The 62,087-nt window shown below is 43.7% G+C and overlaps 6 protein-coding genes across 6 annotated transcripts in view; 2 read left to right on the forward strand and 4 right to left on the reverse strand.

The window, feature by feature from the left end:
- pex10 (peroxisomal biogenesis factor 10) overlaps positions 1-564 on the forward strand; it is a 3,480-nt gene extending 2,916 nt beyond the window's left edge. Inside the window, exon 6 of the mRNA XM_056602011.1 lies at positions 1-564. This exon is cut by the window's left edge and continues 146 nt beyond it. The gene's annotated coding sequence lies outside the window, so the exon portion shown is untranslated.
- Positions 565-11,072: 10,508 nt separating this feature from the next.
- Positions 11,073-22,129, reverse strand: mthfr (methylenetetrahydrofolate reductase (NAD(P)H)). Its single transcript, XM_056598786.1, has 12 exons — positions 22,015-22,129; positions 21,281-21,540; positions 19,148-19,386; positions 18,618-18,728; positions 17,988-18,181; positions 17,214-17,464; positions 16,420-16,554; positions 15,852-16,032; positions 15,414-15,596; positions 15,047-15,148; positions 14,228-14,347; positions 11,073-13,898 (listed from the first exon to the last, which is right to left on the reverse strand). The coding sequence occupies exons 2-12, from the start codon at positions 21,523-21,525 to the stop codon at positions 13,515-13,517; spliced, it is 2,145 nt and encodes a 714-aa protein (XP_056454761.1). The 5' UTR covers positions 21,526-21,540; positions 22,015-22,129; the 3' UTR covers positions 11,073-13,514.
- A 267-nt stretch (positions 22,130-22,396) lies between these two features.
- clcn6 (chloride channel 6) lies at positions 22,397-38,001 on the forward strand. Its single transcript, XM_056598737.1, has 22 exons — positions 22,397-22,495; positions 23,019-23,078; positions 23,306-23,371; positions 23,470-23,535; positions 23,631-23,697; positions 24,178-24,411; positions 24,663-24,730; positions 24,914-24,972; positions 25,218-25,350; positions 25,705-25,818; positions 26,081-26,247; positions 26,730-26,847; positions 27,716-27,845; positions 28,187-28,340; positions 30,273-30,429; positions 30,804-30,910; positions 31,185-31,371; positions 32,110-32,300; positions 32,932-33,088; positions 33,502-33,609; positions 34,093-34,218; positions 34,974-38,001. Exons 1-22 carry the CDS (start codon positions 22,421-22,423, stop codon positions 35,052-35,054), a joined length of 2,625 nt encoding a protein of 874 aa, XP_056454712.1. The 5' UTR covers positions 22,397-22,420; the 3' UTR covers positions 35,055-38,001.
- On the reverse strand, positions 37,131-40,547 carry nppa (natriuretic peptide A). The gene is made up of 3 exons (XM_056598914.1): positions 40,387-40,547; positions 38,744-39,029; positions 37,131-38,383 (listed from the first exon to the last, which is right to left on the reverse strand). The coding sequence occupies exons 1-3, from the start codon at positions 40,501-40,503 to the stop codon at positions 38,379-38,381; spliced, it is 408 nt and encodes a 135-aa protein (XP_056454889.1). The 5' UTR covers positions 40,504-40,547; the 3' UTR covers positions 37,131-38,378.
- Positions 40,548-41,745: 1,198 nt separating this feature from the next.
- nppb (natriuretic peptide B) lies at positions 41,746-42,905 on the reverse strand. The gene is made up of 3 exons (XM_056598899.1): positions 42,607-42,905; positions 42,188-42,479; positions 41,746-41,982 (listed from the first exon to the last, which is right to left on the reverse strand). Exons 1-3 carry the CDS (start codon positions 42,799-42,801, stop codon positions 41,966-41,968), a joined length of 504 nt encoding a protein of 167 aa, XP_056454874.1. The 5' UTR covers positions 42,802-42,905; the 3' UTR covers positions 41,746-41,965.
- A 1,634-nt stretch (positions 42,906-44,539) lies between these two features.
- On the reverse strand, positions 44,540-45,937 carry nppal (natriuretic peptide A-like). The gene is made up of 3 exons (XM_056598925.1): positions 45,790-45,937; positions 45,377-45,690; positions 44,540-45,272 (listed from the first exon to the last, which is right to left on the reverse strand). Exons 1-2 carry the CDS (start codon positions 45,877-45,879, stop codon positions 45,388-45,390), a joined length of 393 nt encoding a protein of 130 aa, XP_056454900.1. The 5' UTR covers positions 45,880-45,937; the 3' UTR covers positions 44,540-45,272; positions 45,377-45,387.
- Positions 45,938-62,087: the final 16,150 nt, after the last annotated feature.

The following is a 62,087-nucleotide window of genomic DNA, read 5'->3' on the forward strand; positions in this document are numbered from 1 at the left end:
AATGACGATTCTGTTGATGAATAAGAAGCTGCTCACCGGACCACTGCTTCCGACCTTACAAGTTGAACGATGCGTGCCCCTTTACTGATTTAAATGTTAATTATCAAAATCACTCTGTTGGGGTGTCCTCAAAAGTATTGGATTGTATCAGTCTGTCATTAATTTTAGTACTTTTAATCAAAGTAACCTGAACTGGTTAATAACGTGTGGAATAAATTGTTTATCCTGTTGCATTCATTGTTATTATACATCCATGGTTTGGACCTCACGTCTCGTTCATTGTGTCCAGTCCTGACCATTGTTCAATGATTTTTCCAATCGATAACTTAACTAGCACTGTACAATTGATTAAGAAATGTCATGAAGGAAGTTGAACCTCGAAAACTGTACGTTAAAATAAAAACTATTTTGAGAACCTGGCAGTAGTAAAAGCTATTTGCTATGCTATCGAGCTAGCTGGCCATGTAATAGCTTCATAGAATAACCCTGAGGTTATTTAATTTCGCTGCAACGGTCATTTCTATGTTGAGCTATCAATTAAACGTTGATTCTATTGGCAAAGAGTAGATAAGCTAATATTGGAGCAGGTTAACATGTTTGTATTTGATATAGTCATTTAACCAAGGCTTTTTTTTAAACCTTTTGCTAATATGGTTTAACCTGATTATTATTGTACTGGATTCAGTCCTTTTAAATAATGAAGTTAAGCATTATAGTGAGATAATTACCAGATTTATCCTACTAGGTGTAGAAAACCACAACATCCTCTCACAGGTTTAACGACCAGCTGGGCAAAGTTTGAAGAGCAATCAACGACGCAGATGGTTACTGGGCTAGGATTTTGCATGTAACTTCCGAAGACTTAAGTCCAACTGTTTATATTCTATATCTTGGACCAGATGGCAAACATTATCGTGTATTTTTTTTTACTAATAAATAATGATAATAAAAGTTTTTAATTTTGTTTTCGGAAGGTCAGGAAAAAAAAGTAGACTCCTGTCTCGCAAGGGACATAAACGACGATTTATACAGAAGTTTTTTAAGACTCAGTTGAGTAACTGCTCCGTCTCCTATCTTCTGACAACCAGACTGTACTTTCAGGTCTGCTTCTGAGGCGCTTGCCAGCAGAAAAAGCTCAGAGATGTGACAACAGTGGAGGAGCCTTTCAATCTCAAACAAATCTAATATAGGAATTAAGGTAGGCCTACATTCACTTTGGATGGGAGAAAAGTGCCACTCCAAAGTTCAACAAACAATTTCACTGGGTATAGTAAGCTTTGTGAAACAGTTAAAAAGTTGATTGCACGAATTTCGCTTGATCTATGTAAAAGCAAGGAAATCAACACAAACCTCTGCGAGGACAACACACCAGTCTAAACTGGCAAGAATATCTTCCCATCTCTAAATGTCTCCAGACTGATTCCCTTATCGATCTCCTTTGAAGCCTGTTCATGCAACCAAGACCTATCTCCCTCAGGCTTGTTTTGAAACTGTTCTGTCATGTTCAACTGCTTGTACTTGATCTGGAAAACAGCCTTCAACAGACCTCGACATAGTGCACAGAATGTTCCTGTCAAACAATTCCTCTTAAAATCGTAATCAACAAAAGTTTTATGGCCCGGTAACCTTTCGTTTTGTGTTTCAATAACGAAGACAGAAAACAGCAACTGACATTAAATAAACAATACAATCATATAGTTTATTCAAAGGGATGATATTATGCCACTGGGTGTGAGTGTGATAGCCGTTAATATGCTGGATAGATCTGTCTACAAGCCTACCCAGTGGACTGTGGCAAATGTTTCTTATCTATCCATCGTACATCTGGTGGACAGTCCATCTTGTGATGGCACTAATACACAGGAAAAGGTAAATTTTCAAACAGCTAGTAATGGCTTATCACACTCACACCTGCGGGCATAATACCACCTCTCTAATATCATCACGATTTGAACATGAAATATAAAGTGTAAGGTGTAAAATAAGACCGATATTGTGAAGACGACAGCTTGGTTCAAACTGTTGCAAACATTACAGAATGACACAAAGAGCTGGAAGAGTACAGGGAGAATAAAGATGGTATTACAAGGAGAATAATGTTGGCATTTCATTTTCAACTGTACAGGGCCCAGAGAATCTTGATCCAGTAGGTGTGGGAGAAGGTGTTTCGTACAATCGAACACCTCACAACTTCAGGTTGAGGGATTGTTTCACAGCCTAGTCCAGTATCTTGTACAGTCTTTAACCACCACAGACTTAGTGTGCATCAACAAGTCTATTGCTTTGTGGAAAATGGGGGCCCAGAAATACCATTCACTACGCAGCCCTTCCAGAAAGGGGGATTTTCAGTAGTAAAAGGTTTCATACATACCAAGCAAACAAAGCAGCACATATGGAACAATTCCCAGGGATTAACTGGTCAAAGAAACAAATGTGTGTCTTTCAGTATGTCAAGAGGCCTCGGAAAGAAAGATCTCTTCACAGACAGAACCTTAAAGTGACGATCTTCAGACTAATGATATTAGCAGACAACTGGTGACAGCTCCTAATATCCCGAGAGCCGTGTATTCTCTGTTGAGCTAGCGAGGTAATGTCGAAGTACTCAAGTAATCCGCAGGTCGACTCCCTTTGACCTTTTCTTAGCTCAGTGGTAGCTAACCTTTCCAATGAGTCAAATGTCTCCTGAAATAGGTTTGAAATGGAGATATTCTTCCAAACATATAAGATAGTTTTTAACACCATAAGCCTAACATTGAGGTTTGCCAAGGGTTTTACAGAAACAATTTCCAGTTGTTCATAGGTCTTGAGAATATCAATGGGACCCTAATAATAGGCACCCTTTAGCGCTACTAAAATGTTCTCATCCACTTATCTCTCAAACTCCCGAAAGGCATACAATGGCATCTGACCCCAAACCTTGGAACCACTGACTTAGGCGTTATAGAGCAAAAGCATGCTCAAGACAACATAAGTTTAGTTTCTCTTATGACTTCCAATCATTCCATAGCTATGACTTCCGTTGTAGCCATGTGTGTGTGTGTGTGTGTGTGTGTGTGTGTGTGTGTGTGTGTGTGTGTGTGTGTGTGTGTGTGTGTGTGTGTGCGTGTGCGTGTGTGTTTAACATGTGATCATTGTATTCGTTTATGGCCCAGTGTAAGCTGATCCCTACCGGCGGAACCCTTTCAACTGGCCCTTTGTTTGCCCCTTCCGAGCCAAAGAAAGGTCAGGAGTATTGTGTGGGTTTCCCAGGTCAAAGTACCTGTCATTAGTCATTTTGACGTGCCTGCTCTCACTCTATCTCAGGGGAGGATGGGGAGAGAGGGGGGATTTGTTTGACAAGTTGTTGTGGTCAGAGTGCACTACAGAATTCAACCAGGGAGATTGACAGGCTGCTGAGGGGGAAGTAAGGAGCTGGTTTTAAATCGGAACCCCAGCCTAATTGAGCTTACAAATTGTCTCAAGTCTTCTCCTGTTACATATCCTTTATGGCATTTTTAGGGACAGTTATGTTCTCAAATCAATATGATATACATAATTTTTGTTTTTGGCATTAAACATTTTCATATATAAACTAAACTGATGGTTTTGCGACAACAAGCTTCTTAGTGCTTTAGAACCAAATGTTTGGTTCTAAAAGAAGTATAGCAGACATGAGGGTTAATTTGTTAGTGGTAAGCATACATATTTAGATCATAGGCTGCTGATCTTAAAGCTTTGAGAATAGTTTAACTCAAGAATGACATCAGTATACTAGGGCTATCGTGACACCTAGGTTGTGATGTTTTCCAGACCATCTGCATGGTGGCATGACTGCACAGAACATTACTGTGGTCATAAATCGTTGCGTGTTATCGCCTGTGTCTGGTCATGTGCATTACTATCCAAAATAAGTTGTGCTAACGCCCAGGACACGAGATACCTCATGCAAAACAAGAAAGCTGTCCGAGATAAAACATTGCTGACTTTAATTTTAAGTTCTGGTGTTGCTTAGAGCTATTTTAGTATTTGCTATATAGTCATTTAACAGATGCTTTTTTTCCTAAACTTCTAAAACTGCAAGGGAAAATAAAACGTTTATTATGATTATATTTGACTTTGTAACATACAGTTACAAATATCCTATTGACCTCAAAAGTTTCCAAAGATTTATATTGAGACAGCCATTGTAGGCCTGATAGCAAATAGAGACACACCTTTTAGTATTGCTGTCACAATAGATGGATTTATGTTCAACCAAGAGCTGACAGATTTGATTGTCGGTAGGCCTAAGGGGAAGAAAAAAAACAATCAACGACGTTTTTAATAATCAATTTACAATTTGGCAGAACATTGACCCTCAGGCTCGTCATAAGGACGTGCTACTGCATTCTGCAACTCTGTCAAACCTGAGGCTTCCAACATGAGGGAGGGACTACTACAGCGTGTGAGTGCATGTGTGGGTTTGGGGGTGGGGAGGATGATTTATGATCATTGGACATGTGTTATTGTCTATGTCTCTGACATCAGATATTTTGTCAGATGTTCTTTTATATGTTCTTTTATATGGGTGATTGTTTTGGCATGTGATGCAAGACACATTTTCCTGTCCTGCACAGACAATAACGTTTTTATTATTATTAATCATATGTTATTATATTATTGTTATTATTGTTATGTGTTTGTTAGTTTGTTATCCCAACTGGCACATTCGGTAATAATGGAATAATTATTTCGTCTGCATCTATTGTTCTGAATGTCTTAAATTGAAATGGCCTAGCCAGTTCACAATTAATATTTTTACCCGTCAGTAAAGTTCTTGTCCATACCTCAGTGAAGCCCTTCTTTTCCTCTACCTGACTGTCTGATCTCTTTTTGTCTTCGGTAGATCTGTTGTTATCTGTTGCAATGGTAAACAAAGCTACACCTCCAAAAGGGATCTTTGCATTTCATTGTTAAAATTGGCTTGGTCTCTGGTTATCTTTTGCAAGTTCATATCTTCCTGCTTATAAACTGTCAACATCAACTCTCCACCTATCATTTTTAATGAATACAATTTCCATCAATGCCAGTCAACGTTATGACTAAGAACCCCATTCTTCATTGTTTGAATGTTTAAACAAGCTGACTAAAACGGTTACCAGCCATTGACCTGGCAATTTGTTCACCTTTATGAAATATTCTTGATTAAAATGCTCTCTGTGGAAAGATAAAGGCATGAATTACAATGTTGGTGTCAGATAACATGAACATAAAAGCCCTTTAAATTGAAATTGTTGTGTATTTCTAGCGTTGTGACTCTAGCAATGGGACCGTGGATGTGTTATAACAATGTCTGTGGCACTTGGCCCGTGATGATCTCAGATTATCCCTCCGCTCCCTTCAGCGTAACAAGCCCAAACACATGCTCCCTCTAGTTGAACCACTGAGGAGGTTTACCAGTGGTGAATCACATGCCGTAGCATTACACCAGACCAGCCTGTCCCTCCGGATCCCTCCTACGCTTATTCACACCCTCATACACTTGTCTTTTGTCTACGTATCACTGTTAGTCATTTAAGGAACAATATGTTGTAATGAGCAGGTAAAGGTGGAGCATCTTGCTCAAGGATGCCTAAAGGCACATGCTGTGGACATCAGGGATCAAACCCAGAAACGTAAGCCTAAGAGTTGAACATTTGTTCCACCAATCTATTTGACTGTATAATAGATGCAGTGTTAGAGATGGTTTCATTAAGGGGCATTCTATAATGACACACGCTGTGGAAATGAATGCACCTAAAGGGCATATATACCTAATAGCATTACTCTTATTAATCTGTAAAATACAATGAATGAGAACAAATATAATTGCAAGCTATATAACAGTATGTAAAAATGCTTGGTAAATGAAATTTAAAATGACACTACACTCATGTAAATGACTGAACTGAGCCAACCCTCTGCGTAGAAGGAGAAGGTCCGGTGTGCATCTGCCATGGAGAGTCGTGAAGACCCCCACCACCATACCACCCTCCTCCTCCATCACAACCACCAAACCTTACTCCTCCACTGCCTCCCTCACCGGCTTCACCACCTCCATCACCTCACCGACCCCCCCCGTCATCACCAATCTTCACTACCAATCCACCACCATTAACAGTAAACCAACACCTTCACTCTCTCCACCAGCAACACAATCATCTCTTCCATCATCACAAAACCACCTCAAACACTGCCCTTCTCACTAACTCATCGACCATCATCCCCAAACCAGCCTCAGCAATCATGCATCACCACCTATTCATCCTCGTCCTCCTTCCTCCCAATTCACTTCTTAACAGCACATACAAAAAACCAACGGAAACATGTGCTGTCCACCACAGATGTTAATGTATAAAATGGCAGGAGAATATCTGCCGACATATCCCAGAAGGGAGCCAGGCAATCTAGAGCAGAGCAGCCTGAACAAGAAGGTAAAGGGAGGCGGGCATGGTAGTGGTGGAAGAAGGGGAAAATAACTGAATGAACGACCATCTTTCTTTAGTGCAGACCTGCTGTGAAGTCGATGACCATCGCAGTGCTTTGAAGGTCACCCCCAGCTGTTTAATGTTGTCCAAGACCACCCTCCCAGCTGCTACAAATCGCTTCTTGCGTCTGATCTATACATTATTTTTGGAAAATACGTGTAGGAGTTCTGTGCTCAACAATTTCAAAATGTCAAGCTCCTGACCTACAAAACATGATGACTCCAATGGCCAGAGGCCCCCTGCTGACACTCCTCCTGACACTGCTCTTGGAACATGTGTTTGAGCTGCTCATTCTTCCTTCTATATCTATATATCTATCCATCTATCTGTCGGTCTGTCCATCCATCTATCTATCTATCTGTATATCTATCTGTATATCTGTCTGTCTGTCTGTCTGTCTGTCTGTCTGTCTGTCTGTCTGTCTGTCTGTCTGTCTGTCTGTCTGTCTGTCTGTCTGTCTGTCTGTCTGTCTGTCTGTCTGTCTGTCAGTCAAGATGTTGTGGGACCGATCAGCGGGGCTCGGTAGGGTGGGAATTCAGATAAATTACCAGCTAATATACCCTGGAAGAGTGCTGGTTTGGCTCCTACACACACCGGCAGGGAGTGGATGTATTTGCGAAGTGAAAACTGTAAGGAATTGAGTTTTATGAATATGTATATATGAGGTATTTTTGGCATGGCTTGTTGTTGATAAATATGTATAAATATTATCCCAGGGAGAAACATTTAAAGACAGACGGGCATGAAGTCCGTCCGTCCGTCCGTCCGTCCGTCCGTCCGTCCGTCCGTCTGTAGAGCTACCATCCCCCTATCTATCTGTTTATCTAGTCTGCCTTGTCTGCCTATCTGACTGACTTACTCTTGTCGTCTCTCTCGGCCTTCATGTCCGTCTGTCTTTAAATATTTCTCCCTGGGATAATATTTATACATATTTATCAACAACAATCCATGCCAAAAATATCTAATATATACATATTCATAAAACTCAATTCCTTACAGGAATTTTCGCTTCGCAAACACATCCACTCCCTGCCGGTGTGTGTAGGAGCCAAACCAGCACTCTTCCAGGGTATATTAGCTGGTAATTTATCTGAATTCCCACCCTACCGCGCCCCGCTGATCGGTCCCACAACATCTTGACAGCGCCGTGCTGTTTACATCTCAAACCCTCCCATTCCACACACACTGGAGACACGCACCTGCTGCACACTGAAAGCTGTGCGATTCTGAGTCCCCTGTAATTGTGGCTCAACAGATTGGGTACAGGTGCTTTTGGGAGCGTTTTGAAAGCTTTCCCGCAATCACATCCAGGATGGCTGACAGAAGAGACAGTCGTCTGTCCCTCGAGGATTCTTGTTGTAGACGAAACAGAAATGAAGCTAACTACAACATTCTGTTTTACTGGTAAATACAAAGTTGAAACACAAGATTGATACTATATTGGCAGTACAGCTACTATATTGGCCATGGTGCACACATGGCGCCATCTAGTGGAGACAACAGTACTGCAGGCAACAGTTGGTCACCTGCCACCGGTGTGTGGCTCATTTGTTGTCTTGTGTTGGGTGTATATCCGAATGACTTGCTATGAGTGTGTGTGTGTGTGTGTGTGTGTGTGTGTGTGTGTGTGTGTGTGTGTGTGTGTGTGTGTGTGTGTGTGTGTGTGTGTGTGTGTGTGTGTGTGTGTGTGTGTGTGTGTGTGTGTGTGTGTGTGTGTGTGTGTGTGTGTGTGTGTACGAGTGTATGTGCGCGTGTGTGCATCTACAAACATTTAGACATTTAGAAACAGCTGATGTAGTGTAGGTCTTTCTGTTAATAGAAGTTGTTTTAGAGAAGTTTTGTTCAGTGACTTATGTTTCTACCATCCTCAGTTAATTCTCATGTTAAATTATTCATCTATACAGAGAGTTTGTATCAGATCCATAGTATTTTTATTTCCCACACTATGTTTCTGCCGTAGTAGCATAGTGCTACTGCTAACAGGGTATTTATCATGAATGTATTCCTACTTTAACAAGCCGGGCGGTTAAGGTTTGCCGGTAAACGATGGTGTCAGACTATCAGTTTTAGCATTTTATTCCCCAACAAAGAAATCAATCACCTTGGAAACAAGCTTGCCCTAATATTTTTAAGGTTCGCCCTTATATTTTTGAACTTATGGTCCTTCCATCTCGGATCACAGGCTTTGAGAGGACCTCGTACAATGTTTCCCTCCAACCGGCCTGCAGCCTGTCTGGTTTCTATTGACCGGTACACTTTCAAATCAGAGAAGACGCATTCTTTGCTCTGGTTTCCAAGGATAAGCATCTTCACATCTGATCAATAGAGGTTTGTATTGGCGGCTATGAGAAGAACTGGAGACAAAGTTGTAGTGTATAACCTACTTCTGTCCTTCTTCCTTCTGCTTACTTTCTGTTTGCCCCAGTGGGATCGCAGCCTACTGCAGATCAGGAGTTGCTATGGAAACGAAGGCCTCCTTAGAAACGTGGGGGACGGAGGTAGCTGTTTGAGTACTTTTATTTTATTTTAATAAAATCACTCCTGGTATATCCCTGTCCCTCTAATTTTGGTTTTAGTTATTCTCAAGGCAAACCAGTGACTTAAGCAACTGTGGTGTTTGTTTTAATTTTCTAACCCCCCCCCCCACGGAGGTCCCCCTTGAGTCATTTATAAGGAACCTTAAGAGGTCCTAGAACATTTTATTTGCTTGCCCTTTTAGTTTCTATCACAATTGCCTATTTGCCTTATTACCACCCCTCAACTACTGTAGCACTGTGTCGACCACGTTGGAAAGAACGGAGCAAGGACAAAGAAGTGCCTTTTTCATTCAATGGCTGATATTAGATGTTCTCTTGAGGATGAAGATTCAAATTCAACCAATTCAGCACTCATTTTAAACAAGTGACTATCCAGAACACATTGAAAACTTTGGAAAGTAGTTTAAAGTATTCCCCTCACAGGAACAGAAGCTAGGCTACTGTAACTCTGCAAGTCAATGGAAACGGAATGCAAATGCCAACGCAGCGAACCCCCCTTCTGGATGTACCACGATGAACATTTATTCAGGAGATCATTTCTGACCCTGAAAATATTCTCCTCAGCTCTGTAGCGACAAAAGTGAACCGCGCTGGCGGAACCGTTATGGTCAAAGAACAGAGGGCCAAAACAACAGCTGATGAATAAAACAGACCGCTGTTGCATGGCTGGGGAGCAGGGATTGCCAGGATTTTATTACTGTGGTGGCCAGGGGGTGCGCTTCATTGTCGACGGTTAAGTGCAGTATTTATTCATAACATCGGTTTATAACACTTTAAATAACAATGATAAGTCAAAGTTAGATCAAACTAATAGTACATATTTTTAAGCTTTCTTTAGACCGTTTCCGTTCCGGATTAGTTTTTATACAACTGGGTGCAACTCTTAAATCCCTCATCTGTATTCTTTCTAAATGACAGAGCCAAAATAAAATATAACCGAGAGCAGTGATTAACGGGGTCCGGGCAAAATTAAAAGTCAAGAACACACTAGTGGAAGATATCTAAATATAACATATAATTGTCATATTTAAGGAAAGATGTTACACTTATAAACCTGCAGCCTCATTCACATGGTCAAAATGTCTATTGATAAGCTCACAACATCCAGAAAACTCCAAGCACACATTTCTCAAGTGGATTAAGGGTTTCCTTCAAAGCATATACCTGAAAAATCTTTGAAATTCTGGGGAAATTAAACATTTGTAGTCAAGAACACTGACGGAAGAAATATAAATATGACAGAGTTAATATGAAGGGAAAATGGTTAACGAAGAAGTTCCCTTAATGCATACTGTGTCTTGGAAGTCCGATTCTTGGAAACTATTGAACCGGAATGTTGATTGCCTGATGAATTTCAGGTGCTGTTCAATGTTGTGTTTCTTAGAGATTAATATGATGAAAGAATTTTGAGTCCAGGTCAATCTAGTAAGGAGAAATAAGGCTAGTTCATAATTTCTTTGAATAGCGCCACCTTTGGGTGCAGTACCACAATTTGGGTCTATGGATAGTGGGGGGTATTGGTATCTCCCTAATATGTTTTTTTTACACAATAACAAAATGGTCATATAAGAAAAATGGGCTAACTGCTCCAACTTTATTGGCCAATATTTCTCAAATGGAACTAAATAAAACAAATTCTGTTTGATGATTTTTGTGAGGCTTGGTCTAAAGATTTTATGTGGCGATTTTTTGATTATTTTTGTAGCCTGTCAATCTTTTTTATCATGTTTGGCTTCAATATGAAATTGTGAGAAAAGTAAACATTTTTAGGGCATAAGGATTTTTTAGAAGCATCTGATTCTAGAGATTAATTTTATGAAAGAATTTTGAGTCCAGGTCCATCTGGTGAGAAGAAATAAGCCTAACTCATGATTTTTTACAATAGCGCCACCTTTGGGTGCAGTACCACAAATTTGGGTTTATGGTAGTGGGGGTTATTTATTGGTAACCATTCATATAAACCACCATTCATATAAAATATGAAACTTGACAGTACTTCTGCTGTGTAATGTAGTGCAGTGTAAGAGTGATCGTGAGCAACCCTTTCAAAATAATAACACGATTAAAAAGGACATCAAAATAACCAATTTATTTTTTTCATCCAAAATAAACATCTTTCAGGTACAGACATTTTATTTGGCCACAATTTCTATTATTTATTTGCATAGTTAATCAAATATATAAAGTACACACACACACACATAATCTGTGGCCTTCTGTAACCAACGATAAATCTCCTGGGCATTTAACCAACAAAGTTTGGAGGTCAGTGTTCATCATTGGTGTATAAAGGTCATTTAGCTGTTCACTTGACTTGAACGTGGTGTGTTTGTTCGTTCGCTCGCGTATTATTACCTCAGGCACATAGTTTGTTCTGCTTGTATTCTAATGACCTAGTGATTCTTCCATTCTTAAAAAGGTGACATCACCAGGTGTGAGTGTGATTAGCCGTTACAAGCCGTTTTAAAAATCGGCCATGTAACGGCTAATCACTCATACACTTGGTAGTATAATATGTCATCTTTAAATTCTTTGCATACCTCTAAATAATTGTCCTCTTAGAGTGGAGGAGAGTACACAGTGGGCTATAGCTGCCCCCCACATACAGTTACGATTGTACACGGTTAAAGATATATGAAATGTCCCCCGCCCCAAAGTGAACAGACTTTTACAGGTCGTCCACCTAAAACACAACAATATAGCAATTCTTCTCGCACAAACACACCAGCGGAAGTAACATTAGACATAAAAAAATATAACAAAATGATCGTTCGGTGTTGCCATGAAAGTGGGGCTCAGACACATTAGACGGTCCGTTATTGGTAGCCATTGACCGGAATCCCCCCCCCCCCAAAAAAAAAGAATTTGCTTGAATAAAATAAAACATCACCTTCCCCCACCACACGTACATGCACCAGCGGTGACTCTCCCAACATTTCACATCAACGTCAGAGTGTTACATCAGCCTGCCTGCGGTCCAATAAACAAAACAGGTTTAGATGGTAATTCCTTCTGCAGTGTTAGTTGTGATGAAGCAAGCCCACTAAGCACACTGGCACCCACTCAAAATGTCGCGTGTCAATATGCTGTGCCACTCGATCACGATGACGTTTAGCACCTTTCCCCTTTATCTCTCCTCTCCTTCCATCTAGAAAATTGAAAAAAAAAAAAAAGAATAGCAGGGCCGCCCTGACCCTTGTTGATAAGAGACTTATGATATCAATAGATAGGTGCTTCTCTTAGAGAGGGATGGACAGTGGTGACAGGGATGATGAATGTCCCAGTGTCTTAGAGGGGACATATTTCCCCCTGGTCTTGCCCTACTGCTTGGCAGTACCGTGCAGAACACCCTTACTGAGATGGTCTTTTAGTCCCATCGTCCATATTCAAATCACAAAATGGTTTTCCAAAACTTTCAGTACGTGTTGGGTTTATGGAAAACTAGGACTCAGGAAGTGTGTCGTTTAGTGGTCGTACTCAATGTAGTTTGATGTTTGTCATTTCCCAACTGGCTCACCTACATTGTCATCTGTAGGCGATCAATTCTTGTTTTGACTATGGTAGACTTTACAAGAACTGCCAATAGTGTCCTAAAGGTTGGAGTGAGAAACTTTAGAAATTGGTTTCTAGTAACAACAATCAGCTCAACGTTCAGTCTTTCTGGACGTACACACACTTAAACATCATCTAAACAGCATTTCCTCAGAGTCATCTTTTAAAAATACTTAAAAAATAGTAACAAATATGAAAATGTAGCTTGATTAGCTCTTTCAAAAGAGAAAACACTTTCTCTAGTACTTAAAGTTTCTTTACAGCAAAACATTATTGGGGGTGAAATAACCTATGAGGACATCAACCCGCCTCCCTCACAAATGGAGTGCGTCTTAGCTCATCAAACCATCTGTAAACCTTTACAAAAATATATATATGGTTGATCTGATTGATGTCATTAAGTTTTCCCTTGGTTTAAGCTTATTTAAATGTCAAGCTTTAAAATGACACTTAGATGAGTAGAAGCTAATTAATAAAGCGCCTTCTGAATGTGGTTTCGTTGCCAAGTTTATATGCTGAGCCGTTGTGGCGTTATTTACACTTTGAGATACAATTTAATCCATCACATGGTACTTAAAATATATTTTTTGAATAGACGATAGAGATATATTTATATATAGTCACGAACAACTAAACTATTATGCACTACGTGCATTGAGAGCGTTGCACAAATTGAAGGCTGGGCTAAAAAAAAAAAAAAAAACGAAACACCAAAAAAAAAACGATCCGTCAGTATTGTTGTACAACCACTGCGCCCGTCTCCTCCCAAATAAAAAAGAAAACTGTGAAAACAAACACGAAGAAAGTAAATGCCATGATGAAAACGGTTCCTCCACCGACCAGCCTTCTTTCCGACAAAAATAAACGGTTGTATAAACACGCGAATGTAACGTAAAACTTAAATAATGTAATGCTGCAACGTAACGAAAAGGTGTCAACGTTATTGGGAAGCCGAGAGCGGCTGGGGGGCTCCGTCGCCGACCACAGGCTCGAGGGCCCCGTCACCAAGGCCGACCGGCACGAGGGCCCCGTCGCCAAGGGCGACCGGCTCGAGGGCCCCGTCTCCAAGGCCGACCGGCGCGAGAGCCCCGTCGCCAAGGGCGACCGGCGCGAGAGCCCCGTCCCCAACCACCTCGGGGGGCGCGTCCAGCAGCTCAAACATGTCGTCCAGGACCTGCCACAGGCAGCTGTCCAGCGGGAAGTCGTTGTCCACCAGGTTGACCAGGAAGTAGTTGTCGTGGATGTACTTGATGATCATGCGCGAGGGCGACTCGTCCTCGTACAGCTTGGCCCACTGCTCGATCCACAGGGCGAAGGCCTCGTCCTGGGTCACAGAGAGGGAGGACTGACGTCATCTGACCACTCGTCTACAACCTTTAGTTGAGAAAAGTTTGCAGCGATTTCATCCCCCCCAAATCACCTCAAGAAAGAAAGTGCCGGTTACGAAGAGGGATTTTAAAATTCAGCACCGCCTGCTCAACAGTAAATCAAATATATGATTCAAATTAAAAACTCAGATAGGCCTCCTCGGCCGGAGAAAACAAAAAGATAATAATACATATCCATGTTTTCCATTTGTTCATTAACGCATGCCAACATATTCTATGGCTAATTCCCCTCTCCTGGTCATCTTATTAGAAACTCGGCCCTTACCTTCCAGTACATGAAGCTGACGGGGTCCACCACGGTGGGCTGGACGATCTCCCGCCCTGGGAAGATCCCCCAGGTGACCGCGTTGGGCTGCATGTCCTGGGCGTTGGTCAGATTATGGCCCTGGGGAGACCATCGGGGAGGAGCATTAGTTTGCTTGACTCTGAATCAAAGAACGTTGAAGGATTTTTGCGGTGTTGCAGGTCTTGAAAAGGACTGATACATTTCATGTCCAGTTATTTTTGACTATGTATGTATGTATGCATGCATGTATGTATGTATGTATGTATGTACGTACAGTGTTCCCCACAGACCAGGTAGCGAATTCAAATCGGCGGCAGAACGGGCTGGGGATCTAACAGCATAATCTATTTAAACCATAACTGCATTTCACATTAATCGCAAATACCCCGCTGCTTCGGGTTTTCCTTTGTAGGAGCGTTGAGAGTAGCGGGCGAATCCGCTGTCAGTGTGTGCATATGATACGCGGCTATCATAGTGGTAGTGTACCCGCACACCATTGGCATGTATGCGCGCTTGTCTCTGTGCGTGTGCGTGCGTGTGTGTGAACGAGAATGACAGGGAGAAAGAGTGCTATGCGGAGATGAATGAACGGAACGATATTTATATTAAAAAAAAAATAAAAAAAAAATTTGGTGTTGATTCTGTGGCGCTGCGCCACACAGTGGTCTATGTGTGGGAAACACTGATGAATGTATGCATGCATGTATATGCATGCATGCATGCATGTATATATGTACTATGTATGCATGGATGCATGCATGCATTCATTTACAGTATGCATGCACGCGTGATGGTTACCTGCACGTTGACGATGTGGTAGTTGACGCGGGGCTCGTACTTCTTCAGCACCTTGAGGAGCGCGGTTACATTTTCACTGGAGGTGAAGAACTCCAGGTAGGCCTGGGAAATTCACAAGGTTAAGCTTGTATTACAACCCTGTACACTTTGAAAACATTCAATTCGGATAGTTCTTCCAAAGTGAGACAATGTCATTGATACTTTAGGCCGTTTTGATCAGCCATGCTTTGACCACTGGTGCCTGGGAGTCCTTGCAGCCTACCGTTATACAGTACAGTCAAATCTGCACTCAGTCATTCAGCACTTGGCATTGTCTGCCGTCAAACACAGCTAGGGTTTCAGAGCCCAGAGAAGGGTCCACCCCTACCTTCTGGAAGACATAGCCCCCGGCGGGCCCCCAGCCAGCGATGGGGTCCGAGGAGGGCTTCCCGTTGATGTTGGGCTGGGAGTTGATGGTCAGGACACCCCGGCGGTTCACCTTCTCCAGCTCGTCCTTCAGCAGGTTGGTCTCCGTGGCCAACGCGTCGTCGTTCCACGGCAGACACATCACCTAGGGGACCGGTGCGTTATGATTGGCTGGTAAACATCACCGAGGAGCCCAGAGAGAGAGAGAGAGAGAGAGAGAGAGAGAGAGAGAGAGAGAGAGAGAGAGAGAGAGAGAGAGAGAGAGAGAGAGAGAGAGAGAGAGAGAGAGAGAGAGAGAGAGAGAGAGAGAGAGAGAGAGAGAGAGAGAGAGAGAGAGAGAGAGAGAGAGAGAGAGAGAGAGAGAGAGAGAGAGAGAGAGAGAGAGAGATCAGGGCGTTACCTTGTGCCCGCCGCGGTTGACCTGCGCCGTGATGTAGCTGGTGAAAACCTCGAAGACACTGGTCTCGCTGGTCAGCTCCTCGCCCCACATCTTCAGCAGGGCGTCTTTGGACGACTTGCTCTTGAGGTAGAACAGGTAGTAGTCGTTCAGCTCGCCGAACGCCGGGGACGAAGAGTTACCCCTGGGGGGAAAGGAGGACACAAGGTAAGGACATGTTGTGTCCATTACGCTTTTTGGCCACCAAACTTATCCTTGCCGCACGCAAGGATATTCAAATATATTTACATAGACTACAAATCAAATTTAAAAAATAATGAGATCTAAACATTAATAAAGAGGAATTCATCTGGGTCATGTCTCAGACTTCCACTCAAGTGTCGTTGGGATTAAAATTAAAATACAATAAACACATCCCCTCTAAAAAGGGCCCGCAGTTCACCCCCAGGTGTGATGTTGATGAGCCAACACATTATTTCTGGTGGGCTGATCTTGCCCCCGTCTGACGCACTCTCCAGTGATGTGAGCACCCCCAGTGAGGCAGCAGTGGAAGTGGATGAGGGGTCCTCACCATCGACCGTTGGGGAAGTCGTCCCAGTCCTGGGTGCGGTAGATGTAGCTCTTGGGTCTGGAGGCCCAGAAAATGGGCCGCACGTCCTCCACCTTCCGCTTGGGGTTGGCGCTCGTGGCCCAGGGAAGAGGCCGTCTGACCAACAAAGAGTCAGAGAGCCGGGGTGGGGTTACAGACAACTAAATGGACGACAAAATGGTCCGTAACACAACCTCCTCTAATTGAACGCCCTACTATGAAGAGTGTGTGGAGGGGATGTTGGCTTAGAGCGGTAGAGGAGGGTTGAACCTGATTATTGAGCAAACTGAACTGGCAGTGATCGTTGTTAGTCTAAGCAAACAGACAATTTGTGTAATCAAGAATTAACTGGCAATGAAAAGAGATTGTGTCAGTTTATCCAAAGCAAATAAACTTTGCTTTGGATAAACATGGATCTACAAAAACTTTTAGATGGGAGTAAAATTCCCTTACCACTTCATAATCTTTTTCCCTTCGTACAATGTTTCAGTGTCAATTATAATTAAAAAAAAACGTCCATTTAGTTGAATCCCTCTTTGTATCTTGTTTACCGAAAAGCACCATATTAATACACGTTTTCTTATTCATTTCAGGGAAAACAGGTAGTGTTTGATTGATAACCTTGTACTTCCAATAACATTCATGACACGCATGTGCCTAGTGAACACACACACACACACACACACACACACACACACACACACACACACACACACACACACACACACACACACACACACACACACACACACACACACACACACACACACACACACCTTGGGTCTTCTATCCAGAGGCCCAGCTGCCGCAGCACCTCTGTGGTGGCCACCTCACGGTTCAGCGTGTAGAAGTGCAGGCCGGGCACCGCCCCGCTGTCCAGCAGCACGCGGCACATCTCCACCGCCTGGTGGATGCCGTAGCTGCGGATGGCCGCGTCGTTGTCTTTGATGGGCTCGATCACCTCCATGATCTCCTCCGGCACCTCCAGCTTGGACAGCTTCACCAGCTGGCGCAGCGACTGGTAGCCCTGGGGTGGGGGAGGGGTTCGGTATTTAAGGATTGAACCGAGGAGAGGCCCACGGACGGGGGGATAGTCGGGCAGTGTTTAGCGGTGATGCACCACTAAGCTGGAACGCTGACGCTTTTGACTCCCAGACGAAAGGGTCTGGGTTCAAACTCTGATGTTTTTGGTCATCTTTGAGCAAGATGCCCTAACCTCTACCTACTACTTAATGGCCATCCTTATCCAAGACAATTCACTTTAAACCCACCTACACTAAAAGCGTCTGCTAAATAAATAGCAGTAATAGTAACAATAGATCCTATTGTATTCTTTACTCATTCAGGCTACAAAGCCATGCATTACTTTGGCGTCTTATATTTTATAAATACACATCTCATCTTGTGTTGATACAACGCTGCTGAAAGAACAACAATTACTTGACTTGCAGCAGGAACACAATTTTACCAACACTGCCATTGGGCAGTGACCACAGAGAACCCAAACCAGACCGACCCCTCAGCAGGGGGGTCCTCCGCGGCCTGTGTACCTGGATGGGGAAGACCCCCGGCAGGATGGGGACGGTGATGCCGATGGCGCGGCAGTCCCGCAGGAACTTGAGGAAGGTGTCGGCGCGGAAGAACAGCTGCGTGATGATGAAGTCGGCGCCCGCGTCCACCTTCTCCTTCAGGTGCTGCAGGTCCTCCGCGTAGCTCTGGGCTTCAGGGTGGCCTGTGGGGTATCCTACACACACACACACACACGAGCACACAAACACAAACGCACACACTTTTAGCTACCCTGTTAACCACTTATAAGGTGTAAGCTGTAAGGTGGTCTGACACGATGCCATTTTGACTGAAACCTCTGGTGGCTCAATGCCATGCTCTACCAGTTGAGCTAGACAGGACCAGATATACTGTATACTATATGAGAAACATTATGATTTTACGCTGTTTCCATGCTCTGGAGATTTGAACTTCAGGGAGGCGACAAACTCCCAAAGAACGTCTTGGACCAGTTACTCTTTAATTGCAATTGAATGAATGGCTGCATTCCATCAGTCGTTCTGTAGAGATCCCACTTGCCCTGGCTTCCCCCCCTCAAACTCCTGTACTGAGCGACTAATGGAACGCATGCCTCTGTCTAGACACAGCAGTGGACGACAATGGAGGCCTACCGGCGACGCAGATGTCGAAGTAGTCGTCGAACTCGGAGCGGATGTGTTTGACAAGGTCAGTGGCGTAGTTGAAGCCCTCCTCCTCGTCCTCCCAGTCGGTTCCCAATGGGTCTGATGGTGTAGCAGAACAAGTGACCGTGAGAACACGCTTCTACACTAATAAGTGGAGGATTCTTCATAAAATATACACGATAAGTGCGATCAAATATATTATACTCATGTCATACGGTAGTACCAGTGTGTTCCAAAAGAGCATTCAGAATGGCGAACCTAGTGGGCAGAAGGTTGACCTTTAGACCCCAAAACACTCAAAATTTGTCCATATCCAAACGTGTTGATGAGAATAGACAGTACAGAGGAAACTAAAATTGTACGGGTAGGGAGGAAAGTCTAGTAGTGAGGGTGTCGTTTCTGGGTTTCAACCCCAATGTCCACCGTCTACCTGTAACGTCATGTCATCACTCAGAAAGATTCCTAAGCCCTCTCTGCCCTGTAATGTAATGCTGCAAGTCCATTCCATTCTCCCGTACCTCCCCGGAGAGCCATGATGTTCTTCAGGCCCAGCTGCTTGGCCTTGGTCAGGTAGCCGGTGATGGTCTCCTGGCTCTGGTTAGAGCAGGTCAGGTGCAGGACACTCTCCAGGCCGCAGTAGTTGACCGCCGTGCTGGCGATCATCATGGAGGACGTCTCCTTGTTGGAGCCCGGGTCTCCCGCCGGGTGCCAGGTGATGTCGATGAACAGGGGCCCCCCGGAGCCCATGCGGTCGAACCTATGAGCAGACGCACACTTTAGCATAGAACCTTTTGTTGTTTTTGAGGGGGGAGGGGTTGTGGATTTCTTGAGGAAACGAACAAGAATATTTCCTCCCGGACAGATTACCTGGGAGTAGGGCTGGGCGATTAATGGAATTTTGATCACGATTTCGATTTTAGCGTCAAACGATCACAAAATTAACATAATGAAGATTTTCGATTTATTTATTTTTATGGATTGTTTTCGTTTTTTTTATTAAATGTTTTAAAGAAAGTACAGGACAGCTGGATACGTATCGGTAAATTATTTTAGATTTGAACTTTTTTCTTTTTGACCTTTTTGTGTATTTTTTTAAGGCGAAATTTCAAAGTTCTCAATTACAAAGTGTTTTTTTGGGAGAGACATACTGAATCAATACATTATGTTTTCAAACTCAAAGATAATTGTTTGAATAATCGTGATTTCTAAATTGACCAAAATAATCGTGATTATGATTTTTTCCCATAATTGAGCAGCCCTACTTTGGGAGTGTTCACAACACAACCTTCCAATACGTGTCTCTGAGGAGATCTGAAGAGATACTTCTATTGAATAACTAATAAGTACAGTAACGGCGGTATACATCACAAAATATTTTTCAATTGCTTAGGCTTGTCCTTGGAATGCCCCGCTACTGCAGTTAGTATTTGTATGGCTTGAATCTTCTCGTCAATATTTTTACCACTTGAATATGAGTGGCTATAACTTATATCGTATTTTGAATATGTGCAACTTGAATTTTTTTATCTGAATTAGTCAACATTAAAGATCTTGTTTTTGAAATTGTTAAACTTGAAATGCCATAATTTAATTTCAAAGTGAATTAAAAAAGGAATTAATTCCCTTGTTTCAAAGTTTTATATTTCAATACTATTAGGTGAATTTTGAACGGCTTTTAAATTCAAAACATTATGGCAGTTTTTGCTGCCATAACAGTCCCTAATATCTTCAAGCAATTACATGCGAATCCTACAATACAGACATTTAAAATTCAGGCCCTGCGATCTGTGCACCTCGGCAGAGGCAACTGATAAGTGTCTCAGACTAAAAACAAGTTCAGTGTATGAATCACGTTTTGTTAATGCTGAACAAGTACGAGTTATATCACATTACAGCGAGAAAGAAGCCATTACTTGTATTATTCAGGATCTGTCTTGCATGGCAGTGATCCCGCTTAAGCCATGCCCAGAATGTTAGCGAGAGTCTCTGCTGAGACTTGAAACACGCCGTCTACAAGTATTGTCCAGGCAACCTGTTCTGCAGATTTGTACGAGTCACAGTAACAATGAACAATTTATCCCAGCGTTTCCTTCAGAACCAAGCTTTTCACTTTTACTCTGTACAATGAAATTCCCTACCTACATCTTCCTCTAAAATGACATTGGAAACGTAATAATGATTAAAAATAATTAAATTGTTTTAGAGGTGCTGACATGTATTTTAGGTGTGCTAAAGCATTGGGTTTTGTGTATCGAATAGTACCTGGGTCACACTATATAAAGGATCTTATATCAGAAACAGTGACGGGATTACAGATTTCCAAATTGCAGATCAATACATATTACCATGTTTAAAACAAAAAAACTTTTCGGGTTGACTGGCTTAAAGGACAGTGCCAGTGGATAATGCTTATAGCTAGCTGTTTAATAGCACTTTATTGTTGTCCTATCGCACTGTAGGTCCCCAATGGTTTGATTATTACTTCCCTTTTCATGTTAAAGGAAATAAAACTGTTGTTCTATGTTTCAGAGCTCGCTCGGAGCGTTGAATATCTGTTCAACTGACAACCCGGTTTACGAACGATAATTAGTTTCTTTCATACTCAATAAGGTAAACGCAAGAAAAGTGGAGAAGGGAGGATTGACACATGCCTAGAGATGAGATTGACAGCTCCACTGTTGGTGCGAGGGGGGAAGAACTCCAGTGAGAACCAGGGATCTCCCGACTCCATCCTCTTGCGCATCTTCTCCCGCAGCCGATCCGAGCGGTCGGCGTCCAGCAAGGGGGTGGAGCACCGGGAACTCTCCTTGGAGCTCTCGCCGCTGTTGCTCGCCCCGCTGGAATCGCTCTTGCTGGTCTGCCAGCTGCCGTCCACCCGCTGGACCTGGTTCACCATGGTGCTGAGGGTGTACTGGGAAGAAAAATAAAAGCGGGGTGGAAAAGTCCTTCATTATGATGTTGGCAGACATTGTGGTTGTGGTAGCATGCAAGAACAGCGAAATTACGTTACATTGTGGGAGAACACCCCCCAAATAAAACTTATTAGGCCTTTGCAAGTTTTGCATCGTCATGTGTTGTCTGAAAGTGTCTTGTGTTCATCACATACATTTTTTTCCACGCATACTTATTGAATAAAGTGACACATTTGAGACGTCACGGTGTAATTCGCACCCTGGTGGATGGAAAACGGAAACTAAAACATAGAAATGCTTTGTATAGGGTCTTATTTTACATTAGCAAAAGTGCTACGCAAGTAACAGAGAACGTTATGATACTAGCATGAGTACATAATGAAAATCAAATCCATGCCGTTTCCTAGTGTTGCCCTTTATCCGTGTACCTATGCGAAGGGAGATTGACCCCACTCCATGTGAATGATAATTACCCTTTCTTTGAGGGTCGGCGGTGAAATGGGTCGCTGACTGATCCCCTGGAGCCCCTGGTTGTTCCCCCCGAACAAAACGTGCGAGAAGTGAGAAAGTGTGCACGCTCTCTGCAAGTCGCTGTGATCGTCCTGTTTAAAGGTAGTGGCAGCTGCGCACATTTTACGCATAAACACTTAAATCATTTATAGTTACGCGAATGTGTATGATATTTAAATATAAAAAATTAATGTGTCACCATAATGGGATGGTAAAGATTTTAGTGGTTTATATGTACAATTTAAAGTGAACTCAAAGCCGGTGACGCATTGTGTTTATGGCGCGCAGTTTTGACGGCTTTGATACAACTGCTCTTTCTTTTCGTCACATGACTTAGATGTTGAGAAAGATGCTGAGGGAAATACGAAGATGGCGTGCTGTGGGAACATTTTTTGTTGCCAATGTTGTGCAGGTGAAGGCGAGACGCGGACACCCGAAGAATTGGTATGTAATGATTATATTAATTTGCATTGCATAATTGATGTATTGCGTTGAGCAGGTATGTTAACCTTGTTGGCGTGAGCTGCTCTCTTGTTGCTGGCCACAAGTCTCTGTTGTCATCAGAATCAGAATCAGATATACTTTATTGATTCCCGTGGGGAAATTGGGTCACGTTAGAGTTGCTCCCGTTCTAAAATAACATGTAGGCCTATAGAATAATCTAAAATGTGCAAGAAAATAAGAAGTATGTCTAAATCTTTACATACTACAATATAAAAAAAGGTTAACACAACAAACCTACACTATGTAGGTTTGTTGTGTTAACCACTACACTTTGTATACCCCAAACAGTGAACATATTAATGCATAGAAATGAGATGCAAGGATAGTATAAGTAATATATTTTTGCTAGTTTGAACTGTACAATATACAAATATCCAGGATTAGTGTCAGAGTATACCACAGAGTATTGCACAGTTTATTTATTGAATTATGACGTGACTGCTGAGGTTTCGTTCCACTCCAGGCCATCCTAGGGGAGCTCAGGGAGGAGGAGGAAGAAATTCTACCCAGAAAGGATTACGAGGTAAAGCTATTCACAAGAAAATGCAAGATGTGATGTGGGTGATGGATAGTCTTGTGGCTAGGGGTGTTTCAAACTCAGCCAAAAGGTTCTGGGCTTGAACCCCAATGTCCATAAATCTACATTTTGACTTCCATTAGTAAGATCCAATGCTCTTTGGACATGTATTGTCTTAACCATAATACAATTAAATTCTAGTTGTAACTCACAGCCTTATTTGATTCTGTTAGAGTCTGGATTATGACCGCTGCATCAATGAGCCATATGTGGAGGTTCTGGAGGGATTGAACAACAAGGTACACGCATTCTGCTCTAAATGATAACATGTCTATCAAATGTCAAGTGACTTCATTGCCTTGCTTTTTCAGTAATAAAACATCTCTTCTGTGAATAGAAAGCCAAGAAGTATGAAGCAGTGCGGTGGGTCCTGGTGTTTGCCATTGGAGTCACGGTTGGCCTGGTATGTCCTGAAATAGGTTTCTCTGTTCAGTCCTAGCTTTTTCATGAACCAACCGAAAATGGTGTTCATAATCTTGGTGTTGCTGGCTCTTTCAGGTTGGCCTGTTTGTCGATTTCTTCGTACACCTCTTCACCTCAATCAAGTTCAGCTTGGTGGGACATTGTATCCTTAAAAACGTCACGATTTACACACTCCATCTCATATCCAAGTTGGTATCATGAGTAAGGTGGCGGGGTCATTCCGGGAGTGGGATGTCCAAACCCCCGAGTTTTCTTACCTGTAGGCATCCTGGAGCAGAATAATTGCACACTTATCTCAGATCCAGCCGTAGATCTGAAATAAGTAGCCAGTCTACAACGAGTTGATTTAAAACCTTTACAGACAGTGTACTAGTGCGGGCCAATTTTGGTGTTTTCTGTTAATAGCTAATTATGCCCTTATGGATCCTGGCATCCAGCAACATGATTGGTCCAAACAAATAGAAAACGACAGAAATAAATGCCCCATTCACTAAGATCATCCAGAAAACGTCAGACACATTTCCTTTGGAATAAATCTTCTAGACTACAGTATGTGAAGAAACGTTGAACTCTGGTATGTATATCGCCACCTGGAGGTCTACCTTAACCTTCCTCTGTGTAGCCGTGGAGGTGTGCAGTGAGAAGGGCTGTCTGGCCCTCTCCCTCCTCGAGCTGATGGCCTTCAACCTGACCTTTGTGTTCATCGCCAGTATGCTGGTCCTCATCGAGCCCGTAGCAGCAGGCTCGGGAATCCCCGAGATTAAAAGCTACCTGAACGGGGTGAAGATCCCTGGGATCGTCCGCCTACGAACGTTCCTCTGCAAGGCCGTCGGGGTGCTGTTCACCGTGGCCGGAGGTGAGGATGTGGCTCGGCCCATCATCTGTGGTTCTGCGGTTTATAATCACCTTGTGCATGACAAATAACCCTTTATTGTTTGTATAAGCACTTCTTTCAAACAGATAAGCTAGGAATGTGTAATGGACATAGGGTTTGTGATGTTCTGCGAAGACATGTAAAACCATGCAACCGATGTAGTACACACTGGTTCTTTGTTCGTAATACTTGTCTAGTAGCAATCTTCTGACTGTCTTTGTTTGACCAATCAGGGATGTTTGTGGGGAAGGAGGGACCAATGATCCACAGCGGAGCTATCGTGGGGGCCGGCCTCCCACAGGTACTGAAGGGCCTTATTTTACTGTTGGTTGGACCCAGGAGGTTGTTGTCAACAGACTAGTATTGATAGAACGCTAGAGAAAACACAATAACATTACTTTCAATTTGTTAGAATTGGAATGTTGCAAATTACCCATGCCGTTTTTTAAAGTTTACTGTTCAAATGCTGTCTGTCTCCCCATAGTTTCAAAGCATCACTTTTAAGAAGATTCACTTTGACTTCCCCTACTTTCGCAGTGACCGGTAGGATGCACACACACACACACACACACACACACAATCTTCTTCCCCTCCCTTGTTGTATTGGTTATTGGTAATTATTTTCACTTGCTTTTGATTCGATATGTTATCAAATAAAAAAAAAGATAAAATACACTTCGTTTTTGGAGGCAGCCATGAGGCAGTTCTGGCAGCACTACAGTACTTGGACCTGGTTATCAACACTGGGACCTGGTTCTGTTGTGGGCCTGACATGTGTGGCCCTCCAGGGACAAGAGAGACTTTGTGTCAGTGGGGGCGGCGGCGGGCGTGGCGGCTGCCTTTGGGGCTCCTATCGGAGGGACCCTCTTCAGCCTGGAGGAGGGATCCTCCTTCTGGAACCAGGCTCTCACCTGGAAAGTGGTACGCTTTCAGCTTTTATTCGGGTGTGTTTTAAAACAAGTAAGCTGTGGATTATCCGACTTGGGTTGCCTTTGTTTTACATTGCAATATAAGGAGAAACAAGTGCATAAGCCATTCCAAAAGGTCTCAAAATTCAATTATAATAATAAGAAGAATAATAAGAATAAGAATCAATTATCAAGAAAGCCTTTATACAGTTAATAATAATAATATAATTTGCTACAAAGCATAGCAACAGCCTTTCAAGGTTGGCATCCTTGGCCAGTGATGAGTCAAGTAAAATGTTGAATAGTGTGTATATTTTTTAGGATAATTAATTGAAGGACAACATTTATATTATTATTCCTCCTCCAGCTCTTCGGTTCCATGTCTGCAACGTTCACGCTCAACTTCTTCCGCTCTGGGATCAATTTCAACAAGTGGGGCTCCTTCCAGCTGCCCGGTCTGCTGAACTTTGGAGAGTTCAAGGTAGAAAATATTCAATTTCCTCAATGACTTACTGATAATGAACACAACTTGCCCTAAACCAAGCTAAATATTTCCATGACACTATATCTTTGGTTCCATATTCATTTTAGTTTTATGCTTCACCATGCAGTTTGAACAATTTAACCAATCTGTCCAATAAGGAAGTTGAAGCCGGATATCACTATAAATCTTGTCTTGGTTTTCGTAGTGTCTTAGTTTGATCCTCCAAGACAACTCAATTACACACTTACCCCCCCCCCAGTGTATGGAGGGAGATAAGACGTGCCACCTGTGGACGGTGGTGGACCTGGCGTTCTTCGTCCTCATGGGTGTGGTGGGGGGGCTGCTCGGAGCCCTCTTCAACTGCCTCAACAAACACCTCGCCAAGTACCGCATGAGACACATCCACCCTAAGGCCAAGTTCGTCAGGTGGGTTCCCCTTTCTTTCTCTGTCTTATTCTAATTAACATGCATATTACCATTAACACACACACACACACACACACACACACACACACACACACACACACACACACACACACACACACACACACACACACACACACACACACACACACACACACACACACACACACTGTGTGTGAGATCAACCTGGTGTCCAGTCATCTTGCATTGCTGATGTTGGGTTAACATTGGATTCCCTAATTTTTTAAACTCACTATTGCAATGTTTCTAACTTTGGACATCTAGATTCCAGACAATAAGCTAATTTAACACAGTTGCGGGAGGATTTCTTATCTAGATCATGATAGACTTTATTATTCCTCATGCTACGAAAAAATATAAAAAGAAAAATTGTAAAAATATTTATAATTGTATTTTATTTCTATATCTTCTTCTGCTCCAATATTAAGTTTAACTTAACTGAATCTTAACCCTACCTCTGGCAGAGTCTTGGAGAGTCTGTTGGTCACCATGGTGACGACGTTGGTGGTGTTTGTGGCCTCCATGACGCTAGGTGAATGCCGAGACCTGAGCCCCCCCTCCCACCGGAACGGCTCCATGATGGTGAGCTTTACCTCCCTGTCTGGTGCCCCCTCACTGGGCGAATGTTGTACTAATGCTGGGCTTAGCCACCAGTGGCTACTACCTAGCGCACAACATTCTTGAACACAAGAGAAAGGGATAAAAAAAACTCTTGATTGAATGTAGTTATTAAGTTAGGTTGGCGTGTTATATTTCCCCCAGCATATTGTGACATGCTGGCTCCATGCATGCAACATGAACCGGGGAGACCACGCTATTTTCACAATAATAAGTAATTTATTATATAATAAACGTAACAATAAGAAGTGTGGTGCAAGTCAGTATAAATGTAAGTAACCAAAAAGGTAATGTAAATATCAGTCCATGTGAATACAAAGGAAGACAAAGGAAAGCCAATGCTGGGAGGAGGGAGAAGCCACGTCTGCTCTCTGGGCAGGCTCTTTATACTGCCACCGGTCCATCCCACACCTGCCGACAATCTCCTAATCAGGAGGGAGAGAAACACAGGCATACACAGCAGGGGCGGGGTCAAAGACCCAACTGGGTCGTCACAATATGTTAAAAGGTAAAAAAGGTCACTTCAAAGTGGGGCCAGGTTAGGTATTTTGAACTCGTAGGGCCAAAGTACTGAGTTCGAGCCCCCTAACATTTGCCCTCTTAGAATAACCCATACCTGCACGTTATTGACATGTTTTTACAAATTTGAATTCAGTCACTTTGGGAAGAGTCTAAACTTCTTTATTAATTCAGCTATTAGACATGCCCCAACAGATGATGCATTACTGCGTACTGGATGTATAAAACAAACAAACCCAGTGTACGGGTTCAGGGAGTACACAGCTGTTGTTTGACGGTGGCAGTGTTTGTTTCTGCCGCTGTCTCCACCCAGCTGGGCGGGGCAGAGGACATCAACTCCACGGTGCGCAGTTTCTTCTGCCCCAACAGTACCTACAACGACATGGCCACACTCTTCTTCAACCCCCAGGAGGCGGCTATACACCAGCTCTTCCACCAGGAAGGTGAGCGCATGCACTCACTCACTCACTCACTCACTCACTCACTCACTCACTCACTCACTCACTCACTCACTCACTCACTCACTCACTCACTCACTCACTCACTGTCATTATCCAGGGATATTAATGCCAAACTTTCAATGGCAAATATCAATTCCCAGTACTTTTACATGTATTTTCTGATTATGTTATTGATTAAAGTATAATAACTTCAATTATGCAGTATTAAGTTTTATTATATTGTGTTACCTATTTCCAGTCATATATTTGCCTGTAATGTCTGTAAGTGTCTGATGCTGTCCGTGAAGACGTTTTGGACAGCCTCTTTTTGTTTTGGTCCACAGGAACCTTCAGCCCGGTGACGCTGTCGGTGTTCTTCCTGCTCTACTTCCTGTTGGCGTGCTGGACGTACGGCACGGCGGTCCCCAGCGGCCTGTTCGTCCCCTCGCTGCTCTGTGGCGCCGCCTACGGGCGCCTAGTGGCCAACCTCCTCAACATGTAAGTGGGGACGGGAACGGGATGACCCCAGATAAGATGTTAAAGGGGACACATTATACCACCAGGTGTTACAATTACAATTAGGGCATTTAGCAGACGCTTTTATCCAAATTGACGCCAGAGTCAACCATGAAAGGTGACAGCCAGCTCGGTAGGAGCAGTGAGGGTTAAGTGTCTTGCTCAGGGACACATCAACACTGAGCTAGGGATCCAACTAGCAACCTTTCGGTTACAAGACAATTGCCCTACCTCCTGAGCTAAGCCGAGGTGTGAGTGTGATTATTAATCTACACAACATCAGCTCGGATGTTGAGGTTCTTTTACCTGAGTACTGCCTCATCACTATCTCCTACATTAACTCTGTTAACGCAAAGTCAATTTAGGAGATTTTCCCGGATCGGACCATGGGAGAACGCAAATCCCTGACGAATGATCAAATGGTCAAACGAAATGTGAATGTTGCTGATAGATTAGGGGCCAACTCTGTACCTTTTGGCTTGGAGTTGAACATTCTAACCACTACACTGCCCCGGAAATCATTCTTTGATTATTCTCAATGTGTTCTCAAAAACATTTGGCCTTGCTTCCTCAAAATGCAGGAAGGAAGTGCAGGTTCTGGGAGTGAAGCTCCATTATGAATCTGAGAGATTATAAAGTGTGCCCATACAAGTGCTTATGGTTAGAACAAGCTAGTCCCATAGCTGATACAGTGTCATCTTTCTGTCCAAAGCCTTTAGTTTCACAGGGGAAACTGAGAAGCTGAGTTTCCCTGTGACCTCCCATGAACCACACACACACACACACACACACACACACACACACACACACACACACACACACACACACACACACACACACACACACACACACACACACACACACACACACACACACACTGTGGAATCTGCTGACAATGCGATTGTCGCTTTCTGTGGTACCACAGAAAAGTTGTATTTAACCTCCTTCCCACTGTGTACACACACACACACACACACACACACACACACACACACACACACACACACACACACACACACACACACACACACACACACACACACACACACACACACACTCCTAATCAAGGCTTTGAGCTTCCCTCGACTGTAAGTAAGTTGGGACTTGGACAACTAATGAGGTTCCAGCTCCTGCCAGAATCTCTGCATTCTCACCTGCCACTCCTTGCTTTCTCTACCCTCATATTTTCAATATAAATGTACATCTAGAAATGAATACTTCGATGAAGACATTGGGTTGCATTTAGTTACTTAAAGTTTGGTTGTCGAGGAACCAATGGAACCTTCTAGTTATTCATCTTTTAGAAACAACCAAACATGGTTTTAAAGTCTTCATATGAAGCATTTTGATATCTGATATGTGTAGACATAATTCATCCTTCAGCTCCCCTGCCTGGACTATTCTGGTCTCTTGGATACCTTTTGTCTGGGACATCTTGCATCCCATTCCACTGCATGGTGGCCCACTAGGCCATCACCTCCCCCTCCCCCCACGTGTAATCCAAACGCTGCTTCTGCACCCTGGCACGTTGCCTGTTAACGATGTCCCACGAGCGGGAGGATTTGCAGCTGCCCTCTCTGGCACCTCCGTGCCTCTTCTGTTATCTAATGGTGTTACCTCCCTCTACCTGGGAACTCTACAGGCGTAGGAAAGGTACTTGCAGGCAAACGCTCCTTTTCTCTGCCCTGTATGACCTTCTCTATATACCTCTACACTCTCCTTTTCCGTGCCGTCATTACCACTAGCTACCTGTGCTTACGTAGTCAGTTGGTTGGTTAGTGACTTAGTGATGGATTTAGTTCATTAATCATTCGTTTTGGGGTCAAAGTACACATACTGCTTTGGTTCTGTTTTGTGAGCGGTCAAGAGAAATTGTCACATCTTTTTCTCTTTCATTTTCTCTCTCGCCATAAGAAACTTTGGGATGAACGTGTACTCGGGGACCTTCGCTCTGATTGGAGCAGCCTCCTTCCTTGGGGGCGTGGTCAGGATGACCATCAGTCTGACTGTCATCCTCATCGAATCGACCAATGAGATCACATACGGCCTGCCAATCATGATAACACTGATGGTAGGTATCAAGACGTTATGTTAATATCTTGCTTCAATAAGAGGAGTGTCTGCACGTCTGTTTCATTCAATTTTCTCGCCCAACCGTTCATCCGATTAGCTTCGCACTTGGCGGTAGTTCTGCTGAGGACCAGAGGAGTTGCAGTGTTGAATGTGAAGATGTTTGTTGAGTGGTTCTCAATAAAGTGGCATGCAGCAATAAGGTGGCCAAGCAATTGGCCCATTCCGCACAAGTTGCTCTGTATTAGAGAGCATTTATAGTATTTTAATTTCCTATGGTTTTGGTGTGTTTGCCTTGCAGCGAGGTAGCTAAATGGACAGGTGTCCTCTCCACCATGCGTATAAACTCTCCTCTCCTTGCCTTGTGTTTCCCAGGTGGCTAAGTGGACAGGGGACTTCTTCAACCACGGTATCTACGACATCCACATCCACCTGAGGGGCGTGCCTCTGCTGGAGTGGGAGACAGAGGTGGAAATGGACAAGTACGCTATATTGTGCATTAGTATACTGACCCCTGCTGTACCGGGGGGTTGGAAAGGCTTATAGAATTGTCCGTCATTGTCCTTTTATTAAAGCTATAGTGTAGGCATTTATTTTAGAAGACTTCGAAATGATAAAGTTTGTTAAATTCTTCAGCAATCAATAGAATTGATTTTCTTTCCACGTACAATTTTTCTTCAGATTATGTCCAACAGTAAATCTGTTGTTCATTGACCCCCAACATCTCTATTCATCTCTATCCGTCTCCTCTGATAGGCTGACGGCCAGTGACATCATGGAGCCCAACCTGACGTATGTGTATCCGCACACGCGTGTCCAGTCTCTGGTGAGCATCTTGCGCACCACGGCCTACCACGCCTTCCCCGTGGTGACCGAGAACCGGCCCAACGAGAGGGACTTCATGAAGGGAAACATTCTGGTCAGCAACAACATACACTTCAAGGTAGGACATCTTGGATCCACTCTGTGGTCATTTGATGCAGTCGTCATTTTGGGTCCATTTTTTTTCATGTGTTGTGTATTGATGGTGTTTATGATGTTTTAGAAATGTAGCTTCCTAACAAATATTGTTCATTTATACCGTACATTTCTACTTTGTGAAGGTTTATTGTTAAGTACATATTTTCTGTGTGATCATACACTGGTATGATCAATTCCTAAATTGGTTCTCGTTCTTGAACTTGCATCATTGGTTGTCGGTCGCCTCAGTGCGCAAAGCTGTTTCATCTGCAGACCACCGGGGGGTGATGGGGAGCTGTAGAGAACCCAAAAAGTCTCCGACTTGCAGGAGAAGGTGTCACCCAGATCATAACCATATTAAATAAAGTCATTGATTCTCAGGGATGGAACGGCAAAGACCTTCCCTTACTCCTGAGCACACCTTAGCCATAGGGAGGTCAGCCTCGACACTTTTACACTTTGAAATCAAGGCTCAAAACGTATGTCTGTTAGCTTTTAAGCTCTTTTGTTTAAACGTATGTCTCTACTGTTGTTTTCATTATTTTAGCATCCTGTACTTTAATTTACAATTATCTTTAAAATGGTCCCCTTGTCATGATTGTCCTCTTTTCTTAATGTCTTGATTCCGGCTGATGTAAAGCCCTTTGAATGACCTTGAGGGGGCAGTACAAAAAGAAACCATTGACAACCAACGTCCTGTCTGTCACTTCCTGGCGCGCAGAAGGCGAACATCGTGACGCGTGCGGGGGAGCAGCGGCGGCGGTGCCAGTCCATGAAGTCGTACCCGTCCAGCGAGCTGAGGAACGTGTGTGACGAGCAGGAGGCCGCCGCCGACACGGCCGCCGTGGCCGCGGCCGGCGCCCAGAACGCCCAGGAGGGCGAGGACATGCTGCAACAGATGCTGGACCGCAGGTGGGCCACGCCCCCTTCAGCAGTCCGACTTTATTGATATCACACTCTAGGCGCAGAAAACGGTGTGTGTAAGGTCATCAACGCAACGAGAGCAAGGAATTGTTTTAAAGGCCAAAGCGTTAGGCCTCGTCGGGGCGGACGGGACGTAATGTTCTAGAACAGGGGCGCCCAGTACGTCGATCGCGATGTTGTGTGACATTCCCCCAAAAAAAACTAATATATTTTCAGCCTTTTCCCACATGAAGATTATTAAGTACAAATACCATTCCACCATGACTGACGGTCATTTGTAAAACTGCTTGAGACTAGTGTCCGGACTATGCAACCCTGGCTGACTCCATTGGCAGCAAGTCATCAGAGCATGTACTAATTATATATAAATAAATATATGTTTAGCACTTTTCGAATGGAGGTCGATCCTTTTGATCTGCTCATATTGAAAGTCGCTCACAAGCCGAAAAAGTGTGGGCACGCCTGTTCCAGAATCCTATAGCTAACTAACTAAACTGACACACGCAATATCATATCATACGTCCAGAGTCCCCGCCATGACTTAACACTGCTTCACTCACAGGTTTTAATGTGAAGGTTGTCTGTAACTCTCCTCGTCTCCCCCTCACCTCGTCCCCAGGTACGTGCCCTACCCCAACCTGTACCCCGACCAGTCCCCCAGCGAGGAGTGGACCCTGGAGGAGCGCTTCAGACCGCTCACCTTCCACGGCCTGGTCCTGCGCTCGCAGCTGGTCACGCTGCTGCTGAGGGGTGCCTGCTACGCCGAGAACCAGTCGGTAAGGACGCACATGCACACGCACGGCGCGGACGGATACCTTGACTAGCATAAGCACGCGCATGTTCTCAATCAGTATCTTATTGCATGCATTTTTATTCATATGTTGAACGTTAAGACCATATTATATTTTTTTCAAACTGTTTTTTGTTATTATTAATGCAAACTGTTTGTTCTCTTGTGTTCGTTGCTTGGGAATGCTGAGCCCTGAGTTTTTGCTTGTGTGATCTTTATATGTTAGGTTCAGCGCCTGGCCTTGGAAAATAATTGTGTACGCAGAATTCAAAAAGCTGTATACTAGATGTTTACACGTGAATACATTGAAGTGTGGACATGGCCAGAAGGCTGCTGCTGTCTGAGCGTACAAGACACCAGCCACTCTAACCTGTCCTGCTGTGTGCCCTCTGACCCCAGAGTGCCACCCAGCCCAGGCTGTCCCACGCGGAGATGACGGAGGACTACCCCCGCTACCCTGACATCCATGAACTGGACCTGACCCTGCTCAACCCCCGCATGATAGTGGTACGCTCCAGACCATCCCAATCCATACACTGGATCAGTCCATTAATGGTCCATTATGGGTGCGGGTCTAGTGTTGTGGTTGGAGTGGTTAACTATCAAAATAGGGTACTGGGTTTGTCCCAATGTCCACAGACCACAACCATAAGGTGTCCTTAAGCATGATGCCCCCAACCCCTGCCAGCTCTTTAAAGGGGTGATTTCATGCCACCAGTTGTGTGTTTGATTAGCCATTACAAGTCGTTTTGAAATCTGCTTTCCCTGTGTTTTAGTGATATCACGAGTGTGCGTGTCCACCTAGATGTATGATGAATAGATGAGCGACTTTTGCTACGATCCACTGGGTAGGCTGGTAAACTGACCTACCCAGCATACAGCTAGGTGGTCACGCCCACTTGTGATGTCACTTGTGTTCTCTTTACATTCAGTACATCTCCTAAAGAACCAGAATGTTTCACCAGTGTTTTCCTGTGTTCACTTCCGCAGGACATCACGCCCTACATGAACCCGTGTCCCTACACCGTGTCCCCCAACACACACGTCTCCCAGGTGTTCAACCTCTTCAGGACCATGGGGCTCAGACACCTACCGGTGGTCAACGCTGTTGGGGAGGTGAGTGCTCCTGTCTGGGTGATGCCAGGTTATATAGACCCTGTAGGGGGCCGGACCATTGTAGACCCTGTAGGGGCTGGAGGTGAGTGGTCCTGTCTGGGTGATACCAGGTTATATAAACCCTGTAGGGGATGGAGGTGGGTAGTCCTGTCACAGGACTAACATTTTTATCTGAATGTATTCTAACAGCCGCTTAAAACTATGTGTGTAAATTCTCACGCAACTGTGAGGCAGTTTCATTAGACTTAGTCTGGCGTAGCTTAGAGTTCTAAAGCTCTACCGGATGTACCAAACTGTCAACAACTCAACGACTCAATTAAAATAATCCTACATAAATCCAGAATGGCGTCAATGGTTATGAACCAAAGACACTTGAGATATGCAGTGGACGTCGTGGTCCAGGAATATATCTCCTGTCTCCTGAATTGTTATATTTATTAAATAAACATTATAGCTACAATTGTGAGTGAGTTTCAAAGAACAGGTTGCACTGAAAGATACATTTAGGTTTGTGTTTACAAACACAAAGGACAAAATATAGGGCAAAGTTATTGCAATATTCCGTGTGTGGGGGTGTACATTAAATATTTAATTCTAATCCTGCTTCCCAACCCGCCAAATCTAAGAGAGCGGCCAAACTGTTTCCCAAAACAAAGCTATAGAGAAGGAAGTAAAATGGTGAAGAAATCCTTCTTGAGCTATGATGAACCACTTCCCCAGTGTGAGCTGGCCCTCCTTCCTTTGTTTCCACACAGATCGTGGGGATTATCACCAGACACAATTTAACCCACGAGTTCCTCCAAGCCAAGCTCCGGCAGCATTACGTCACCATCTGAACCCCTGGCCTCCTGCATTTCCAGATGTTCTCCTGAGCTCCTCTCTCCAAACACGCACGGTACTTAGACCCCTTGTGTACGCGTTAGACATGACCGTTTCCCTGTCGTTATGGGGGCTCGCGTGACCACACCGCCAGACAACTTTAGACTTCCACTTTCCTCAGCGAAGGGCGAATGCTATTCTATCATTTAAATAGCACGACATGTGAAGCATGTTCCTGCATTGTTTTATTCAAAGGGGTGCACCACTACTCGTATTGGCTTCTGGGTTATCATTATAGATATAGGTTATCAATATAGATCAATAGATACTGGTACATATCCCTAATACATTTAATTATCTAAAATCACATACCACATCCGATTTCCTGATTTATGCTTCTTTAACACATTGCTATCTCTGTATGAACGGGCAGATAACACTGCAGATAATTGTGTGTGGGACTTTAAATTGGTTGCTCCCCTCCTAAAATGTGGTGTTGTGCATCCCAAACATTATTTCATTTGTATTATATCTGCTTCATTTCAAGCTTTCAGTTTTCGTTGTTCAATAGCATAGCGAATATTATTGGGGGTCAACACGCACCAACACTAACTGTTCTACCAAAGTGAAGTTATCCTACACTTGAACTTGTTCCTTTTTGTCTTCTCCCTAATCCTAATAACCTAAATTCCCCTGCGACTAAACATCATAACCTCGTCACTGTAGCACTTTTAATTATGATTTTTTTTATCTGTAAATATAATTTTGCATTTGCCGTGTCTGTGAAGGGGAATGCAGTTGCACTAATAGCTTGCGTCACTGTCGCAATGCGGGCCTTCAGCAGAGAGGCTGGTCTTTTAATAACAAAACGGGGCTCTCTCGCCAGGCGGGTTCACCTTGAGACGGCCCAGTCCAACTGGGTCGACTCGCTGTGCTCATTAGCAGCCTGTGTGCTGCTGAGTGTGGCAGTGGACAGAGTGCTCCCTCCTCTGAGTTAATGGCAAATGTATTTTTGTTCTGTGTTCAGGGAAAGTGTACACAATGTGTTTACCTGTCTTGAGGGATGATCAAGCCATGGTGCTTTTTTGTTTTGTTGAATGAAGGAGTTGTATGAGTTAATCACTATCCTTAAAGGGTGATTCAAAGGGGAAACGTTTTGAAGCGTGTAGCATGTTTCCAGTTCGCTTGGAAACGTCAAGCGTCTACTGAAGGACACCATTCAAGCAGTTGAGGTGATGAATGTGGTGTCATTGTAGTGATTTTTTTTATTTTAAGACTAGACTGTAGAAGGGAAATGAACAAAGGACGTAGGAAAGCGCATATACTGTGAGAGTATTCCAGAAAAACGACCCTAATGGCACATTTAAGCATCAAACATTCCTTATGTATCGCTTATCCTCCTTTTGTTTATTGAAGATATTTTTAGGTTATTATTTTTTTAATCAGTTGACATATAATTTAATGTATTTTTGATGTGTAATTCACACACACATTTGAAGTACAAACCAACAAACGCAATCCCTGGAAAATGGTGAGAAATACTCTAGCTGTATAGTCATCCATTACTTTGAATATGACTTGCATTTTATCCGGACTATGTGGTAGTATCTTAGTATTAAAGTCTCTGGTCGTGACTGTCAAGGGATTACAAGACACACACATTTAAACAGGGAGGCCTTATTCAAAGGACGTTGAAGTTTCCATTGTTTGTGGAATACTTGTGTCTTACATGGTGAACCTGCCTTGGAGGTTGAGTTGTTGCGCTGTACTCGTTGTGGAATGGAAACCAAACTCGGGGCCAAGAGCTTTTTAATGTACAATAAAACAAATGCAGAAATTTCTGTCTCATGCTTTTCTTCCACCCTCGATGGCTTTTGTCATGCATACAAATTTGGTCCTATTTAATTCAGCATTTGCTGGATTTCTAAATGGTGATTGTACATGGTAAACACTTTTATCCAAAGCAGCCTACCGTGGATTTATTTTCCATTGGATCCATGTCATTAGCGAGCGAGGTGGGTGTCAGGGCATCTTGCTCAGAGATGCCGACAGGTAGATTGCAGACATTGGGGATCGAACCTGGAAACTCCAGACAAAGACTATGGTGCCCTGAGAAATGTTTTTATTCTTGAATTAAAAATTACATTTATAAAACTGCCCTTAAAATAGCAGCATGTGAACATATAACATCAATGTACTAATGCAATACTGAGTTGTTAGTTAACATGTAGTATACATATTCTCTGAACACGCTCAATCAGGTGCTGCGAGGTCTGTTCCAGCTAACTGTTTTCCACATTATGCTGATGCTGGGAGAGCAGCCAGCCTGGCTGCTAATCAGGCTAATCTTCACCCAGGGTGGAACACACATTTAAACCCTGAGCCCTCTGCATCAGGCACCTGTCACCTTTTTCACTTCTTTGGATAAAAGTAATTATTAAATAACTGAACTATAAATAAACGGTATGGTGGTCAGATTCCCACAAATTAAAAGCACACCTCCAAAGCTCTGTACAGTTCAGGTTTGTACAAAATAAGTTCACATCCAGTCTGGACTGTAATGTTAAAATAAAAGCGTGTTCTGAACGGTCTGCTTGGTTCAGGTGTCTACAAAATAAAAGCGCAGCCGGTCTGATCTCTCCCAGTTGGCTGTGTCTGGGTGGAGGGTTAAAATGGTGGGTAGAGTCTGAATGAGTGTAGAGGTAATAGGACCTGACAGCGGAGCTCTGCTGGCTCTCATATGGCGCTAAAGTATGGTGACACCTCAGCTGTGATGGCTGCCAGGAGTCATTATACCCCCACCCCATTAATGTCCACACTGCTGTCTGCAAAGCATTTTTCACACCATGAACTGGTCACTTGTTGGGTATTAATAGAACGGGTCTATTTCTGACATTGAGATAATACCACTGTTGTGTCTTGCTTCAGGATTGACGTGAATTGAACAGGTGTTTCTTATTGCTTGTGGTTGATCCATGTTTTGGATATTTACAGCTATCAAATTTGACTATCTACAGAGGTGAGCCGAAAGAATGATTCCGAGATCCTTTGTATTTATTTTATATTCAAATGTACAGCCAAATGTCCAAACCACACAGATTATTCAGAAAAAAACACTGTTTTACATTCAGTTTACTTTGAACAATTGCAAATGGAAAAGATGACCCAAACTTATTTAAAAGCATATTCCTGAAAACCTGTGTTTTGAAATGTGATTTCAGTCGCATTTACTACATGATATCATCGAAGTGTTGTCAGAGCAGAGGGTTGCCAACTTCTAGATAAAGAGAGTGAAGATCATAGAGACAGTGAAAACGTTCTCTGATGCACCTCTCAATCATTCAGCCTGGAAACAGAACATAGAAAAACGTTAAACATAATCTTTCAGTCAAATCATGTTTTTCATATTAAAAGTGTCATGATTTCAATCCCCCATTTCAGTTGTCTATATTAAAGCTGCTATTAAGAAGTCTGGTATATCACACTACTGTTTTCGTTCAATTGGGTTTTGATTGAGCGTCATGGTTGCAATGCATTCGGGAACATGAGAGAACATTGAGACCCAATCCAAACATGATTTTATCACTAAAAGGTGGTTGGGATTTTTGCAGATTGCAGCTTTAAGTGAGAATAGGTCAGGATGAAACACAAATTAATATAATTGCAGCTACTTATTCCATTCGTCATTTGCCACTGCTGCCGTTACCTCTCCCGTTGTTGCACCCGAGGCCGCTGCTGTTCCCAACGCGGTCCATCCGGCCCCCGAAGCAGGCCGACGTCCGGCTCCTAGTGGCCATGAGCAGGTCCTGCAGTCGGCTCCTCAGGGTCGCCGTCCGACCGTAGCCCCCCGCAGCGGGCTCCTGGGGCCTCTCTGGGCCGACCAGGGCCCTGTCTGGCCCCTGGTCGGCCCCGTCGTACTCCGCCTCCTCCACCAGGGTGTTGTCTTCTGGGGCCCCACCGGCCAGCGACTCCTCCAAACGCTCCAATAGAGACTGATGTGATGGAGGAGGGATCACGTTGTTATTAACGTTGGACAGGTTTAAATCTGACTATATTCTTCCAATTATGAACTGCCTCACTATTGGGTTGTACACTTTCTGAGCTGAAGTTAAGTTTGAAGTTATCTTTTAACCTTTTTCATTAAACAGTTGTAGAGCATTTCAGAAGGCTACAAACTCATTAAAGAAGACTAGTGTGTGTTTATGAACCCTTGCATTGCTACTATCTTAAAGATGTATTTTAGGCACTCATTGACGCATGGCCTTTGAACAATGTGAACAAGCCCTGCGAAAATCATGCAATTGCTCTAATTACAGTTATTAATATGTTGCGACGCTGTAGGGATAATTCAAGTTCATAAACATCTCCCAGTCAGCCAGTTCCTCGCTGCGCTAGTTCTGTCCTTGAGGTGGAAAGAAAGACTGCACTCATAGAGGAGTTTTAAATATTTTCTTTCCCTCAAATTTTTTTCTTTCACCAAAATAATTCTGATGAACTCTTTGGACAACTTACAATGGTTTCTCTGTTTCAAATCTCGCGACGTGAATTTATTAGTTATTAACATGTGCCTTTCTCAGTGTGATGAAACTAGAGTGAGGGACGTGTGAGGGAACACAGTTCCTGGGGTGGGGATGGAGAAGTAGCCTTCAGGATAATATCCCGGCGCTCCTTAAGAAAGTCACTCTTGACTGTCAGACATGTGGTGTGGCTTTTGAGCTGACATCATTACAGGAGAGAGTGCATGAAAGCCATTCTAACGCCTGTATATCTATGATAGGAGAGTTGGGGTCTTGACCCTTTATAATCAAATAGTCCTTATAGGGATTTGAAAAGTGGAAGTTTCAAATATTTCTAAAGCTGCTTTATACTGGTTACTACGACATCATTTACATTAGGGAATTCAATTATGTTATGTTGGATATTCCCACATGTTAAAAGCAACATCGATCCAATATTTACTGAAGGATTTAAATATACTGCATTTGTGTAAAGAAATGCGGCTTTAGAGTAACTTCTTGTAAATTCTACATACTCTACATACTTAAGTACGAAATACTTATGTCAATAAGTACAAACACAATGGATGGGATTCTTACAAATCATAGAAGTACCATGAAATGTCTCTTTAAATTGAAATTCGTATTCAATCTTAGTGTACACTCGATTATCAAATGGTGGCTCTTCGTTAGGTTTTGGAATAATCCCTATTTTATTAACCCTTTAATTATTTCTTAGTTTCTCCCTGGATTTGAATAACCCTCTCGAAACCAAACTTCACCCCTACCATTGAAACAAAACATGTACACACAAAAAACACCAGGTTCCCAAAAGACTGGTTCCTGGTCTTACCTTGAGCTGGGCTAGGTCCCCTGTGGTAGAGTACGGTCTGGGCAGCGCATGGCCCCGGGCCCCCAGTCTGAGCTGACACAACAGGGCCAGCAGGCCCCATAGGACCGCTGTCTTCATGGTTTAGTCCTGGTCCACTGGCTTGTCTGGCCAGTGGACCGCTGTCCCCAGCCGCTTTATACCGGCCCCAAAAGGTGTTTGGTTAGACATCATTTGGCAGATTGTCTCGAGTGCATTCCAACACCTTCCGAGCGATAATCCACGCCAGTCACATGGCTTTTTTTTTTTAAGTGAGGAAGGCTGGTGGGTGTGTGCGTTGGTCAATTGTGTATGTCTCTGTCTTTGGCAGTGTGACTGGTTGCCGCTGGTTACCTCAGTCGCTACATCAGTCGCTACATACCATAGTAGGCTGTGGTCTGCTCAGGGAGAGGGTGGGGCTTATGTTTTTGTTATTGTGTACTTATATCATTCATCATTACCTTGATAATATCTTCATTATAGTGGTTCCATCATGATTTAATCGTTATATCGTGATTTTATCTGTAATATCGTCAATGTTTCAATTATATTGTTGTTGTATCAGCAATATGTTATCGGTTTTAAATTCATTTTATTAGCTAAATCCTCATATCGTTTAAATAATCATTGTATTGATTATAGGCCTATTGTCATTGTAATGGTCTGAATGTATTTCAAAGATTTCAGCAATGATTACAGCTTTTGTTTTGTGGTTACAAATATGAGTTGCATGACAACCATATACGTCAGAATCATTCATTTGAGGCTACTCCTCTCTTTGGGTGTGTGTGTGGGTGTGGGTGTGTGGGGTGTGTGTGTGTGTGTGGGTGTGTTTTGATCAACTGCACTCAACTTGTATTTGCTTGGGGTAGATTTATAAATATCAAGTAGAATATGCCAGACTATAGGACCTATTTCATTTAATTTGAGATACATTTTGAAAGTCTATGTTATTTCGTGGTTTACGTAAACCACGCGTTATCAACGCGTTATCAACGCGTTATCAACGCGTGGTTTGGGGTTCGAAGAGAGATCGGGCGGAGCCGGAGTCTCTACTATCGTTGCGATCTGTTCGCTGTCCAAGGTGCTGAAACTTTTTGTCGCCGTTCTTTTCCTTACAGTTTATTGCTCATAGGCTATAGCCATGACTTTTGACGCAAGATGTAGGCTATGCCTATTCTTTCACATATTAATCCATGTCTCTTCGTTTCCCACATATTTAGAAGTTTGTAGCGGTAGAATAGCCTTGAACTCGTAACGTGGCCTAATATTTGTATAACTTTTTTCTTCATCGTAAATAGCCTAATTAAGTGCAGGCTCTTTAACAAAAGGGGAAACCCCAAAAACAACAACAACACTATAATGCGTAGATGTAAACATTTATTAATGAATTATTAATTACCATTCAGCAGGCATATATCAAGAGCATTCACACATCGTTACACATACATATTTGATGTCAGGACAAACAAAGTAATAATAAATATAATTAAATAAATATGCTATGAATAAAAATAGGCTATTCTTTGGTGGAGAGCTTGCAGGGTTTTCATTTGTTCAGACATCATCTTGTCCTTGAAGCTGCAACAGAACAAAAAAAAAATTCGGTTATTTTCCATTTCTGAATTGAAAAAGTAGAAAAGTGGAAAAGTGGACACCAGGAATGTAAGGAAAATAAATGAATAAACAATGTGATTGTACAGGATATACTGGCGGCTATCCCAAATCGCTCCTTCATAGACCTTACATAAACGAGTCCACCACAAAGATCAACCAGCCCACTTACTGAACCTGCTGGCGGTGTTGCAGCCCAGGGAGCTCATGGAGCCGATCCGGTCCATTCTCCCGCCGAAGCAGTTGGACGACTTCCGGCCGGAGTCGTTGTTCCGGACGGACTTCAAGTTCTTGGCCGAGAGGAACTCCCTGATGGCGGCCTCATCCAGCCTCGCCTGAAACTCTTCCTGGTCGCTGTCCGGCTTAGCGGCTATGTCGACGTCCAAAACGTCCTCCCTCTCCATGGGCAGTTGATCCATCCTTGTCTCCGCCGGTAGAGACTCCTCTAGTCTGCGGAGTAGCGTCTGCAATTCCAGAAAAAATATATTATATTTCAAAATTATATCAAATAAAAGATTTGCTACCTAGGTTGAGTCTATTATTCGAATTCAACAGCAGTTTTGTTACACGATGACAACTCTGTAGGCTTACCTTTAAGAGGTCAAAGTCATTACCGCCCAGGCCGGTGTTGACGGGATGCGATCTGCACACCTGCAGGTTGACGAGCAGACCGAGGCAGAGCAGTGAGAGATGGGACAGTTGCATTTTGTCTTCTGTTTGTTTGGTTTCTGTTCCCTTCGTGTCTTTGCTCGGAGGCTTTCTTGGTTTCTGACCCTCGGTGAGCATGGTTCTTTTATACTGAAGTTCGACATCCTCAGCTATGCGAGGAATTGGGTTCGCATTCCTGACACCTGATTCTGATAAGGCGGCCCGTCGGAAACGGCTCCTTTTAAAGCGTCGACCGTGTGAGAGGATCCACAGCGATGACATAGTGACTTCGATACACTGCCAAGAGGAGATATGTTTGGTTTTAGAATAATACGCGCACCGTACACGCTCCACGGAGCCCCAGCCCCCGCCCTTTGAGTGTGACATTGTTTCACGACGTTAAGTGGCGGGAACGTGTTTAGTAAACACGTGGGGTCAAGCGAAGGGCACCGCCGTATCGTTCTATCAATTCTAAATGTGGCAGCGCGCACGGTGAGCTCATCCACTCGTCCTCGAGTTCCCGCTCTTGGTTCAGAATGCGCTCGAGACTGAGTTGGGTCATCACTGGGTTGGCCCCCCGCACGTCCGCTGGTGTTTACATCCCTGTTTTAAAGGCGGATTAAACACTTGTGCATTGATTTGAGAGTTAATAACGTTTTATTTTTTTCGTTTATTATGTTTGTTTTCGGGCTATACATATTGACCTATATCTTTCATTTTATGTTGTAATATGTGTATTATTGCTACTTTGGGAATATCTACGCCTGTAAGTGAATTTAAACGTTACATTGTCCTCAATTCTCTCCCTTCATTTCAGTCTGGCTTTTGAGTCAGTTCTTTGAACTGTGTAAATCGAATTCTAGATATTGTTCTGGGCATAATTGATTGTGTCTAACATGTGAGTAATGTTGTATTAAAATAGAGGCGTTTTCGAGGTTGAATAGGCCTTTAAAACATGCAGATGGTTCAGATATGCTACAGGCCAATTTACTGTTCACCTCGAGAAATGGACAGTTTACCTCCTAATTCCAGGCAGATGACAAGGAAAAAGAGTGCACCAAATAGAGATTTATTCATTCAATGCTATCACAAGAAAAAAATGAAATTGTAATTCATGAATAATAAAATCGACTAGGCTATGTATTATATTATACACAGTAATTTGATGTTTATTTAGCGAATAAAACGTTCTAAAATCTGTCATATACGTGCGTAAAGGGCCTTTTACGCACGTGGCGGACGAACCCGATCAGCTTTAGGGACTACGTGTTCCTTCCACGATCGTTACGTTTTATTATTGTTTTTTAACATAGTCAACATACAATTATAACGAGCACTTTGTTGCGGATGAAACCTCATTTCCCTGTTTGAAGTGGCCTGTGTCTGCTCCACGCTGAATCCTTGCGGTTCGTGTCACACGGTCACACCGTTCCAACGCTGTGAGGTCAACGGAGAGCGTGTTTTTTCCACACCTCCCTCGGGAGGTTCCCGGCCGTTCGCTCACGGGAGCAGGCAGGCGTGTCATTCTGTCGCTCATTCGGTGGGAGGTAGAGTCATCTGCATGCATCTGTTATGTCTTCTTCATCAATAAACTTCCAAATGGGTGATATGTGAGACATGTATACAAAAATAGTATAAAACTCAACCGTGGGCCTATACTCAAGTCCCTTTGAGGAACAACTACTTGTGTTTCATTTGAAGCGTGTAATAGGCCTACCCATATGTGCAAACTAATAATTCTCATTTTCACGTTCAAAAGTTGTTCTATAGTCAATGGAGGCTCTTCATTAAAAGAGAGAGAGAGAGGGAAATAGATAAGCATGGCTACTACAATTGAATTCGTCCCTCCGTTGCACCCTCTTCTTCAACGTATACGGAAACCCGATCACATCTTATTATTATTTTGATTTTGGAGAGACGTGTCTTTTATTTTTATTTTAACCGTAAAAAGTGAGAGCTAGATTGACTGGTGTGTCGTTGGGACTAAGTGACGTGTAAACACACACTAGCGCACATAAATTGAAGAACTCTAATTTCAAGACTAATGATCATTGGAGTGATGTGTTTATAGACCAATTGTTGTGTTTTAAGATGATAGGCCTCAGGACTTTACCTGGCCAGAATGACCATGGAAACGCATTCAAACAAGTTGCAAATATGGATGTGTTTTATAAGTCATATTATAAAAAAAATAACCTTCATAAACATTAGGGCTATTTGAAATAAGTTATACAAAAGTAACAAAGAATGATTGTACTCACACATTGCAATATTATGCAAAATATGTATTTCACATCATTACAGACAACATTCAGGTCTTGCCCAAGTCATCTTACAAGAAAATAAATAAATACATTTATAATAACAGCTAGTCTTTAATCTTAAATATGAAATGAAAAGAGGGAAATCATGCAATGAAACCATCAAATATTCACATATGCAAATGATCAGGCTTCAGTAACGTACACGACCAACGCCCCTTTGTAAACGTATCGATTATCGCATCGAGTATCGATTTACATCCACGTCCACCTCCACCTCCATCTCTCTCTCTCTCTCTCTCTCTCTCTCTCTCTCTCTCTGTGTCGTAGCTTGCGAGCCTGCCACACCTGTTGAGACATCACAAAAGGGTTTAGAAAACAAAACTAAAACTAAACACACATTCGTCCAATCCGTCCACTGGTTTTTCGTTTCCAGGGCGATATCTCCTTACCTCCTTCGTGCTCAGCAGCCCATTCCGCTGAAGGATCCGATCCTCTCCAACCGGACCCCGAAGCAGCTCCGGTGCCCGCCCTTCTTGTAACGGTTCCATGAGCGCTTGGACGTCCTTATGACATCCTTGAGGAAACGCGCGATGGCGTTATCTTCCAGCGCGGAGTTCGTCGCGTCCTCCGCGTCCCAAGGCTGCTCCGGCCCCGCGGCATCAAACCCGGGCTTTTGCGCGTTCTGACCTTCCCCCGTAGCCCCGGATTCTTCGAGCGTGTAATAAGGCGCGTTACTTTTCTCTTCCAAAAGTTGCGTCAAACTCTGAAAACGGAACGAGAAAAACATGAGTTACAATACATGATATTAAAACATTTCTTTAGCGGAAAAAACAATCGAAGTCACCTGTGATAGGTAACTTACCTGGAGATTGAAGACGGGTTTTGCAGTTCCTAAAGAAAATAATACAATTGCGGATAAACAGCAAAACGGGATATGAGAAATCATCTTCATGCGCGTTTCTTTCCGTTTGACGACAGCGACTTGCTTGTGGAGTCAGTGCGCCCCGTTGCTCTTTATATCCACAACGTTTCGTCACCGTGATGTGAAAAATCAACAAAGCGTGACAAATCTTCCCTGGCCCGTGTGGGCGTGGAGTTAATCTCAGTCCACGCTTCACCTCTATTGACATATGGTTACTGATTGGATGCTTTGGTGGCTGTTACTACGTACGCCTCATTTCTACATTCAATTGGAAATGTCACGCTCGACATTCATGAGAGCCCACTCTACTATAATCGTAGAAGACCTACCAAACAACGTCTACATTACTTCATTATTCCTTTAGAGTTATCAATTCATACTGAATATTTAAATAACTTTCCATATCAAAGGTCAATGGTGTTTAAATAAATCCTTCAGTTGCCTATCAAGCTTGTCATTAGCAGGTAGCTAGAGGCTTGAGGAAACATGCAACATTTAAAAAAAACATTGTTTATGGGTGAAAGATGCTAAAGCTCTGGGCTACATAATAATTATTATTGTTGTTGTGCTATTGAAGCATAAAGCACAGGGTTCCTTATTACAACTACTACTACTACAGATGTGTGTTTCCATGTGAGTCCCGCTCTACGTTACATAACGGACTGATACCTCCTCTTGACCTGCTGTTTTATTATTTTAGAAATGCCAACCGGATTTGGGTTTTGGTTTTGTAAAGAAGATCAGGTATTTTGGCCATATATTATTATTATAATATATATAATTGTTATATAACACTGGTACCCCTTCTGTGCATTTGAATCTTATGAAATTTATAACAAACCCTGATATGGTTGTTATTATTAATCACTATTGTATACAATGATATGGTTCTTGAATCCTGAACATTGACATTGAAGAGCCCCAGTCGTACCACTGACGTCCCCCGAGGGAGGGTCCACCCAGGGAGCTCCATCGGCCCCCCGGCTGGTACGGGTGGAGCGTCACAACGGCCTGTGATGGCTAATCAACATCCCCTGGTCGTTAAGTTAATCAGCAGGTGCGTTCCTCATCAGCCTTCAGCAACAGCACCTTATTTCACTGCAATAATAAATAGATTGTCGCATATAGACGTGTCAGGAAAGTAAGCTTATTCCCTCCCTGGCTACCGGTCTGGCCTTAGCGCCTGCTGCTGCTCATCAATGAGGGTGGATCACTTACCTTTGACATGATTAACAGCTTGGTCGTCATACTTGCAGTTGTATTTGTTTTGAGAAAAAAAGCTTCCTTAATTTGATGGTTTCTGCCTACGCCAAGCCCTTTGAGTGTGCTTTCTGAATGAAGGGTGATGTCAATAAATGTGCCTTGCTCATAATATATAAAAGGCAAGATATACCAACACCCCTACAGATTTGATCTCTTTACTTATTTTTGCCGGCGCTTTAACCCAAAGCTACAGTTGGAGATACATGACCTTCATGGGCAAGTAGGGGTTATGTATCACGGATGCCAGCAGGTAAACTGCAGTCTTTGTGTTTTCCGAGCCCAGAACCTTTCTGTGAGTCAACCCCCTTCGCCACTAGACCCGCCCGCCCCCTCACGCAGAGCTGTTAGACTAAATTCAGAAGCCGTTGAGTTCTTCCCGTGCTGTTCACCTCTAGAGTGCAGAGAGTCAGTCGGACATGATGGACCCCGTAGGAGGGATGGTTAGGGCTAATTGACCGGCCCCTGATCTGGGGCCGCTAACAGCTTCCAGTGTAAGCAGCTAATGGCTCCTCATTTGGCCCCTTGGCCCCTACCGCTCAGGTGTCGGGATACACACAGATAATCACACACAACAAACACGGACACACACTTATAGACACACAAACACAAAAATATCAACACATGCACGCACAAACATAAGCGCGTGTGCACACACACACACACACACACACACACACAGGCATACACATATGCACACATACAGACATATGCACGCACAGACACACAGACACGCTAACACGCTATACTTACATACACACACATATCCACACCTGCTCACATACACACACATATGCATACACCCACGCACACACACACAAACTAACACACACACACACACACTCAAATACAAACACACATAAACACAAAGACACGCTCAAAAAACAAACACACACAGGAATGTCCATGCCATTGATATAATTGTGGGTCTTTGACTAAACCAGATTTTCTTCAACTGGATTTAAATAACATTTAAATAAAATGAAACGTCATAAATAAAACAAGAAGTTCCGTACATCGACCTGTAAATCCTTAGTAACTTTATTACCAGCTCTGAGTTGCTGTGCCAAGAGGTTTCTAATGGTGAGTGAATAAGTCTTCATTTGCGTGGGTTGGTGGGTTAGTTGGCATAAAGGGCAAGATGCATCTCTAGTAATATTTAACCAATGGTTTAACCAGAAAGCACGAGTTTGTGTGACCAGTTTATGTAACACCCAGACATATCCCCCCAGAGTCCTGATTCTCTATTGTCATCATGTATACATAACAACTTCTTCTTCTTCTTCTTCTTCTTCTTCTTCACCATCATCTCCTCATTTTCTTTCCCTTCAACCTAATTGTGGTAATTTTACATTTTTGATCCTCATCCTAATTCGGTGAATTCATTAATATTTCACCAAATCACTGCATCACTCCATATATGTCCCTCTTCCTGCATCGGCTTCCAGTGTTACTCGTTGAGTTCTCCCTCCTCCTCCTCCTCCTCCTCCTCCTCCTCCTCCTCCTCCCCCTACTCGGTGAGTAGTGCTACCTGGAGGATGTCTCCTGCCGGTACACGTCCTCGGTTAGTGTGCGCCCGTGACTGATGACACATCCACCGCCAACAATACACCTCGCGCACTAAACGCTCACTAAACGCTCCAGCAAGGAGTTCCACACCGGGGGGGGGGGGGGGGGGGGACATGAGGTGACGTATGCAGGGAATGTAACGCCTGATAAGGGATGGCACGGTGAGGAGAGGGGACGGGGGAGGATAAAGGATAAAGACGGAGAGCTGGTCACAGATGTCCCTGTCCCTAACACTCCTGTCAGCCATGTTCTGTCACCCCCCTGTCGGGAGGATTCGTCTTTATCTGAAGGACATTGCAGAGAGAAGATAGCGCTATAGTGTTGAGCTGTCCTCATCGTCTTTCTGTTCAACTGGCCGAACGGGAAACTAAGTGAATTATTTGAGCTTTCTTCTGTTGATTTGTTTCAATCGTTTCATTTGAACCAGTATCTATTCTTTTTATGAACACAGTTGGTCGTCCACACGTGTCTAAACTTTGCCAATTATTGATTGACAGACTAAAAATATATTTGTGAGTCACTCATGAAACAATTAAGCCCACTTGGTGACCAGTTAGCAGTCAACTGTTTCTGTTTGTGACAAATCTTTTTCATATTGGAGATCATTTAGTCTGATAGATAGATGTTTTATACATTATGGGTACGTTTGAATGAAAGAGAAGACAGCACAAATCCCTTGTCACGTCAAACATGATATCACGTCTGATGTCATATTGGGTATGACCCTACAAACCTAGAAAGCTCCCAGGTAGATGGTCAATTGAAATGTGTTTTGGTGTGCCTGTTTTTTGTGGCATTCTTCATTGGTTTTGGGACGTCATGGCTTCATGCCGTCAACATTGACAATAGGTCCTTACCCCCTCCTCTTCCTTCCATTCATCTTATCCCCTGGTATCTTGGCTGTTTATCATCTTTCAGCACAATGTATCAAATTATTTTGCAAAAAAAATCTCTTCTCTACGGACCATTATGCCAATTATTATTATTAACATTATTATATGATTCTTATTGTGATTATGCCTATATCTTTTACAACTATAGATTTAATTCAACCTTTAATTAGACAGGTTAAGAGGTCACGGCTCATTGAGGCTTATCTCTTTACCAAGAGACCAGATGAGCAGCAGTACACACATATAAAACCGCACACACAATACAGCCGAATAACATTACAGTAGACACACACAATGACGCACAGGGAAGTGAGACTGGGGTCGGCTTAGCTCAGGAGGTAGAGCAGTTGTCTTGTAAACGAAAGGTTCGATCCCCTGCTCCTCCTAGCTGAGTATTGACGTGTCCCTGAGCAAGACACTTAACCCTAACTGCTCCTGACGAGCTGGCTGTCGCCTTGCATGGTTGACTCTGCCGTCGGTGTGTCAATGTGTGTATTAACCGATGTGAGTCGCTTTGGATAGAAGCGTCTGCTAAATGCCCTAATTGTAATTGTAATCCAAGAGCCATGCTTCTGGATGTGTCTCAGCCTCCTCCAATAACCTTGGCCTGGATACACAGGGCTGCTACCTGACAGTGATACAGCGATGCTACGCTACAGGGCCTTAGGTCTGTGCAGGGAAGGGCCCCACACAAGGCTCTCCGGGGACAGACTCTATCTGGAAACAGAGCAGTTATGCACAGCGAGTGCACTTGTGTGTCCTGTGCAGTGGTCGACCAAAGGGTATTTTAAACTGTGTGCAAGTAAACGAAAAAAAGAAAATGTGTATAAAACACATTACGTCACACCTCCATTCAACTCAACAGCGAATGGAGTTGTAGGCCTTGCATTGCTTTGTCTACCGTCGTCTGACTTGTTTGAATGGATGGACCATCACCCATGTCATCAGCACACCTATCATAGGTGGCTGATGATGTGGTCCCAATATATAAAGGTTATAGTATTTCAGGTATGACATCAGAATGAAGGTATTGCCTTTTCTCTTTTTTACAAACTCTTACAAAATTAATCCAGCAAAAAATGTGTAAGCAGACATTTAATTGTTTTATGCTCCAGCGGTAGGAATCCTAAAGCAAAAGCTCATCCCAAACATTACCACTGTTGACGATAAGCAGTTCTCCATTCCAACGTAAACCAGGCCTCGACGGTATTATCGTCCGTCGGAATTCCATCTCTGCGTCGTATGCCGGGAAGACGGCAGGAACCAGAACCGGAACCCCTTATTTGGTCATCAACGGAGGGGGGAGGGACCCTACGTGTTGCCCTGGGAGGCACCCAGGGGTCCAGACCTCACTCAGCCTCGCTAACTGAGGTTCCCACGCCGTGGTGTTGGGGGGGTCATGTCTTCCTGCGGCCCTGTGGAAACGCATCGGAGGGAGCGCGTTCTAAATGTAACCCTCTCCAGTCGCCACCTTCACCTGATAAGACCCTTTTTACTCATTCAGGGACACGGCCGCATATATTTAGCCTGAGGTAATGCTATTTTTAACAGTGGACACTGAAATAGACCCCTGCAAGTATGGGAGCATGAGGCACTTGTGTCATCCTCGAGGCATTGCGAGGAAAGTCCTAGGAAATGTATTTAGTGTCATTATAAGTAAGAGTGCTATGTTATTTGTAATAATTATGGAAGAAACTTAGCACTGTCCACCCTATGTTGGGGGAATTAAACAGTATTTGGATCATTTGTTAAATATCATTTCCCATCTATGGAATGAAATCCTTCATACTCTCAACATGACTCACTCGGTTGTTAAATGTCATGAACATAATGCATGACCCTACGCGCACGCACGCACGCACGCATACACACACACACACACACACACACATGCACACACGCAGTACGATAACACAACTTTTATGTCTGCGTTGTTTAGTAGTTAATCAATAAGCGCAAGGAATAGGGTATACATTACCACTATTTCCGTCAAATGATAGTGATCAGGCTCTAGCCTGAGACAAGGCCATAGAGTTGGTCTTCTTCCAATCCTTCATCATGTGTTTCCATCTCGCTAAGGCCCTTTGAACCCGGGTCAATTCCACTGGTCTGCTTATAATGTAAATGAATCCATAACAATTTAAAGAATCATGTGAACAATTCCCGTCGTTAAGGCACAAAGCACCTCATGTTTCATATGATTTCAAATCCCGATGATTCATATTTTCTTTTACAGGGTAGGACTATTATCAAAAGAAGCCCGCAACCAAACAAAATCCTACGTCCCAGCACACACCTCTAATTATGCCTCTGAGCCGTAATGATGGCAGAAATTGAAACGGCCATTTAGTGTGTCATTAAAACCTCTTTAGTGCCCGCCTCCCCCTCCCCCTCCCCCACACCTCCCGTTGAGCCCTGACGGATATCAATGGCGGGACCGCGGGCCAACGACACCCCGTCGTCCCCGGCGACGCCGCCTCTAACATCACACAGCTAATCTCTCAAGTCATTATTGTTTTGAGCAGGCTTTGACGGCAGGCTCCGAACAAAAGCAAAACAACATTTCTTTTTTTTCTCTTTTGTTTCTACGTTTCTTTAAAGAAAGCTGTAATGCGCTCGTCATTCACGCTGTTTTTCGGGCGGCAGGGGGCAGACATTCGGGGCAACTAAACGCCAGCGACAGCATAGCAACGCTTTTGGCGGCTTGTTGTTGCCACATTGTATCAGGTACGAGGTTTCTTACCTGATACAGCTAGGCCTTGCAATATGGTCATTATGCCCTGTATTCCTCAAACCGTGTAACAACAAAAAGGCTGGTCTCTACTTCTGCTTGCTGCAATGGATTGAAGGTATACTCCTGGCTTGTGTTTGGGGTACTATGCTCACCCTCTAATGCCTTATTGTTCATTGGGGGTACACTTTATACGAGTGACCAGTTGGTGTATTTACACAAATAAGGAGTAGTGTAACAACAAATATGTAATAACGTTATCGAACCGCATGTAATGACACAGTCATCATCATAAAGGCTCAGTTATGGTACTACGTTGACGCAACGTAATGACCACGCAGACAATTCAAGGCAGTCGTGAACCTGTTTTGGTTCTGACGCAAGGTTACAATTTTGGGAGGCGCACGTCAGGCCCTTGCGGTGGACGCAAGGAGGGACCGCAAGGACGTAATGGGTTTGTAAACCCCCTTCCGTTGAGTCGACATTGAACCATAACTAAGCCTTAAGAGTGAGGGGATGAGTTTAGGAGTGGGTGAGTTGGCCATGAGGGCAGGGTGAGGCTGTTCCATCGCTAATGAATGCTCATGAATTCGTCCACATTCCTCATTTTTTGCCCTCCCTCCACTGGCTTCCAATAACTGCCCCGCCAGATCTTCTGCTACTGCAGACAGATTTGAGTAGACCCTGCATGGTTTAGCACCTTTCTACCCGAAGGGCCGAATTATTCCCTAGTGTCCCTTAGTTCTCGGCCCTGTCAGTCTTCAGAAGCTGGCCTTCTTTCAATTCCCGAAAGGGAAAAAATAACTCAACAGGGAGCAGAGTGTTCTCTTGTCGAGCTCCCTCTCTGTGGAAGAGTCTGTCACCTTTAAACAGGGGACTCTGCTGGGTAACTCAAACCCAACCTTAAAACAAACCTCTCTACTCTCTTATTCGGCTCCTTCAGCTCTCAGTACAGTAACTGTGATTAAGGGCTCTACAATTTGTTAATCGATACCTCATTATCTGACCTTAGTCTTATTGAATAGAAGCTATATTAGCGGGAGTACAAGCAAATGTTGTAAGATTGTATGAGAGAAGCAATATACTACATTGTACTTCTCCTCTACAAGTATATAGATCGTCCAAACTGCACAGAGAATCATAGGCGCAGAGCTCCCCTCCATGGACACCCTGTACACAATTCTCTGTAGGAACAATATAAAATCACCCCAGTCACACCCTGATCAGTGGGGAAGCTCCGGGCGGGCGGTGGTTTCTCAGCATCCGACCGGAGCTTCTCCATCTGAACAGGGTGTGGCTGGGGTGATGTGTGTCCTGCAGAATGGATTTTTATATTTATATTGTATATTATATTTCATAGAGTATCACAGCAAAGAGGAGGCGGTTTCATAACAGTTTTTACCCAGCAGCCATCAGACTGCTGGCAGGGGACATTCAAGCTGGATGGACAAACTATACCCCGTCTCAGACTCTGACCCATTGAGACGCGCACATGCAAACGCACATACACACACACACACACACACATACACACACACCTATCTCACCTTCTCACACATTGTCTTTTATTGCACTTTTTGCACTGCATATTTATCTCATTAGTATTGTTATTAGAATGTGGACCATTTTACTCCGTTGTCTGTTTTAATATGTGTCTAATATTATGTTATATTTTTATTTTAAACTGAATATAGATATAAGATCAGGTGAAGATTCAGGAAGACACGAGTGTAGGAAAGGGAGGAAGATAGAGGAGAGTGACACAGAGGGAGAAAGGGAGACAGAGGGAAATAGGTGAGCCAGAGGAAGAGAGATAGAGGGAATGAGAGGCGGAGAGAGAGTGACAAGGCAATGGAGGAGGGACCGACGGAGGGAGAGAGACATGTGAAAGAGAACGAGACAGGAACTAAGAAATAGACAGAGAAAGAGACTGACTAACTCATTACTTAATATCCTCTGTAGTATCCTGCATCCATACGTAATTAACTGTATTTATGTATGTATTATATTATCCTCCGCCCCCAGTTCTCATGGCAATCTCTTAACTTTGTACATCTGACTACTTTTACTGAAAAACAAATGTAATGTATTCATATAACTTGGACAGCTAGCAGTTTGTGGATGTGATCTACCCTAGTGCTCATTACAACAATATAGCTAATGGAGACATGTATTTCTTCTGCTGTTCCTCCATTTCAGAATAAGTCAGAGCTTATCATCCTGTGTAAATCTGACTATGGTCTTCCTTATTGTTGTTTATTGCCAACAGTACCATTTTTATTAAAGTGTTGGATGAGAGGGTAGCTATGATCCTACGTCCAACATTGGCATGTCTATTAAAGTGTTTCATGAGAGAATAGCTCTTATCCTATATCCAACACTAGCATGTTTATTGAGCTGTTGGATGAGAGAATAGCTCTGCTTCTCCATGAAACATTTAGTATTACACCATGATAACGAGGATATCCCCTGCATCATCCAATCATTTATCAAATACTTTTATTGTGAAGATGCTAATTTCATCCAGAGATTCATCTCGGATGCCCAGTCAAGCGTTGTGCAGGAGGGGGTGTTTCTATTAGCTTGGGGTCAAAGGTGACCGCTGCGTGACGTAGGCGGGGGGACTTTAATTGTGGTAAATAACACACGTCCCAGGTCATGTGACCAGGCCCTCTGTTAAATGCCACCCCTCATCATGTGGTTAAACTGGCGGGCCATTGAGAACATCAAGCACCATCATCCCCGGCTCTGCCGAGGAGCGCAGCTTGTTGGTTTGGAGGGAAGTAAACACACTCTGAGTCGATGCTGTGTCTGAGGCTGACATTTCAGGGGTAGGGGATGGCTACGAGGGGGTCTTTACTTCGAAAAGAAACAAATCACTGAAATTCATACACAATGCACCCTGACACAAACAAACACACACAATAAGACACAACCTGGTTAATACACTTAAGCATGTGTGATGCATGCACACACACACACGCGCACACACACACGCGCGTGCGTGCACACACATACACACACACACACACACACACACACACACACACACACACACACGCTCACAAACCTATGCATGTGTGTCTGGAGGGACTCTGCATGCATTGGCTGCATCCAGATACTGGCTATAGGCGGTTAGTCAGGAGTGTGTGTTGAAAGGGGTCTTGCTTGAAGACCACTTCCTGATGTTCTGATATGAGAGTGACAGCAGCCCAGCTCCAGGAATCTGAGGAATGTTCTCTGTCTCTTCCTTGTCTGTCCGACCCCCCCTGACCCCCCTAGACGTCACCGACTGCCTGATAACATATTGTTCATATTCGTCATCTCCGGCTCTGAATGTGGAGCTGTTGGTTCATGCAAGAGTGGGAAAAATATATGGAAACACATGATGATTTATTTTGTGGCTATGTAAATTATTATTATTTGGAGTGTGTGTGTGTGTGTGTGTGTGTGTGTGTGTGTGTGTGTGTGTGTGTGTGTGTGTGTGTGTGTGTGGGTGTGTGTGTGGGTGTGGGTGTGTGGGTGTGTCTGTTTGTGTGTATGTGCCAAATCGATAGTCTGATTACAGTACATGGTTAAGGAAACATTATCACGTACGCGGGGTGAACTTTACATTTATCTGTAGAATTCAAATGATTTGCCCCATCACTCTCTGATAAACAGAGAGTGTTTCAAACCAATGACCCCACCCCAACTAACGGGCAACACAACATCCTAAGCTAAGGGATGTACTCTATAATTAATTCAATTAAAAGTGGGTGGGAGTAAATCTTAAATGAATTATACTGGCTTAGATGACTCACAGGCAATAAGTTTGCAAGAGTGATGCATCTTATATTCTTACGTCCATAGAATGAAATTGAATGCAATTGTATGTATGTATGCATTTAAGTATATCAATGAAATAATACATCTTGTGAAATAAAACAATACATAATGTGACATTGAAAGTAATAGAGAGTACACAAAAACACAAACATATATATAGAAATATAATCAATATTTTCATCATGGATTTTATTTACCAATAGATTTACCCAATGACTCTGCCAAGGTACTTGGCAAAATACAGAATACATATCAGTTAGCTGATAATGAAACCTCACAAATCATATATATATATATAAATACTAGTATATATACAATTTATTGAAAGTAACAATAAAGAAAAGACTACAACTAATATTTGTAACATTAAATGTTCCTGTAAATATGTAATGAAATGATTAAATAAATATGATTTCTTTTTTGTAATGTGTAGATAGCTACTTTTCTACTTGACATAAGGACAAACTGCTAAATCTAAAGGGAATATGTGTTCCCTCATTCTATATGGTGTCGATATCATGGGAATATTGCATTGAATACTGTAAGTAAGTAAATCGAATAGATATTTAATTTCAATGCAGTTCAATCATTGTGTCTTATTTGGTACTATATAAACCAGTCAGAGAAGTTGTTCTGTTTAAATTATCTGAGAGTTTCATTAAGGAAACTGTACACAAAAAAAAACTAACATAGAGAACGACACTGGAAGTGACCGCCTTGAAATCATTGCTTGACAACCACATCGCGTAATCACCGAACAACAATAAACAGGGATCTAGCGCCATCTGCTGGCCGCGTTCAGCACCTGCAGTCACAGGTGTGGAATGGAGCCAGGCAGCAGGTCGGGCTTGTCCCTGCCACGGGCCCTGGCCTCGCTCAGTGCCGGGCTCTCATCTCCACCCTGGAGCCCGCCAACCATGGAGCCCAGGGTGTTGTAGCTGGCTCCTCTGCCCCCGCTGCCGCAGTGCTCCACCTGGGCCGAGACGCAGAGGCCAGGCCCGTCCTGGGGCGGCTGTGGGGGGGTGTGGGGGGTGGTGGAGGAGAGGACGGACTTGGGGCTGGAGGGGTTCTCACTCGGGCTGTTGACCGTCACCGCAGACTGGGGGTAGGGGGAGGAGGGGGGGGGGGTCCAGGGGTTGGATCGTGAGTATAGGAGGGGGTAAGAAGAGGCACATTGGACATGGTTGGTTGAGCGGCGCTTTCACATTTATGTTTGTTTGTTGGAATATCCTTCAGTTGTAGTTAACTTCGGATTAATTGAAGAAGACTAAAAATATAAAACTAAACAAAATAGAAATGTACATGAATTGTACAACGGTGAATTCCACATCGATTCAACATGAGCTGATGATTTGTGTTGTTAGTGTAAGTGTGTGTGTCAGTGTTATTATACCCACATTGGCCACAGAGCCCCGGCTGTTAGCGACTGGTTTCTTCTTGCGGGCCAGGTTGGGGTTCCAGTGGCAGACCAGGCTGTCGTTCTGCACGCTGTAGTTCTTGTGACCCACCAGCCAGTAGGTGTTCATCTTACCTTTTCCCTGAACGGAGCAGGCGTGAGTTAAGGGGAGGCTAACGATTGTTTGAATGAAGCAAGACACAGTCTATCACGTAAACATGTAGAGCAGAGTATGGCGCATCGACCGGATCGTAGTCTGAAGGCTAGAGCAGAGAGGCTGGCAGATTCGCAAGCAGTTTAATGAATTGCTGTGAGCACGTTCGAGTCCTTTCTCAAAATGCACTTTCAAAATGCCCTTCAAAATTGCACCCCTGGTCGGGCCCGGTGAGGCTGCTTAAACCAGCCCTCATCCACACACCCTACCACAGTGCCATACAAGTTAAGCTGAGTATTATGGTTGTGTGTCGAGTAAAGTCTCAAGTAAGGTCAACAGCGGGAACCTTTCGTCGTCAGCCCTGAAAGCCGACACGACCCGCACCAGAACGGAGGTGTTACGTGAAGCGTCTAGGGGGAGCGGGGAAGCCGCCGGGAGCCCCCTCACCTTGACCTCAATCTCCCCTCGGAGCTGCAGCTCGTAGGCGTTGTCCTTCATCAGGGCCAGGTAGGTGGCTGAGCTGGCGTGGATCTTCTGGGCTGGTGATCAGGAGCCACACAAAACACACGCCATGTTATCCTCTGTCATTTCCATTGTATTCTACACATTTGTTTTCTTGTAGGTTATGTTTTTCCTCAGACATTTCCCATCTCCTCCCTGGAGCTTAATCATTCAGGACAATGGTTGAAACCAGTCCAAATTAACTTTGCTAATGGGCAGTTCTATATGTTGTGATACAATAAAGTTTACCTGAATGGATACAGATGTTTGTATGGCCATTTGGGAGGGTAGAGTCTGCGTGATATACATATGTATTGAGTGTTTATACGATTATACGTTTTTATGTGTGTGTGTGTGTGTGTGTGTGTGTGTGTGTGTGTGTGTGTGTGTGTGTGTGTGTGTGTGTGTGTTCACACATACGCAGGCTGGTGGACTCCATCCTCGAGGCTGTGTTGACCGTATCACCGAACAGACAGTAGCGTGGCATCTTGTAGCCCACGATACCTGCCACGCATGGACCTGAACACGCACGCACACACACACACACACACACACACACGTACACACACACACACACACACACACACACACACAAACACACACACACACACACACACACACACACACACACACACACACACACACACACACACACACACACACACACAAACGGTGAACTAACACAGAGAGAGAAACTGAGAGAAGGAGAGAGAGATGCTCTCTTACACTGTGTGTGGGTGTGTGTGTGTGTGTGTGTGTGGGTGCGTGTGTGTGTGTGTGTATGTGTGTGTAATTGTCACACATAAACACGTATTTGCGGAGATTGTCATATCGATTCTCATTATGAAAGACCCCTCCTTCAACATAGAAAGACCATTTACAATACATCCTTCAAGTATGAAATACCATCAGGCAGAAGATTGGATGTGGGTTTTATTAATTATCAAATCATCAAGTTTTGTTCGTTATCAAAATACCAGAAAAGAGCCTGTATTTAGCTCCTAAACAATGAGTCATTTATGTTCATTATCAATATATATATATGTTATAATAACACATTGAGACATCAAAGAAATGTAGAATATAAATTGCTAAAGAAAGAGAAGAGATATCTTTTAGGGCTGGGTAAGGGTGGCAGAAGAGTGTAGCGGCTACGATGCGGTGTTACCCAGTCCAAGGCACTGGGTTCCCCAATGGCCTCTGCCTTCCTGTAGCCGTCTTTGAGCAATGTCACCTGACCCCTCCCTGCTCCTAAGCCCCACGTATCTATCACTGAGTCAGAACGAAGCAGATGTTGGATGAATGAATAGTAGTGATGACGGCAGGGAGTAGCTCACCTGTGTGGATCCCAGCGCGGAGCTGCAGTCTCTGGTTGGGCATGTGAGGGATGGTGACCTGCCGGACCGCAGCCAGCAGGTCCAGAGACATCTTGGCTATCTCATCCGCATGCTTGTCTCCGTTCCTCTCCGGCAGCCCGCTGACCACCATGTAGGCGTCTCCGATGGTCTCCACCTTAGGTCGACCCAACAGTACCGACCGTAGCATTATCACCTCATTATAGCGTCATCCAACTCACCGTCTCAAAATCCACAATATCCTAAACAACTTAGGTGAACCGCATTAACATCCTCCATATCCTTATCCCCTGAGGTTCATCGCCACATTATCATCATCCCGATGGTCTCCACTTGGGGTCGACCACAACATTGTCCTACTGATCATCCCCAGGTCGACGCTGTACCTTGTAGACGTCGTAGGAGTTGATGCGCGTGTCGAAGCACATGTACAGGCTGTTGAGCATCTCCACCACCTGCAGGGGGTTGCAGGACGCCGAGATGGTGGTGAAGCCCACGATGTCGGAGAAGAAAATGGTAACCTGTAGAAAGACAAAGACGTAGACCACAAAATACATAGAGCGGCAATGAGACGGACCAAGACAGTCTGGTTAAAATAGCATTACTCATCAGTATTCTGATTGAACCAACATTAACACATGGTCTGTTTCCACTACTATCCCTTCGTTAGTAGTGGTATACCGTAAGTAAACGCTAACTAGTAAGCATTTTCGTTATAAAATCATAATCGCGTTCTTACTTCTAAGCATTGAAATATATATTTTTACAGACTAAATATCAAAATATAATTGATAAATCTGTCGAGGAACCTTGACAACATTGACAATGACATTGCATTTGGTATAACTACTGGTGCCTCTGAGGCCAGTACAAACCGCCGTAGCATCTCCTATGTCTTTGGAAATAGAGGGTTGGGTTATTTGGTTCAGTCGCAATCGGTATCTCGCTGTTAAATGCCAAATGCCAGCTTTAAACAAACGTGAAAAAACTGCCTATTGCAAATTGCACTATTCAGCATTTTCTGTCCTCCTTCTGAAAGATGTTAGCCCACACTTAGGTTACTAAAGCGGTTACTGCTTTGGGTTTTCTTGCAAGAACTCCAAATATGTTACATCTGTGTATCCGGAAAAAAATATCAGGGTGAAATGTGGTCACAAAGAGAGCTTGGAACAGCTGCTTGAAACCTCTTCAATGAGCCAAACGCAATTTTCACCCATATATCCTGTTTTATCTCCTGATGAATATGGAATAGGATAATTACGGGCAATTACACAGACAATGGCAACAAAGCTAGCAAATAAGGATCGGGCTAATTCAGTATGTTGCCCAGATCTTGCAAGATAAGCTTTTCACTTCAACATTAACAAGCATTTTTTACATGGAAATGTTTAGATCCAGACAACATTGTTATATTTTTCTCAAGGTGAAATCCCACACCTGGGGATCACTTCAAACTGTCTGCGGTCGCAATCCCTTCATTCTACCCATCGTTCCATTCAATGTGTGTGTTTGTGTGTGTGTGTGTGTGTGTGTGTCTCTGTGTGTGTGTGTGTGTGTGTGTGTGTGTGTGTGTGTGTGTGTGTGTGTGTGTGTGTGTGTGTGTGTGTGTGTGTGTGTGTGTGTGTGTGTGTGTGTGTGTCTGTGTCTGTGTCTCTGTCGCTTTGTGTTTATCTTTTGTTCATTTCACACGACGCTGGTTCACAGTCTTCAAAAACTAGAAATGCTGAAATTAAAACTGAATTCACAAATCAAAATGTTTTTTTTTCATCTACCCCATCATACCAAAGCCTTACCATCATCAAGCAAAGCTCCCTAACCAAGGATGTCATCAACACCATTTCATTTCCCCCCACCACACATCCGAGTTTGACTGTAGGCTACAAGTCTACAACAGCGTGATGGCGCTTGACTCCCAGCCGTAATGTTCCGGGTTCGAACACCCTATGTCTGCAGTCTAAGGCCCAATCCCATTTCTACCCCTTACCCCTTAAGGGGTAAGGGGTAGAAATGGAGGAGATGTAGGCATCCTTGAGAAAGATGCCCTAAACCCTCCCCCCCCCCCCCTCCTTCCATCCCCACCCCACCCCACCCCACCAACCCACCCGCTCATTAAAGCATCGACCATGGTGTGGGAGTGTGTGGGGGTAATGACTTGTTTAAGCAGCCTCACCTGACCCGAGTCTGATTGGACTCTGGGTGGGCTGGGTGGGGCTGCACACCTGTTGCCCATTGAGCCGTCCATGTGCAACATGTTAAAACCAGCCATCATCTCCCACACACACTCCCACACATTGTGTGGACCCAGCCAGCGCCCACACATGAGTTCTACCCAGCAAGCACGCACATTGTCGTAGCTCTCCGCCTCCACGTGCTTCTGCTGCCGGAGCTGCTTGGCCACCGACTTGGGCAGCATCTGGTGGAGCAGGTCCTCGGCCAGCCGCCGCTGGCGCCGCAGGTCCTCCGTCTTCTCCCGCAGGCTGCGCGCGTAGTTCTGGATCCACTCGGTCATCTGCTTGAAGGACACCAGCGCCACGGGGTAGATGAGGCAGGC

This window comes from Gadus chalcogrammus, chromosome 1 (assembly GCF_026213295.1).
Source record: "Gadus chalcogrammus isolate NIFS_2021 chromosome 1, NIFS_Gcha_1.0, whole genome shotgun sequence".
In the NCBI taxonomy this organism is placed as follows: Eukaryota; Metazoa; Chordata; class Actinopteri; order Gadiformes; family Gadidae; genus Gadus; species Gadus chalcogrammus.

Coding starts and splice junctions, on each gene's coding strand:
- mthfr (XM_056598786.1), bottom strand. CDS start 21,525: ATGGTGAACCAGGTCCAGCGGGTGGACGGCAGCTGGCAGACCAGCAAG. Junction 18,729..19,147: donor CATCATGGCTCTCCGGGGAG/GTACGGGAGAAT, acceptor CTACACCATCAG/ACCCATTGGGAACCGACTGG. Junction 17,465..17,987: donor CGGGGGTCTTCCCCATCCAG/GTACACAGGCCG, acceptor CCCCCACCCCAG/GGCTACCAGTCGCTGCGCCA.
- clcn6 (XM_056598737.1), top strand. CDS start 22,421: ATGGCGTGCTGTGGGAACATTTTTTGTTGCCAATGTTGTGCAGGTGAA. Junction 24,973..25,217: donor CCCTACTTTCGCAGTGACCG/GTAGGATGCACA, acceptor GTGGCCCTCCAG/GGACAAGAGAGACTTTGTGT. Junction 32,301..32,931: donor CAACAGATGCTGGACCGCAG/GTGGGCCACGCC, acceptor CCTCGTCCCCAG/GTACGTGCCCTACCCCAACC.
- nppa (XM_056598914.1), bottom strand. CDS start 40,503: ATGAAGACAGCGGTCCTATGGGGCCTGCTGGCCCTGTTGTGTCAGCTC. Junction 39,030..40,386: donor GGGACCTAGCCCAGCTCAAG/GTAAGACCAGGA, acceptor CCATCACATCAG/TCTCTATTGGAGCGTTTGGA.
- nppb (XM_056598899.1), bottom strand. CDS start 42,801: ATGCTCACCGAGGGTCAGAAACCAAGAAAGCCTCCGAGCAAAGACACG. Junction 42,480..42,606: donor ATGACTTTGACCTCTTAAAG/GTAAGCCTACAG, acceptor CTGGAATTGCAG/ACGCTACTCCGCAGACTAGA.
- nppal (XM_056598925.1), bottom strand. CDS start 45,879: ATGAAGATGATTTCTCATATCCCGTTTTGCTGTTTATCCGCAATTGTA. Junction 45,691..45,789: donor AACCCGTCTTCAATCTCCAG/GTAAGTTACCTA, acceptor TTCCGTTTTCAG/AGTTTGACGCAACTTTTGGA.